This window comes from Haliotis rufescens, unplaced genomic scaffold (genome assembly GCF_023055435.1).
Source record: "Haliotis rufescens isolate VD_foot unplaced genomic scaffold, xgHalRufe1.0.p SCAF_19, whole genome shotgun sequence".
NCBI lineage: Eukaryota > Metazoa > Mollusca > Gastropoda > Lepetellida > Haliotidae > Haliotis > Haliotis rufescens.
The window spans coordinates 23,789,860-23,861,948 of record NW_025963879.1 but is presented as its reverse complement, the minus strand read 5'-3'; the positions used below and the strand labels follow the sequence as shown (position 1 = coordinate 23,861,948).

At 39.3% G+C, this 72,089-nt stretch overlaps 2 protein-coding genes across 4 annotated transcripts; one reads left to right on the top strand and one right to left on the bottom strand.

Annotated features, from left to right (window-relative positions):
• Positions 1-25,203: 25,203 nt before the first annotated feature.
• Positions 25,204-29,043, top strand: LOC125381668 (tripartite motif-containing protein 2-like). 3 transcript variants are annotated; one of them, XM_048399024.1, is made up of 4 exons: positions 25,531-25,643; positions 26,995-27,291; positions 27,756-27,982; positions 28,028-29,043. In XM_048399024.1, exons 1-4 carry the CDS (start codon positions 25,574-25,576, stop codon positions 28,856-28,858), a joined length of 1,425 nt encoding a protein of 474 aa, XP_048254981.1. In that variant the 5' UTR covers positions 25,531-25,573; the 3' UTR covers positions 28,859-29,043. The 3 variants fall into 3 exon arrangements, with proteins under 3 accessions (XP_048254982.1, XP_048254981.1, XP_048254980.1); XM_048399025.1 differs by lacking the exon at positions 25,531-25,643 and adding an exon at positions 25,204-25,332 and having other exon boundaries at positions 27,756-29,043; XM_048399023.1 differs by having other exon boundaries at positions 25,532-25,643; positions 27,756-29,043.
• An 8,722-nt stretch (positions 29,044-37,765) lies between these two features.
• On the bottom strand, positions 37,766-68,814 carry LOC124135356 (sodium- and chloride-dependent glycine transporter 2-like). The gene is made up of 16 exons (XM_046500657.2): positions 68,730-68,814; positions 51,387-51,498; positions 50,508-50,581; positions 49,562-49,712; positions 49,024-49,155; positions 47,605-47,923; positions 46,239-46,371; positions 45,261-45,395; positions 44,493-44,596; positions 43,687-43,811; positions 42,986-43,098; positions 42,425-42,553; positions 41,967-42,066; positions 41,179-41,279; positions 40,099-40,266; positions 37,766-38,883 (listed from the first exon to the last, which is right to left on the bottom strand). Exons 3-16 carry the CDS (start codon positions 50,559-50,561, stop codon positions 38,761-38,763), a joined length of 1,887 nt encoding a protein of 628 aa, XP_046356613.2. The 5' UTR covers positions 50,562-50,581; positions 51,387-51,498; positions 68,730-68,814; the 3' UTR covers positions 37,766-38,760.
• Positions 68,815-72,089: the final 3,275 nt, after the last annotated feature.

Genomic DNA, 72,089 nt, shown 5'->3' with positions numbered 1-72,089 from the left:
ACAACGTCTGAACGTGGCCGTGACGTCTCATAGACTAGTGTTGGAGTAGCTTCCCTTTGACACTGAACATTAGCACACCACTGTCTGACTTTCCGAATCCAGACCTATGATGTTCTCATGAATCAAGCAGACATGACAAGAAGACTTCTGTCATACATCACTTGTGTTTGATGGGGAACCTGCAGCAATAGCACAAACGAGTGAGGGCTGATATATGAAAAAGAAAGATGAGGAAGATAGAGGATTTGATAATCAATGACAATCACCAGAAAACATTTACACTGGGCATAGGAGAAAAGTCAACCTGACCAATCTACTTTTAATAGAAAGCTCCTACAGCTCCTAAATTACTCAAGGGAGAAATGTTTGAATAAAATGTACTAAAGTAGATGCAGTTTCAGTAAAACGTAATGTACATTACAAAGAAAGGTTGATAAATTACATTATATGATTGGGAAATTTCACTTGGCGTTCCCATGTCTGTCAAAACACCGTTTCCACATTCTCGGATAGAGTTTCAGAAACCTTTATACTACTCACAATGCTGTTTTCTTTGAATCCTGCTAATGACATCTCCAACAGTTCCATCATTCGATACCACCTGAAATTACCTCGATTCTTTCGTTCTATCGACGAAAAGCAACCACATCTTGGCCGCCATTTGGGTTTGCAGTCGTGTGTGCGCTAGGGCAGGAAATGACACAAGGGAGGTTACTCGAATATCTTGACGCGAAGTATTTTGACAGGAAATCCTGAGATTTAACAACTGAGATAAAGTGATCTTGCCGGGTATTTTGATGTACAGTGTAATCTATAAAAGGTTCAGCGGGAAAAGACTTTAATTAATTAATTAATGCTGTAAATGCATAAAAAGGTATTTGATTTCCTTAGACCACAAGTCTGCCTAGAAGTAAGTGGAAGAAAATGTCGTCCTTCAACAACTGCAGACGAGGCTGTAAGACAAGCCCGGGGGAGCTCTGGTCGGCCAACGTATGTGTAAAGCATTGGGACATTGAGTTTGGGACATTAACACTAAGGGAGGTACTCTGTGTCACGAGCTGTCGTAGGCTGTGAAAAGAAAAGAATAAAACCAGCAACAATAAGCTCAATACTTTACAAGAGCCTCCTTTACTGCTGCAATAATCATAAGAAATAAACTTTGATTTAATAAATTAATTAATGCCACATAATAGTTGATATATTCTGATATATAACACTTGATTTTGATATTTTAGTTAGAATGATATGTAGATATTGGATCAATGCTTTTAACGCAGATATATATAGATTGTACCATGAATAGATCCTGATAATCTGTAAAAAGCTAATTTACTTATAAGACTGAGAGTCTACTTATTATTTTCGTGTCCCATTTACGAAGCATCTGAAAACAATATTTGCCAGAGATAGATGAGTGTTCAAATGCACCGTTCATCACTACATTACGCAAGACTGTTTCATGGAGCAAAGAACTTATCTTTCTGTGAACAATTAATCAGTGTTTTCAATGTGCATATTTTGCTTCGATAGTTATTCAATATTTATTGCACGTTAGTGATTATAGGTCGAATTACTCTGTGTTCATACAAAGGACGAACAGAACACGACACATCCAGGTGATCCATCAAGACCATTTCGCGTAATCCGTTCATGTGAGCTTTCTGTGAAAACCTTTACATTCTACCTGTTAACAAACCCGGTAGTTGTATATAAACACACGCTTAAGATATGGTCGGAATCTTACACAAATGTCTTAAGATTTTGGAAATGGTCATGTTGATAGTTTTTGTTATGCATACCAAAAGAGACAGTAACAACAGGAGGCTTACCAAATGGGTTGTATTTCCTTTACAGAAACGAATAATGTGTTGCATACATTATTTGTGATCGTTGAAGTCATATTTGAGATCATTTAAGACATGGTGATACTTTGAAATATTGTCTTTAAAATCTGTAGCCCCCGAAGGATACAATTGAGGTATGTACAATGAGAGTGTATCCATATTTTAAGGTGAACTCACGTGTTAAAATGGCAGTTCATTGCACCAAAACACTGTGGCATCAACACTTTTGTCGTTTTTTAGCCAAATGTTAAAACTCATTAAGGGCGGAATTAGCTCAGATATTTGAATGTTATTTGAGTTGTGTCCCCTTACCATGCCAGGGTCCGCCAAACGCTGTTTGCACGCCCAAATGCTTCTGCCTCCCTTGTGCCTCCTTTGGGTGTGCATTGAACGATAACTGTGGCGACCGCCGTGCCTCAATTCGGCGACCACGGCAACCCTTTAGACACCATGGCAATGCTTCTGCCTCTTTTCTGCCTCCTTTGCGCTACCTGTAGTGCCTCCTCAGCCTGCCTATAAATAGAGGGCTTGTACCTGCAGTGTTTCATTGTGGTTGCAGACTTTGAATAACTCGAGCAGTTACTGCTGAACAACTGCTGGAGCAGTTACATAGAAACATGATTTTCTGGGTTTAGGCGACCATTGGGCGTCCTGGCGAGTTTTTGGTCGCTCAAAGGTGGCACAAAGGTCACAGCCCTGTTTAATGTGGGCTTAAAGGCCCCATTACCCGAAGGAAGGGTTTCTGCAGACCACTAACCCGGATCTTCACGGAGGCGGAAAATATAAACAATGTGGGCTAAGAATGAATTAAGGAACAAATGGATGTAGTTATTTCATCCAAATAATCAGAATAATAATAAACAAATGTTACATTGAAATAGAAGCAAACAGCAAATGGTTATATACGGAGGCTATTCTGCTGGGCGGAATAATTATTTTTTCAGAAAACATAATTTCTTAGCGGTGCTATATTTAACACGTATACAGTGAGAGTATATATTTCTAATATACTTTAGTGTGAAAGACTGAAGTTGAGAGAAGTGATAATTACATTACAGTGAACATAATACTTTGACTGTACTTTTGCCTCACAAGAGTTACCCCGATTATGTTTCTAGGTTTGTCAGCACCATACCCGTGCTCGTGGGTTTCACCGAAGTGGTAAACGTCTGAGACCTGCATCACTTCGGGCTTTCCTCCCACATTAAGCTGACACGCCGCGATATAACTGGAATACTGTTAAAAGCGGCGTTAAACCAAACTCACTCACTCACTCACAAGAGTTACACCCACCCGACTCCACCCAACCCAACCCAACCCAACCCCACCCCACCCCACCCCATCCAAACCCCACCCCACCCCCATTTTATTGATAGTTTCTTGTCCGTCTTTACCTTGTTTACTTCCTTTTTATGTTATCCACATTGACAAGGCAACATAATGACAGATGGTCATTTATTGAGTTGATATCGCTTCTTGTCGTTTGTTGACCGCCTCCGTGGTCTAGTGTTAGAGCGTCTGCCCGGAGAGCGGAAGGTTCGGGGTTCGATCCCCGGCCGCGTCATACCAAAAGACGTTTAAAGATTTGTTGTTACCCTGTCTGGCGCTCGGCATTAAGGGGCTAAAACAAGGACTGGTCGGCTCGGAGTCAGTATACTGTGTCTGAGTGGGATATTCATGTTAAACTGTGGCATGGTATCTCAGTGAGCTAGCACTATAAATCGGCATCAGTCCGGACTAGTACAAGCAGCCACACAAACGCACACACGTACGTGCACGTCGCTATGTAAGTGCAATAATCTTGGACGCGACGTTAAACCCCTTTTCACCTCACCTCACACGCCAGCAAGTATAGAAACAATTTGTACTTAATCCGGCATGTTTTAGAAATGTTATTACGAGTCGTATAAATGTTGGAAACAGTGATATGTGTCAATGGTTACTGGAATAGGAACACCGAACACGCGAGCAATAAACCAGCCGAAGACGACAGCAGATCCAGGGTAGTAGTACTCGCCATATGGTGGCGGCTTGTTGGAAACCAGAGTAAAAACCAAAGCAACCTGAAAAGATATGTGTCAATTACTACCTACTCTCAACATTTTTTGGGTTTAGTGTTGCGTCCCTTGAGAGTGCCAGGATTGGATTATCATGGGTTCAAATGTGCTCTGTTTGTGATTGCATCTTTTTGTCTGTCGTCACCATGATCATGGTCGACGGTCTTCCAAAAGTCATAAAGGTGCTTTCCTTCCACACAAATCTGAAACACCTTGATATAGCTAGCATGCTGATCTAAGTAGTAACTGATCGAGAAAAAGTTTGTTTTCTTACGAATCTACCAAACGATTCAGAATGTGATCTCTAATGGCCTTGATCTCCAGTCGAGGCCACTCAAAATCTAACGAGACTAAATACCCTGTCACCTACCCGAGATAAAAACTCAGTGATTGAAACTTATTGCAAACGTGTGATATTCAGGGTGTGATCTTGGCTAAAACAATAGACCCCAATCACATTTCTATCTATAAACCTGGAAAGAGTTACAAATATTAGTCTTCATACCACAGTATAAATAAGCTGCAATTTGATAAAATAACACTGACCTTTGACACAGCAATGATACATGACAGAGGTTGATACAAGTATTTATGGTTTATTTTCAAACTCCTGAGCCACATAGAGAAAGTGAACTTCAAAGGACCATTTTTCAAAGGGGCGTTTTCCGACCATACAAAGGCATAGAATCTCATGAATACAAACATGAAGAGAATCGTGGGCGATATATACAAATTTGTGTCATGCAACATCGTATCCCAATTGCGTGGACCGATGCTCATAATGTCAGTAACTGGATTGTCTGGGATGTTATTGATGCATGTTGTCTCACCCACGTGAGTGATGTACATGATATGCCACATGAAGTTCTGTGATACATAGTGATATCGCATTGTTAATATCTCTACATGAATAGATTCGTATTTCAGATACGGTCCTCTGCAGTTATTGCAAGGAGGAAGGGGAGACAACTCCAGCTACATCTTGGTGCTCTGTTTGTGACGACGCACTCTGTGAACGATGTATTCGAGTACACAGACGAATCCCATCTTCTCGTCACCATCACGTAGTTGACCTGTCTAGAGAGACAAAGGTTAGGGTCAAGAGAAAGGTCATCTGTAAAGTTCACAAAGATGAAAATATCAAATATATTTGTAAAGATTCTAAAACAGCTGTTTGTCAAACATGCTGCACTTGGTTGTTGAAATTGAGTCAGAGATTCCTTCCATGAAAACCGAGTTAAGAAGGAATAAAGAGGAATTTGTTGAAGAAACACGATGAGATAAAAACACTTATTGGTAAACAAACCTCCAAAGTCGATGACGCATTAACGCATTACTTACAAATAGAATCGAATATCAAGTCTGCAAGTCTCAAAGCAACAGAGGTGATCAAAGTCAGGAACGGAAACTTTTGGCTGAACTGAAAGAAATGTCTGACAAACACATTGGAGAACTGAAGGCAGACATAAAGTCAGGTGAGATGTCAGTACAGATGTACCAACAACAGGCTGAGCTGATAGACCAGACTCTACAATCTGAGTGTGACATGGGTGTGTATGATATGTACCAGGGATGTGAGGCCGGTGATGTGGAGGCTGTCGGAGTCGCAGACGTGAAGGAGAAGGGAAGAATAGCCAGGATCATGTTCAGACAGGACACGGACAAGCTGAGTAGAGCACTGGACGATCTACAGCTTGGTGAGAGTGTGCTGGACCTGAAGGCTCCTCCTGTGTTACAGGACACCATTAACGTCAGCGTAGCAGGAGCAAGCCTCATTGACGTGACGGTGTTAGTGGTGAATGGTACAGACACAGTGGTAGTCACAGACTATAGCAACAACAGTGTGAAGTCCTTCTACACCAGGAACAAGCAGCGAGGTCACAGTGGGCTCAGCCTGGGTGGTGGTCCGCGGGGTATAACAAAGTTGAAACACAACCAGGTGGCTGTCACTGTGCTCCATACCAGTCAGATTGTAACTGTACAAGTCAACCCTGACCTGGTGCTGCTGTCAACCATCACAACCAGCAAACAGTACGGCGGTATAACGTCTCTGACACCATCAACACTAGCAGCAAGTTCCAAGTCCCCTGCCTGTGTTGATATCCTGGATATGGCGGGACACGTGCTGAAGTCAATTTGTCCAGGCCAACCCAGTAGATACATGTTGAAGCATACCCTACGGACCACCTTCTACACAGAGTCCTCCATCTGACTGAGTCAGGACAATTTGTTAGAAACATACTGACATCACAGGATGGTGTCTGGAATCCACGTGGAGTGTGTGTTGGTGGGCGTGGTCGTATGTACGTGTGTATGTCAGATAAAGTGAAGGTATTTACATGTGAGTGAACATGTCACAATTCTCCTTTCAATAAACTATAGTCACGTCTTTGTTGGGGGATTTAAGTGTAGTGATATGTGTCATTTTGTATTTGCCTGTAAGCACCTGTCACTGTATTTGGTAAAATCACATTCTACATTTGTGTTGAAGCTATCATCTTAGCCTTACTATTTGAATGTGATGAATGAGGATTTAACTTGTGTACACATTTTATGTGTTATCTGAGTAGCAAGACATGGCTCTTCGTGTACTGCTCGTATTATTTAGATCTATTCTGAGCATTGTCTAATTTAATATATTATGAACTTCGAATAAAAGTGGTTTCATTATTTCCGAATACCAGATCGTCGGTATGATGTGTTTTTCATGTTTGTAATCATAACGCGAGTGTAACACGGAGCTAATTTCTACTGTGTTATAGCTTGAGGTGGTGTGAGCTATGGCGGTGTAGGATAAATATTTATAAGACCGTAATCCTCGTTTGCTATGCCGAGGACAATAAGCAGAAGATGGGACGAATATAAGTAAAATATGAACCTCAGTGTTCAACAGAATCACCTGAAACTTTTATTGTACATATATACATTAAATGTACTGATTGTTTAGGTAGCTTTAGTGAACTGTTTCGCGTTATGAAACACAGAACCGATTGCTCTCCCGTTCCTGCAGTGAGGACGTGTTAAAATCACTTGGCCGTTGATCGGTCTAAGGGAGATAAATCGTGATGCAATGTTTTTTGAAGCGCTAAAAAATGCACTGAACGAATGCACTTGTAGCCATGAACATTCTACCACAGAGTGTGCCGTTCATGTGTGTTACAAATAAATGATTCCACTGTAATTTTATGTTGGCCAACACCGCGATATTCAAGCTACATGGATATGACGGTAAATAATCGAGTATGGACGCAAGAAACCAGTGATTGACATCACGAGCAACATCCAAAGTCGTTGGGTCACGATGACACTGAATCAACAAAGTGGTTGAGCCAGGACATCGCATCCATTTGGTCCCCTTGACTATACTAATACCTATACTAACCCGGAATCACCACGGGAAGAGATTCAATAGGCTGCTTGTTGTTTTCCGCCGCACTCCACAACATTCCAGCTATGACCAGACAAACCTATGATTGATAGTAAGAACAGCGTCCCACGTTTATTGAGGATGTTTTTAGAAACTAGTTTTAAGTATTTTGGGTACTGAAACTAGAACATGGACATTTGCTACTTTGTTCAACGCCGAATACAGCTCTGCCAAGACTGGGTTTACCTGAACAAGCTGGAAGTATATCAAGATATTCCGTGGAGTAGTATAGGTAATAGGGGTTCTGGACCACTTCCACTGAAGCAGGATTTGTATACCTATACTGCTACTACAGGAGGAATTTTTTATGCCAAAATGATGATGCGATTTAATGATAGTCATGAGATTAAGTTAAATTGGCTCTAGCTCACCAATACCTGGGGCCAATCATTGCTTTAGATGAGCCTAAATGGTAATAAAAATATTCTTCATTATTTTTATCGATAAAGCGATATTCAACATTTTTATTAAGTTCTTCGTTCATTTTACTAGGAGACCAGACTATATAACTACACTCTTTTTGTAAATTGATAAGAAACAATTGATAACCGTATTTGGTTGGTTTGACATCACTGATATAATAAAAACCTTGTGGTAATTCTTTCCATTGAATAGCTTTCTCCATTATTATATATTTATGTTAGCATTTGTCTAAATGTAATCACACGATAGTAAGCAATCTATTTTTAATCTCCAACCAGTTCTTTGGTTTTGGCACGGAATAATTGACGAGCTTGTTGCCCCCCCTCTTCTATGAACTTTTTTTTCTCGTCTTCGCTAATACCACTGGTCTTACGAGATTTTGATCGAATCTCCTGCTTCATTTCGTTGTATTTGTTAAGCTCCGACAGCACTAAACGAAACTCATCCTCGGATATCTTACTATCGGCCAATGCTGTCGAAATATGATCCTCAATGCTGTTCAACTTTGCTTCGGCGAGTATCCGAATACTATCGTGTTTTAATGCTTTCTTTTGTAACCTACGAGAAATGAATTTTATCGCTATTCCTGCCAGTCCCGATACTCCAGCAGTTATTTCCATACCGAGCACGATAGGCGCGGCGATTATAGTTGATAGTAAACCGATACCCGCTACACCGAGTCCCATGCTTGATACTATAAGAGCGGTGTGAACTCCGTCCAGAGCATTCACGGCTCTGCGATACCTTTTATACAATCCAAGTCTCAACTCCCTATCCTTCTCTATTCGATGTTTTATGTCGCTTATTTGATGTAATCGAAATCCATCAACAGTTTCCATCTTTTCAAATGCTTCATCGAGCGCCGGATATAAACTCATAGTGTATATAACGATCATATAATAGTCTTTAATTGGTCTTGCTTAAATGTTTTGAGACTATACATCAACCTTATTAAATGTATATTATACGGCAAGAATATCTTAGAAAGAGAAATACTACCACTCTTAATAATTTGGACCCCCTCGAGGGTTGCAACGGGCGATGCTCCGATATGAATAATACTGCAACGTTGACGCTCGTGATTCTTGAACCATTTAATCGATAGACCTGGTAATATTTCGAAGGCATCTACCGGTACATCTCCGAACAAGACTTCAATAATAAGCGTAGAAATATTAGGTATTGCACTCAGGTTAACTTTAATATCTTCGAATTCAGTAACCAAATTTAAACTAATGTTTTTTAAGGACGGACGACTATATAACATATGACCTGGGTTTTCTGGCAGGGGAGTGACCAACACACTTTTTCGTTTTGATGGGATATAAGCCGCGAGTACGATGCCACTATTTATTATCTTAATTAAATTATGTCCCTTACCCATCATCACATAAGGTGGGGTAATGACGATATTCAGTAGCCACTCGATGTTTGCTTCAACCATAGTCCATTTATTATCGTCGTTGCGAGTAATATTGTACGAAGTGTTTTTAAGGAGTCTACTAACATCGACATCGCTTAAATCTCCTAGATTACCCGTGAATGTGACTTCTTTCCGCTTGTATACATTATCGTGTAAGTGTAAAGCGTATAACTTACCATTGTAACCGGGTTTATCAAATCCTTCTGTGTCTCCGAGATCAGAAAGCGCAATTGTATTACATTGTCTTACTGTTCCAGGGCCTGATGCATCAACCATTATTTTTAATATGGAGTGTTACACTTAAGTATCCTATATGTACAGGTTGATGTTTTACATCTAATACAGAAATTTTGAGGTCTGAAATAATACCACTCTTCAATTTTTTATATTGTAATGACGATAAAGATTCCGTTCTACCGCTATTATATTTTTCATTTTTCACTGGAACACTTCTGAGCAGAGTTGAAGGACTTTCTAGTTGAATATTATCCGTCGTGCTTATTTGATCAAGATGGATGAACAACTCTTTATAGGGAACTAAATCGGGTAATTTAATATAAGGATGTGTGTCATCTAAGCGACTAAATTCCTCTCTACCTGGTTGGCCCAATACAATTATATCATCTGAATGGTTGTATTTCACTGTCCCAGTCGCCTCATTTTGTGTGAGACTAATTTTATTAGGCTTAAAAATTTCATCATTGAGTGAGCTTACGCTTTAATACCCATCAGGTATAGTAATGTCTTTGACAGTGTCAAGTACGGATAATATATTTATCCTATTATTATTTTTTATAGCATTTATATTGGTCCATCTCGGGTAATACGTTACATCGCATAGTGCAACTTCGAGTTGTCCATCCGAGTTATCGATAGTACGAAGCAGTTGAATAGACTGACCATTTGTTATTCCCAGGAGTGTAACATACATATCAAATATACAATGATACTATATCATAACTTAAATATGGAATCAACCATTATTTATAATATGGAGCGTTACACTTAAGTATCCTATATGTACAGGTTGATGTTTTACATCTAATACAGAAATTTTGAGGTCTGAAATAATACCACGCTTTAATTTTTTATATTGTAATGTTGAGAAAGATTCCGTTCTACCACTATTATATTTTTCATCTTTAACTGGAACACATCTGAGTAGAGTTGAAGGACTTTCTTGTTGAATATTATCCGTTGTACTGATCTGATCAAGATGGATGCACAACTCTTTATAGGGAACTAAATCGGGTAATGCATATACAGTCACTGTTTTTTTAGGTGGTAATACTACTGACTGTCCAAATCCAAGTGTAATTGCTAAGTTCTCGTCAATAATTATACCTGTTTTTCCAGTGTATATTTTCACTGTCCCATTCGACTCATTTTGTGTGATACTCATTCCATTAGACTTAAAATTTTCATCATTGAGTGAGCATACGCTGTAATACCCATCAGGTATAATAATGAGTTTTTCCCTACCCCTGTTTTCACCTGGTATAATCATCTTATTATTTCTTTTTGCAGCACTTATATTGGTCCACCGTGGGTAATACGTTACATCGCATAGAGCTACTTCGAGCTGTCCATCCGAGTTATCGATAGTATGAAGCAGTTCAATAGACTGACCATTTGTTATTCCCGGGAGTGTAACATACATATTAAATATACAATGATACTATATCATAACTTAAATATGAAATCGAGATACATTACTAATCAATCGATTATAGTAACTGCCTCTGGTGCTGAATTTTTCGTTAAATTCCCAGATATCTTTGAAAATTACAGGGTCACGGCAACTAGCGATAAAATGGTGCACGATTGGTTTCACAATCCTATGCAATTTTGGCAGAATCAGTTAAACTTTGCCATATGGTGTGCCACAACGGGATGTGGCGTATCTGTTAATGCCCCAGGATTTATGCTAAATAAGTCTGTTTTATTATTTCACGTGTATTATCAGATTAGACGTATACTTAAAGAAATTAGTGCTCCATTACTGCAGGATCGAGCGTGGAATTCCACAAATAATAATTATGATAGGTCCGCGTATGAGCGTATTTGTAATGAATTTAATGTTTCTACGAGTAAAGATTGGCGTATTAAAGGAGCAAACCATGGTCTAGGTGTTCCGTACAGCGGACAAAGAACTGTGAAAGAAGTCAGCGATGATTTAGTTAAAAAATCAACCATTCGATCCATTTAAATTCTTACAGAAAGACAATCTTTTTGTAAGATTGCATAATCTTAATCATGGCTGGGAACTTTCGAGTAACGATTGGAGAGGTTCCCTTATGAGTTTTAAGGGTGGTTTGGCTTATATTGTTACAAAATTTATACAAATGACCGCAAACGCTTGGAATGAATTTCTTAATGATAAAACGGAAAATAATTTTACTAACCCAGGATTTGTAAGATTTAATGAATCGATAAGAACTTATGTATGGGCAATTCTCGGTGCACAATCACAAACACGAACATCCATTATCGGTACTGGGACGGCGCTCGATGCACAAAAACAGTTTGTCGCAAACGTGGAGGACGCCATTAATTCACCAGTTGACATACCATCGTCTATAAAGCGTTTTCAAGATGCATTACAGTACGCTCAATCAAAAGTGGACTTCGTTTATGCGCCGGGACTATACATGTCTCCGAGTAATATGGAACTTAAGATCGGTCAAGTGATAGGTTATAATAATAAAATTGTTATCGCTACCGATCAACAAAAACCAGGTATAAATTCAGATATTAACGTCGAATTAATAACGCAAACGATCACGGGCGAAAAGGGAATAGTCAAGCCACAAACACCAACTATCGCTCAACCATCTACTAATGCACAAGTACCACCGCATATTGAGGCTAAAAATCAACAACATATCGATGAAAAAACAGCGCTCGTAGTGGGTGGAGTCTCGGTTGGCTTACACATGATTTGGTTAAATAGTTCTTAGCGAACACGTACAACAGCCCTGCAATTGCTACGATCAACCCCCACAAGTTTTGACTAAGCCAAGTGGTGGTCTTAGCTAATAAATTCAATAGCCAGGAAACAACACTCCCTATTATACCGGGAAGTGCGGCTGCGGCTTTCTCAGCGAGCTTTCCCAGTGCTGAACCTAATGCTTTTAAATGCTTTTTTATCCACTCTTTAATACCATTTTTATCGCTAGGAGGTGAACCTCCACCTGTACTACCACCTGTTAACGAGAGAGTCAAAGTCGATATAATAAATCCCAACGCGGTTAAAATACTGGCAATGGTTATTCCCTGTTCTCTGAACAATGTTTTAATTTTATCGGCCAGTGTAGTGTCATCGTTGAGGACTTGATCGATAGTTTCTCGAATACGACTGATTTGCGAACGAAGTGCCTTTCTATTACTGGAAGCTGCTTCGAGGCGGGCCGATCTTTCGTCTTCTAAGTTACGTAATCTTTCCGCTACGCGGCGTCTACTGAACTCATCGCCCGCCTGTTCGAGTTTTGTTTTCTCTTGAGCTATATGCTTGTCGATTTCGGATATCTTGGCTGTATTATTGATGAGTTCTCCCCGCATTGTTCGCATTGCCTTGTCAAGACCTCGTAATTCCCTAATACTAAACTCCGAATATGGTGATACCTGTACCGTGGAATTATCGTAATAGGTATCTAAGATTTCTCCGAGTCCGTTCGTGGCCACGTTAGAGGCTGCTTCCAAATCATCTGTATTACCGAGTTCTTCCCGCACGGTTCGAAGAACCTTAGTAGTCTTCGCGGGAAGTTTTGCTCGTCCGTATTCTACAAAACCTAATTTATCACGAACAAACTCGCGACTATGTTTACCAGCTATAGTAGACAAGGCTAGGGGCTTACGAGTACTATAATGCATAAGATAAATATGCGGAGAGTCACGCAGTCGCAATATTCCTTTACTATCTAGCATAAACTTTGAATACTCACGACCTATTGGGATAACATAATTTTTATCATCTTTTAAGGCATCGTAATAATCATTGACGGTTGATTGTAAAATTTCATCGTTAAGATTCGTGCCACCAAAGTTGGTTTCATCAGTACCCTCTTCGTTTGGGTTATCAAAGTCATCAAATGTACTTAGATCTAATTCATTATGATCAAAATTAGCCATTTTTATATTAAACATTAAACAAAATTAGCGGTAATGAGGTTTTGAGTATCGACGATAGCGATGTATACTATTGCTACATGGATCTCTGGAGAACAGATAAAGAGCGGGAAAACTTACAGTACCAAGGTATTTGTAATAAGAACACATTGAGACTGCGCGTGGGTGCTGAAAATGGTGTTGATACCAACGAAAAAGATAAGGCCGTTGCCGACGCATTAGGTAACAGATTCTATGTTCCCTTAGACTTTGAATTACTAGATTCCCACATGCCCTTTTATCAAGCATCCCTAGGCGATAGGTTAGAATACGAACTCACTTTTAATGACTACGGTAGAGTAATCAGATCTGCTAATGATGATGCTAGCTATTCTATTGACAATATATCGCTGGAGTACGATATGATAACGGATCCCGAATTAGCCAGACAAATTCATAACCAGTATTCGGGAAGTTTAGCCATTTTGTACGATCGCGTGCTGCGACACCGAAAGATCACGAGGGACAAAAAAGATACGATGTGGAATATCAATCTAAACGTCCCCACGAGGTCGCTGAAGGGTATTTTAATGTTGTTCGAGGACCCCTCCGATGCCTTTAAAAGAAATACCGAGAAGTTTTACAATCCCAAGATTACAAAAGTAGAATTGACTATCGAGGGCGTTCCTAATCAACTATATAGCCAAGGAATGCTAGCGTATCACCAGTGGGATGAGATTAAAAAACTTCCTTCTATAAAACGTTCTCCGGAAGTTAACGCGGTCGTGAAAGATCTGTCTCTCGGGAGTGTATCGATGGGTGAATACCTCACCACGAAGTACGCGCTATGGCTCGACATGCGAACAACGGACGATGACCAACTACACGGCAGTGGGAGGAGAATAGAAAATGCTAGCGAGGGTGCCACCATACAGATAACGAAGCTCCAGGAAGCAGCTGGTAAATTAAACATATATTTGTACGTGATTATGGATGCGCAACTTAATATACAGAATGGGAGATTCGTGCAAGCAATCTATTGATAATCTTTTACCTAAAGATCCGCACTGCGCTATCATATGCGGGCAAACGGGCTGTGGAAAAACAGCCTTTATTCTAGATATTTTAGAAAGTCATTATCGGGACGTTTTCGATCATATCATTATTCTGTGCCCGACTATAAGCGTTAATAAAACATACTTATCGAGAGATTGGGTAATGAATGACGACGGGGTACACAGAGTCGATCTGGGCGATGGTTTACAATACTGCCTCCGAGTATGTCACGAAAAATACAAAGGAGAATCGACCCTTTTCGTAATAGACGACTGCAGCGCGAGTAAAGAACTAACAAAAAAGAAAGATATGCTTTCGTATTTAGCATTCTCCGGACGGCATACTCAACATAGCGTTTGGGTACTTACTCAAAAATACAACTCTGTCCTGAAAGATCTGAGAGCAGACCAAATGGGTAGCACTGTTTCATTGCAAAGACCGAGATTCATTCGAGGAATGTTTACGCGAAAATGATGTCATTTATACCAAGGGCGAACGAGATAAAGTCAGAAAAGTGTTAGCGGCAACGAAGCACTGTAAACTCGTATTAAAAACCGATCAACCAGCTGCTTATGCAATTGCTTAGCAAAATGTAGCAAAATTATAGCAAAAATGTAGCAAATTATAGCAAAATGTAGCAAATTGAACATTAGCGGTTAATATTACATAAAATGTGGTTCGAAATCCTCTTTCTTTCGCAACAGTTCATTATTACGGGATGTATTGGATATGTCATATTATATTATGTTAGACTTAAATATCTCCTTAGGTATTACATTATGGAATGCGACGAACTCATCGAACAAATGCTCAAAGAATCTGATGCAGATCAAAATGTTACAGATAAATCTTTAGATAAACATAGAGAAAGACTTGCCGCTTTGGTAGCCGGTGGAAAATGTTCCCAATATTTGGGAGAAAATTATACCATCAAAAAAATTGATAACATGACCGACGAAGAGATTAAAAAACTGTACGCGCGTTACGAGTCTAGACTGGGAGCTACCATGACTAAAACGATAGGGTCTTCTATATTACAACTATACACAGCCGTAGCTAGTACGTTTCTCCCCATCCCGGCAGAACATCGCCTGTATTTATGCGAATCTCTCGAGAAAGACCCATTCATCGAACACGCTATAAGCGCAGTGAGCTGTGAGTTTTATCATAGATACGGAATGTTCTTAGCTCCGTTCACCACAGCTTTAATAACGGCTAGGTATTGTCAATTTAAACATACGTGCCCACTTAATAATATAAATGGAGACACAACAGATTGCGGAAACACAATCACAACAGGTGACACCACAGATTGTGAACGAGGAACCACAGATTGTGGAAACGCAACAACAGATTGCGGAACAACAAGTGAATGAGGATGTGAATAAGGAAACAAAAAAACAACCCAGAGTGACAAAGAATCCTTTGAAAATAGCCGCAGGAAGAAAGGGAGGGCTGGCGCGAAAAGCGAAATTAATAAATAATTCAAATATTAATCCGATTAAAACATGGGCACTAGTAGGAGTTGGTGGTATAGCAGCTGTATGGTTCTTTTATAAGTCCGGAGAAGAGAAAACGTCACCCCCGCCGCAACAACAAGTTCAATTAGAGGTTAGTCCCCATATAATGCTATAAGAAGCATGACTACTCCAGCTACAGACGGTAAAATGTTGGTAAACGCGACGTATCATTCAGCGGTGGTCACCGGCTTGGCCATTGGCTATGCCCGTATGGCTAAAATGATTACTAAAGCCACACCTCCCAAGCTAGATTTTAATGGATATGACATACCAATGATGGTTCTGGATATTGGATTAGCTATGGCAACGAAGGATATGCTCATCAAACAAGGACTTATCCCGGAAGACATAATGAAGTAATTAAACATTTGAATATTTATATTCATATAAACATTTGAATATTTTATATTATTATACATATGGCATCAATTGCGATGATGGTCGGTGGAGCTGTTGTTAATGCTCTAGCTTTTTCGGGGAGTAATTTTTTATTTTCTAGTATGAGAGGTTCGGAGCAGAAAAGACATAATAAAGCTTTAGAACAATACCAAGCAGCCCAGTTACAATATACACAGCAGAGAATGAAGAGATTGGACTTTATTCATGAACAACTGATTAAGGAAGGACATTCAATTCAAACGTTTAAGGATGTTGAATCTGCCATGCACGAATACTTCCTCGTTTATGGGAAAAAACTAGACCCAATACCAAGACCAACAATGAGTCAGTTTTATACACCGTCAGAGGAACAAAAGAACCAAGAGATCACATTTATCATGTTGGGATTGACTTCTGTATTGATTTTCAGCTATACCATGCATAAGTCGGAGTGACAGCTGTGGATATGTATAAGCCATGACCTAGTTTAGAGCGATCTATAAATAGCATAATCAATATCTCGCAGTGTAGCTGTGATTTGCATTTAGACAAATGATATGATAGATGTATATACCATGAATAACTGCAAGTTTACACTCATGGGAAAGACTACCCTTTGTAACCGACGCTGTGTTGATTTTTTTTACTGCGGGATACACAACTATTACATCAGGCGCGGAAACATCAACTATACGTGTTCTGTATGCGGGATAGGGGTCAAAGGTCGTTATTGTTTATGTAAGGAACACGGTGCTGATAGGGTCAGGAACCAGATTATTTATGCTAGGAAGAGAGATTACATCAATGAGAGGAATAGGTTGGGGAGAATATGTATTTAGATATATGAAAACAACCAATTAGACATTTGTCTCATTTTGCATATACCATTCAACCACAATGGTTTTTGTCAGAGAATTAAAAGCTATGGCAAAGCAAAGTGGACTGCGTGGATATTCTCGTATGAGAAAAGCTGAATTGATGGATTTACTCGGTTTGGAATACAACAGACCCCAGACTGTTAGAGAACTCAAAGTTCGAGCGAGAAACGGTGGGCTGAGAGGTTATTCTCGAATGAGAAGAGCTGAATTGATCGCTTTACTAGATAATAATCAACCTATTGATAATGTTGATAATGATAATGATGTTGAGAATCAACCTAATAATGATGATAATCAACAACAAGAATTAATATTTGTACCCACATCCGCCGGCGTTGGTAAATATCTAAGAGGTTGGAAGATGGATATTAATTCCAACATGGATGTTAACGATATTAAGCCCATCATATCGAGTAAAATTAACGAGGAATTAGATGATTTACATAGTATAAAATACCAGCTGACGATTAAAATGACATTGAGTAAAAGTAACACAGACGATAGCACCGAATATACCGAACCATATTTCCGTAGCAATCAAGAAGTTATAACCGAATCCGATACTATAAACTCATCATTAGATACATCAATTCAGAGAATACAGGAAACTTTAGAACGCTGGACTAATAGAGGTTCCGGTTGGGGTGTTGATAAAATCGATAGTTTATATTTAGATATAGCGAATTATATGCCCTTCAAAGGTGGATCTTATATAGATTTACCTCCGTATTATAAGAAGAAAAAAGCCATAATTAACGTAAAAAATAAATCCGATGACTGTTTAAGAATGATGATAAGATCTGCATTGTTCCCCGTAGACAAGCATCCAGATAGACCTTCTAGCTATCCCCAAAACGATGGACTCAACTTCGATGGTATAGACGAACCTACACCAATATCACAAATTGATAAGGTGGAAAAGCAAAATAATTTAGCTATAAATGTTTTCGGACATTCTAAAGGAATTGTTGTACACAGGATAAGCTCCGCCCCAGAACATATTCCCAGAATCAATTCATTTCTGATCGAAAAAGATGGTAAATATCATTATACGTGGATAAAGAGTTTAAACAAGCTATTATACGATCAAACTAAATATAAGGGAAAGAAATATTTCTGTGAAAGATGCCTGCATGGGTACAGCAGACAAGATCTATTAGAAGCGCATAAAGAAGACTGTAGAGGTGTTGGACAGAATGCTATTAGGATTGATATGCCTAAAGAGGGAAAAAATATATTAAAATTTGAACATTATTGTAATCAAATGCCAGTACCGTACGTAATTTACGCCGACTTCGAAGCGCTTATCAAACCCATAGAAAATACTGAACACAATAATACTGATAATAGTTTTACGTACAAAACTCAAGAACATATTCCTTGTGGGTTTGGATATATAGTTGTAAGGTATGATGGGAAAACAAAAACTCCCGTGATTTACAGAGGTCCCGATGCAGCGGGAAAGTTCCTAGAATATCTACAAAATGAAGAGAGAATAATCAGGGAAAAATTATCGTGTAAGATACCCATGCGTATGACGAGGGATAATTGGAGTGCCTATAAGAAGTCAACGAGTTGTCACGTTTGTAATAAACCCCTGGATGGGGATTCCGTAAGAGATCATTGTCACGTCACGGGTAATTATCGGGGAGCAGCTCATAACGAGTGTAACTTGAAACTAAAAATGAATTCTCAAACAATACCCATCCCCGTTGTGTTTCATAACCTTAGGGGATACGATTCACATCTCATTATGCAAGCTATCTCGAAGACCGACGGCGGTTTAACGTGCATTCCTAACAATATGGAAAAATACATATCGTTCTCGTTGACTAAACCTATACATTATAGGGACAAGGATGGGAAATCTAGAACAAAGCAAAGTAATGGGCTTAGATTCATAGACTCCGTACAGTTTCTGTTATCTTCCCTGGACAATTTAGCTAATGCGAACAATCCCGATGACTTCGCGATAACAAATAAATATACCGATAAGATAACTCGTCATTTGTTGCTGAGAAAAGGTGTATATCCTTACGAATATATGGATGATTGGTCTAGATTCGAAGAAACTGAATTACCACCCCTCGAATCATTCTATAGTAACTTAACAGAATCTAGAATAACAGATGCCGATTATGAACACGCTCTGACGGTCTGGGATAAATTAGGTTGTAAGAATTTAGGCGATTATCACGATCTGTACTTAAAAACCGATGTACTGTTACTCGCCGATATATTCGAGATATTTAGAAAGACATGTTTCAAACAATACGGCTTGGACCCGGCATGGTACTATTCCAGTCCCGGACTATCGTGGGATGCATTGTTGAAGAAGACCGGCGTAGAACTAAAACTACTCACAGATTACGATATGCACTTGTTTATTGAGAAAGGATTAAGAGGTGGTATATCGATGGCAGCTAAAAGGTATTCTAAGGCTAATAATAAATTAGTGGAAGGATACGATCCCAGTAAACCCGACACGCATATATTATATCTCAACGCTAACAATTTGTACGGATGGGCTATGAGTCAACCTTTACCCACGGGTGGTTTTGAATGGGTCGATGAGAATGATATCCATAATATCGAAGTGAATAAAGGGTACATACTAGAAGTTGACTTGGAATATCCAAGTTCGTTACATAAAGACCATAACAGTTATCCGCTAGCTCCCGAAAGATTAATGGTTAATAAAGACTGGATGTCGGAATATCAACGCTCCTTGATGGGTAATAGTAGGTTAGCTAACGTAGAAAAACTCGTACCAAATTTGATGGATAAAACAAAATATATAGTTCACTACAGAAATCTCCAGTTGTATCTATCGTTAGGTATGAAACTTAAGAAAATACACAGAGTTCTAAAGTTTGATCAAAGCCCTTGGATGGAGCCCTATATAAGGTTGAACACAGATTTAAGAAAGATAGCTACCAGCGATTTCGAAAAGAATCTGTATAAGCTCATGAATAACTCGGTATTTGGTAAAACTATGGAGAATCTAAGGAAGCGTGTTGATGTTAAATTAGTCAGATCTAATGAGGAAGAAAGACTCAGGAAACTTATAGCCAGTCCGGCTTTTAACAGAAGCAAGATATTTGATAACGACTTAGCCGCGTTGCATATGCAGAAGAGTAATATAAAATTCAACAGACCGGTGTACGTCGGTATGAGTATTCTCGACTTGTCAAAACACTTAATGTATGACTTTTATTACAACGAACTTAAGAAGCAATACGGCGATAGATGCGAGGTGTTATATACCGACACAGATTCTTTGTTGATGGAAATACAAACCGAGGATGTGTATAAAGATATGGCAGAAAAAATAGATATGTACGACACGAGCGATTACCCTAAAGATAATCCACTGCACAGCGTTGTAAATAAAAAGGTGTTAGGTAAGATGAAGGATGAATGTGCTGGGACCCCTATAGCGGAGTATGTGGGATTAAGACCTAAGATGTATACTATAAAGAAGTCCGATAATGGAGAGATAAGAAAAGCTAAGGGTGTTAAGAAGTATGTTGTAAAAAAGCATATCAAACACGAACAGTATAAAGAATCATTATTCCAGAGTAGAACGTTCAAACACGAGATGAACTCTTTAAGAAGTTACGATCATAGGATATATGGATTAAGAATGAACAAGACATCATTATCCCCCTTAGATACAAAGAGATGGATTGATAATGATGGTGTAAATACCTATGCTTATGGTTATGGTGGTAATACCGTACCGTCGGGAACTATGAACAACTCTTCTCGTACAAATGCCCTACCCGGTCCATCTTGAAGATAATAAAGAATAGGCTCTCCTTCTTTCGTAACCAATCGACTAATGTTATACGTCTTAAGGGACCATATGGGATCGGTTGCGCGACGTAGGCCTCCTTCGAGTTCACCGGCCTGGTATAAATATCTTACCCTTACTCTATCCGGAAGTTTTCGTTCTTTGCCTCTCCTCGGTGCTGAAGATTCGGAAGTCACGGATATCATTTTAATAGCATGGGATGGTTTCTTCCCTATTAATCTCGTTACTTCATTATTCAGCGCTGATACAACGGCTGATAATCGTGTCACCCATTCGGTTGATCTCAATCGCTCCGATTTCATTTCGATCCCATACTGATAGCCAAACAAACGTTCCGCTAATGTCCTGTTAAATCTTTCGACGATAGCTTGACTGCGGTGGGCCTCTCTTTCACCACGGACGATTTTGACATCGTTCTTTGTTAACAGTTTAGTTACCGATCCCATAAACTCGCGACCGGGATCTACTTGAAATAGCTTAGGCCATTTTAGCGGTCCGCGTTTATATATTCGACTCAGTGCATTAGCTACCTCTGTTGATTCTTTCGATGTTAATGGCTCAGCCTCTTTGTATCGACTAGCCACATCCACTACCGTTAAAGTGTATTTATACGTTTTGCGTTTTACCTTATCATGGGGAAGAAACAAGAGGTCAGCCTGATGAACTTGATTCGTCGTAAAAATATCAAACTTCTTCCTCGGTATATAACGCGGTGCCGGTAAATATATCTGCCACATCGCTTGTTTCTTTAACCAATCCTTGGCCACATCTTTAGATACCTTAGCCGCGGTGGCTAATTTTTTTATTGCTCCTACACCTTTCCAATATCCTCGTGGGCTATAGTAAATTTTATCCATTATTAATTAATATTGATATTTCTTTTAAAACGACTTTCGTTGAATCACATCATCATTTTTATACAAATAGAAGCAATGATTGGCCCCAGGTATTGGTGAGCTAGAGCCAATTTAACTTAATCTCATGACTATCATTAAATCGCATCATCATTTTGGCATAAAAAATTCCTCCTGTAGTAGCAGTATAGGTATACAAATCCTGCTTCAGTGGAAGTGGTCCAGAACCCCTATTACCTATACTACTCGTGGGGATTCCAGGTCACTAATCTTTCTGGGTCAGACACCGTTACGTGGATGAACCTTTCTACAATTTTAGGGTGCCATTCCCATCCTCTTCTGAGTCCCGAATACCGTTTACAGTCTCATTTTCTTATTCCTGAAACCAGAATACTACTCGTCACAAATCTCAAAAGCATTGGGAAAAGGGTGCGATTTCAAGTCAAATTACAGAAAAAAAGAAATATATGAAGAAAACCTTTGCGTACACCATTTTTTGAATAAATGTTGAACCTGCATACCAAATACGATCTTCTATGAGTCCACATCGCTGAGTACCGAATACACTCTAAATAGACCCCTAAATCCCACTTACCAAAATGGGGGTTGGCAGCCTCGTTCTTGGGACGTCCTTAATAAACCGGACTGAATGTTGAGAATCTTCTGTATGCACAGTATCTGTAAGCCCTGAAATTAATTGAGTCCTCATTTTAAGAAAAGAATATACATTTTTTGCTAGCGTTTATAAAACGTTAGTCGTTTGATAATGTAGAATGATGGTTAAACGTACATAAAGTTTTAAAACGAGAGTCCTACAGATACGCATTTGATACGAGAGGTTAGAACTGAGATCTGTTTAGATATTTTGAATTCGGTCCATAAGTACATCATACGTTCTGCTGGATTGCACCGATGTAAAAATTTAAGACTGAATTCATACTTTAAGATAAGTACTAAGCATTAAATAGTTAATGACTTGCTTTTCTTAAGAACTGAACACCTGTCCAGCAACAGTAGAACATATCTGAATTTTATATGGAATTTTGATGTTATTTTAAATTTTGACCGTACTTATTTTGAACGTATGTGGAATCTATAAAATATATGTTTATATTATATGGAATTATATCTGAAAATAAATTCCTGTTACATGTTTGTAATCATAATTTCAGTTGTTATGGAGCTATTTCCACTCTGTATCCTGGTGATGTTGTGAGATATGTATGTGTATGATGAATATTTTTACAAGACACTAATCCTTGCTCGTCACACTGGAAAACACAAATGAGCAACACTGTTTTGTTACAGCTTCAAAGACGTTTTTCCGACGACACTGATGCAGATGGATGTTCCACTGTTCTGCCACGTGTCCTGCCGGGCAATCAGGTCCAGGAGAGTCAAGTCAGAGTTAGATAGGCGGATCATATGACGTGGAGCACGAAAACAGCCAAACGACTCTAGAATGTTACTTATATTCGTCGCCTGATTTTCTGTACGTCATAGAAGGTGACTAAATTGGTGATCAGATGGTCCCAACGGCTGCTAAGCATTAGTTACAGTAATTCTTTTGCTAAATTTACTAAACTGTGACGTGTTGTGAAGCACAGAACCAATAGCTCTCTCATTGATGGGAGGAATTGCCACATGCACTCTAGGACTGAGTGGTCTAAGGGTAATATATGGTGATGCGATGTTTTGTGAAGCCAGTTAAATTAAAAACTAAGACATTTTTAAAAGTAATCCCATATATAATATACAACGGACAAATGTATCAGAGAAGGTAATTTTTAATCATTAATGTCAAAAGAAGGATTTTAATTAACGAAGGTAACCATAATTTGTTCCAAGCACCCACGGTATTTGGTAATAACATCAACAGTTTAAATCATAAGTCCCAAGCACGAGAATCTGTTGGCACACAAGTTCAGTAGCGTGTATGGCCACCATGTGCGTTGACAACTGCCACACAACGCCTCCGCATGGACCTTGTGATGCTTGTGAACACATGATTGGGAAGACGACGCCATTGTTGCTGCAAAATGGTGCCAAGATCTCTCAAATTCTGTGGTTGGTTCTGGAGAGTGCGCAGACTTCTGCCAAGAGCATCCCAGACGTGTTCGATGTGATTGAGGTCGGGAGACCTTGACGGCCAGTCCATGACGTTGACTCCCGGATTCTGAAGGAAATTCCTTGTCAAAAGTGCTGTGTGGGGTCTGGCATTGTCGTGTTGGAAGATCAAACCGGGTCCATGTGCTGCCATTAAAGGCAGAAGTTCTGGTGCTAGTACCCGGTCGCGGCAAGCAGCAGCGATGAGGTTGCCACGGATGACAAGAAACCTGGAACGTGCATTGCCACAGAAAGCACCCCACACCATAACACTTCCGCCTCGAAAACTGTCAACTTCCTGTACACAACACTGGGCGTAACGTTCATGACGGCGCCTCCACACCCTCACCCTACCATCAGCAAATCGAAGATTAAATCGGGATTCATTACTGAAGACGACTTGATTCCAATTCCTCAGAGTCCATCGTAAGTGTCACTGTGCCAACAATTGACGTTGACGTCTGTGTAATTGAGTCAGAATCGGCCCACAGTATGGCCGTCGTGCTTGAAGATGAGCAGTTCTCAGACGGTTTCGAACAGTTTCAGTTTGCGCACTCAGTCTACCCCTAAACAGTTCGTTTCTTGTTGATGTAGCCGTCAAAAATCGGTTACAGAGGTGACGTAAGACAATCTGACGATCCTCTGCATGTGACGTCACACGTGGTCGACCTGGCCCAGTTCGATCAGCGGTCGTACCCGTTTGCTGTAGACGCGTCTGTAAATCATAAACAGGACTACAACCCATCGTCCTTGCGACTTCAGCTACGGACGTTCCCGTCTGCAACATGCCGTAGGCACGTTCACGTTGCACATTTGAAAGGCGTGGCATGACAAATGGCCGTAAAGACTTTTGTTTTCTTGTGTTTTTCTTTTTTTGTTAATGACTGCTAGCACGTATGGCTGAAAATACGTGCGGTGTTATGGCCTCGTCACCAGTTGCCCGTGAAAAAACACTTTTGCCACTATTGTGCTGTGCACATGATTTTGATCGATTCACCTGCACAGAAACGAGTGTTACCTGAAGACAATACGTGGCCGTTACTGTTTAAATACACAATAAGGGCCCACAATGATAACTGGTCAAAATGTTAAAATTTTAGGATTGTGAAGTTTTTAATTTGGTCCAGTATACATGCTTCAAAGATGAATGTTGTATGTGAAAACATGGACATCACTGTTCCTGCTGTCGATATATGTTCCACAATAATTAATCCAATGTACATATACGTTTGCGTGTGATAACACAAACATGTAATCACTGTTATGCTATCGATGCTTGATGCAAAGTACAGAAACATACAGCATTTACGACTTTGTGCTTATTGTACATTGTACCCACCAAGTGAGCTTGAAACAATTAGTTTGAGAGCAGCTTACAGACATATTAGCCACTGTATGTTGGTAAATAATTATGTTATACAGGTGAAGGAAACCCGGAAGAAGTGAGTATCGTAACTTATTCTCGAGCAAATAATTGTAGTTTTCCTGTCATCAATATTACAGCTGTCTCATATCAGTCTGTAAGTTTGTTTGTTGTTGTCACGGCACTCAGGATTATTCCAGCTCCATGAAAGCGGCTTTTAAATAATCGAATCTAGACCCAGTGTATTTAGAACAAATACAAAACGCCCATTCGCCTCCATTCGCCCCTATTTCTGTGACCTGCAAGCAGCTTGTCCTACTATGAAACGAGTTGGTAACGAAACTGACGGTAGCTCAATTTCCCTCCACAGCGGTTATCTGCTTGTCTCAGGTAAGTGTGTTGTCACAAGGCTTGCGTCTACTTCAGTTATAACGCTTCACACCTGTCCTACTGTGTACTGGTAACACAACAAGGGTTCATCTAACTATACAGTCATCTCCAGGCAGATTCTCATGACCGGGCACCTAATTAAATGTAACATGTAGGCTAATCGGAATACTTTAAAGATCCACTGTCATTAAATACTCTGATCGGCCACTTGACTTCAATACTGAGACTGATCCCGACATATCTGTATGTATATATCACGTGTGTCTGTTACAGTTGTTACTGACATGATCCCAGACAAATGCTTCAGTAAACCATACGGGAAAATACTTCAACATAACTATATTATTTCACATCTGATACGGTAGTATGTGAACTGTAATAATTTCTCCTACTTTCGATATGGTAAAAAGTTCGTGTCACCCCATAACTTTGTCACGTGATCGATACACTGCACACGGTTCACAAGTGCACACACTTCATGTTGTAAAGCCAGCCTGTGACAATGATTTGACAAGCACCACCCACGAGCTGCCATTGTGAGGCCACTGTTTCTGGGTTCTCGGTGTCACCATGACATGCATTGGATAACAAACGCGTACTGTCAGGCCATTAAATGTTTTACTTATTTTCCAACTTCAGCAAGCGGACTAAAACCAACCAAACAACCAAACAAAACTACTTAGGTATCACCTCATGTGTTCAAAACTGGTTATGAATTTCGAGAAGTACATGTCCTGATAAACTGACGACATTGTTAATGTGTTATATGAGTAGTTCAATACTTCCTGTATCCATGCTAAAGTCGTGAAAGGCGGGGGGCTTACAAAATGTGTAGAATCGAAACTAAAGACGTGTCTTTTCTTCGAATACCCTGCAGATAAAATATCGGGAAGATTGGTTTTAATGAAACGGAAAATATGTATGTTGATTTATTTCCATAGTGAGATGATATATATATATATATGTATATATACAGACTGGTGAACGGGTGGCTATAGAGATGAGAAACGCGCGTGCGCGCGCGCACACACACACACACACACACACACACACACACACACGTCAACAACAAACCACACGCACAGGTACAGTAAGCAAAAGTGATACTCGTCTAAAAATGTCTGCGATGATGTTTTTATTAAACGGGATATTGGGTTATGTTTTCAAGATCTTGATGATTCCAGTTTGGGGAATAGGTGGATACACAATCGTTTTTTAACATTTGTGATAGGGAGAGTAAATTATCACAACTGAGGTCGGCCGTAGTGTTTAAGAGTGTTAAGCTCGGGTTGTGGATAAGACGTGCATGTTTTGTACACAGGCAATACTCGACTGGTTTGTATTTTTCCAGGTAAGATGGCGACATCCCAGAAGCTAACAGAACACTTCCTAACATGCACGATATGTACAGAGGTGTTTGACAAGCCCTGTACACTTGTATGTAATCACACCTTCTGTCGGAAATGTGTCGTCAACTACACCAAAACCAGACCGGAAGCCATCAGTGCCAAGTCTCTCCTGTGTCCATTCTGCAGCAAGATGACGAAAGTGTCTGCCCCTGAGAGACCAGTGGAGGAGTGGGCGGATGACGTCAAGCCTAGCTTTGTCATCCAGGGACTCTTGGACTCGTTTGGCCCCGGATCTAAAGGTGAGAGTTTGTGGTTTGTATGAATATAAATGTTATTTCTAAGCAGGTAACTCCACACCTGACTGGATTATAGGAATGCGTGTTCAGTGAGAAAATATTTTGTGTGGTTTCAAAATATATCGAAAGTCATTTATTAAGTTGTTTGCAGACTATATGTAGACTATGAATTCGTATCATGTACACTGTTTTAACAAGTAACAACGATTATCCTGACGTGATTCGAAAGAGAGGTGGCCTAAGGTCTGTCTCAGACACAATCGCTGCTTTTTTTCTGAAATCTATTTCACGATTTCTATCAGTGAGACAAATCCAATGTTATTTACATAATATTTCACATTACGTCGTATTGGGATGTTATTGATGCATGTTGTCTCACCCGTGTGAGTGATATGCTACATGAAGTTCTGTAGTAGGTAGTGATATAGAAATGTTAATATCTCTACATGATTACATTCCTATTTCAGATACGACTCACTGTAGTTATTGCAAGGAGGAAGGGGAGACAACTCCAGCTACATCTTGGTGCTCTGTTTGTGACGATGCACTCTGTGAACTATGTATTCGAGTACACAGACGAATTCCATCTTCCCGTCACCATCACGTAGTTGACCTGTCTGGAGAGACAAAGGTTAGGGTCAAGAGAAAGGTGGACGATCTACAGCTGGGTGGGATAGACGTCCTGTATGAGGGTATGCTGGACCTGAAGGCTGCTCCTATGTTACAAGACACCATTAACGTGCTGGACCTGAAGGCTACTCCTGTGTTACAGGACACCATTAACGTCAGAGTAGCAGGAGATACATCTGGGACATACCCCACTGACGTGACGGTGTTAGTGGTAAATGGTACAGACATAGTGGTAGTCACAGAAAACAACAACCACAGTATGAAGTCGTTCTACACCAGGAATAAGAAGCAAAGTCACAGCAGGCTCAGTCTAAGTGGTGGTTATCCGTATGGTATAACAAAGTTGAAGGACAACCAGGTGGCTGTCACTGTGCCGGGTTCCAGACAGATTGTAACAGTACAAGTCAACCCTGACCTGGTGCTGTTGTCAACCATCACAACCAGCAAACGGTACTACGGTATAACGTCTCTGACACCATCAACACTAGCAGCAGGTTCCCACTCCCCTCCCTGTGTTGATATCCTGGATATGACGGGACACGTGCTGAAGTCAGTTTGTCCAGGCCAACCTAGTAGATACATGTTGAAGAATCCCCTCTACCTCTGTACCACGAGGACAGGAAACATCCTGGTGTCTGACTGGGGATCCACGTGTGTCGTGTGTCTGACTCCCGAGGGAGATGAGGTGTTCACCTATAGCCCTACAGGAGACACAGCACTGAAAGATCCACATGGTATCACAAGCACCAGCACAGGCGACATTCTGGTGACAGACTACCATCTACACAGAGTCCTCCATCTGACCGAGTCAGGACAATTTGTTAAAAACATACTGACATCACAGGATGGTGTCCAGTATCCACGTGGAGTGTGTGTTGGTGGGCGTGGCCGTATGTACGTGTGTAGACCAGATTCGGTGAAGGTATTTACATGTAAGTGAGTGAACATGTCACAAGTCTCCTTTCAATTAACTATAGTCACGTCTTTGTTGGGGGATTTATGTGAGTAGCTAGACATGGCTCTTCGTGTACTGATCGTATTATTGAGATCTATTCTGAGCATTGTCTAATTTAATGTATTATGAACTCCGAATAAAAGTGGATCAATTATTTCCGATTACCAGATCGTCCGTATGATGTGTTTTTCATGTTTGTAATCATAACGCGAGTGCAACACGGAGCTAATCCTTCTGTGTTATAACTAGAGGTGGTGTGAGCTGTGTCTGTGTAGGGTGGATATTTACATGACACCAATCCTTGCTTGCTATGCTGAGGACAATAAGCAGAACGGATGGATATAAGTAAAATATGAGCATCAGTGTTCAACATAATCACCTGAAACTACTATTGTACATATATACATTAAATGTACTATTTGTTTTGGTAGCTTTACTGAACTGTTTCGCGTTATGAAACACAGAACCGATTGCTCTCCTGTCCCTGCACTGAGGACGTGTTACATTCACTTGGCCGTTGATCGGTCTAAGGGAGATAAATCGTGATGCAATGGTTTTCTGAAGCGCCATAAAATGCACTGAACGAATGCACTTGAAGATGTGAACATCCACCACCGAGTGTACCGTTCATGTGTGTAACAAATAGACGAATCCACTGTAATTCTACGTTGGTCAACGCTGCAATATTCAAGCTACATGTATATGACGGTAAATAATCGAGTATGGACGAAAGAAACCAGTGATTGACATCACGAGCAACATCCAAAGTCGTTTGGTCACGATGACACAATCAACAAAGTGGTGGAGCCAGGACATCGCATCCATTTGGTCGCCTCGAACGACAAGCACAGGTTGCTGAGGATCTATACTAATCAGGAATCACCATGGGAAGACCGTCAATAGGCTGCTTGTTGTTTTCTGCCGCACTCCGCAACATTCCAACTTCAACCAGACAAACCAATGATTGATAGTAAGAACAGCATCCCACGTTTATTAAGGATGTGTTCAGAAACTACTTTTAAGTATTTTCGGTATTGAAACAAGAACATGGAAATTTGTCTCTCTGTTCAACGCCTAATACAGCTCTGCCAAGACTGGGTTTTCATGAACACGGTAGAAGTATATCAACATATTCCGTGGGGATTCCAGGTCACTAATCTTTCTGGGCCAGACACCGTTACGTGGATGAACCTGTCTACATTTTTAGGGTGCCAACCCCATTCTCTTCTGAGTCCCGAATATCTTTTTCAGTCTCATTTTCTTATTCCTGAAACCAGAATACTATACCCAGTAAAATTACTGAAAAAATATCGAAAAAAAGAAATATGTGGAGAAAACTTTTGCGTACACCTATTGCTTTGAATAAATGTTGAACCTGCATACCAAATACGATCTTCTATGAGTACCGAATACACTGACTCTAAATAGACCCCCAAATCCCACTTACCAAAATGCAGCCTGGCAGCCTCATTTTTGAGACGTCCTTAATAAACCGGACTCAAAGTTGAGAATCGTCTGTATGTACAGTATATGTGAGCCCTGAAATAAATTGAGTCCTCATTTTTGCTAACGTTTATAAAACGTTTGTCGTTTGATATTGTAGACTGATGATTCAACGTGCATACAGTTTTAAAACGAGAATCCTACAGACTCCGAGGTATACACTACAAAATAATGCAAAATACAGATAGTGATGTGAGCACATGCACCATAAGGAATGTGGCATTTGAGAGGTTAGAACTGAGATCTGTTTAGATATTTTGAATTCGGTCCATAAGTACATCTTACGTTCTGGTAGATTTGCACTGATGTAATAACTTAAAACTTAATTCATACTTTAAGATAAGAACTAAGTATTAGATAGTTAATGGCTTGCTTTTCATTTCCATCAACTGCACCAAACTGATGACCACTCGTTATCCCAACCCTATCCTGTTACACACAAAAAAGAAATATATAATTACATATTAAAAGATTTACTATGACAACACTAACTTTCCTGTACACCAAATTGATTCATTTGAAAACAGTATTCTATTATGTATCTTACACATATGAGCTTGAGAAATCTGATTTATCCAAACTGGCGGACAAAATGGCCTCCGATATGGCCGCCAAAACAGGAAAATGATAATATTTCGTCTTTACGTCTGAATGTGTGAAAACTTTAAATGTCAAAATTTAGGCCTCGACCAGGAATTCCATCTATCGTGTTATTGCCATATAAAAGATAATTGCCGCCGATGTTATGTACAATGTTCATCTAGATCACAATTACCAGTGTCCAACTGCCTTCCCCTATTCACTTTCAAATAAATAACAGAGAATACCCAGTCTCGATTGGCTCAGCTCAGTACAAATGCGCTATTGAAGCTTAAGACCCAAGCAGTGTATCGTTAAGTTATACAAGAATGTGAGTTCACACAATTTTCATAAGATTTTATCATTGTCATTTTTGCAGCTAATATCTAGTCATCTAATATGATCTCTGTCTTCATATTAGAAGTGGGCTCTCTCCACCGACCCACCCACTCTTTTCGTTAACCCTCTAAGCCGTTTAAACGTACTTGGTGTAACTTGCTCTGCGATGCTTACACTACTACATCAACACTAAGCAAGAGCTTGAATATGTCTGATCAATTATGTACATTTCTACAAGCCTTGCTCGACTCTTGCTTGCTGTTGTGTTTATCAAGATGTTGTTATTTTGGGATATTGAGCCCCTGACATGTGTTACATGTCATTATCGTGTTGAGGTAAAACACACAAAGACTTGTTCCTTGTAGAGACGTAAAATCCAAGCACACTTAGAGGTAAGAATGTTTTAAACCTGTTTCATGCCACATTTTTACAGTCTATAAATGTGGTGACAACCTATGACACGACCCTGAAAATTCAGTATTTCAGCAGAACAAAATATTAAATAAAAAGTTATAAAACGTCAACACCATAGAGAACAACCAGCCTCGATTATCTGCCAATTCAGATTCTCCATTGGGCTTAACAACGAAATAGCGGTGAAAATTATATGAAAAGATCACTGAAAATCAGAGAAAGAGGTAAGCATGTCCTGTCACCCAGAAACACCTGCCAGTCACACAAAAAGTAAGTGTTGGTATGTTGCCTTCCATGCGACGGTTGTCTTAAACAAACCAGAGAAGTAATCAAGTAATGGATTAGATGGAAACTCCAGTGACACGATACCGCATTTAATGTTTTTGTGGAAACTAAAAAGCGATAAGTTAATTTTGAATTACTGCTGCTGTGTACAAGTGCAGACGTGTGTTTTGGACGCAGCATGGCCAAGATATTTCTCGGTTATATCTCGGTCATATTCATGTGTTGTTTAGTCATCCCGAACTCTCCGCGTTTTGTGGTTTTAAGTAACCTTTTCATGTATGTAATTACAAATATAATCATAACAGTGCACTCCCTGGGTATTGAGAGCAAAAGTGTATTAATAGATATTACGATTTAGATGTCAGATTCTGAGGTTAACATACCTTTATGTAGTTTTGTATGACATTTAAAAGTGATACACATAAGGAAGAGACGTTATGGATGCCAACTCTTTATTATGAGGAACACAACGTTTCGGAGTATATACTTATAAATTCCTTCATCAGGTGAATTACTGCTGATGGAAACTTAACAAAGGAAGCCAACAGTTAATTGTATACTCTGAAACGTTGTGATCCTCATAATAAAGAAGTTGACATCCATAACTTCGCTTCCTTATACATTAATGTGTCTGGAGATTGATTCCACAGTATCATCTGCTTGTCCATTTGTTAGAGAGAGTAGTTATTTAGATTTTGATGTGCACATATTTTGTTTGTTTCTTCGTATATTTTATTGGGCTTACAAAGCATACCCATAACCAGTAATGATAGTTGTATGTGCATTTGTAGAGTTGTTTATACTGTTTTTGTATTACTGAAGAACTTGACCTTCAAAATGACATTGACCTTCAAATTTACCGATTCGGTGGTTTAAAAAAAATCATTGATTTTAAGCAAACCTTATATAAATATCCTATATGGAAAAGGTATTTACAAACGGTGATATGTATGTGTTGTATTGAGCTATTATTAATTAAATTAACAAAGAATAGAAATGCACATTTTGACCAAATGGGGGTTTGGATATCACATTACCATTTTTTTAAATCATAAAAGTTATGTGGAATATGAACACTGCCATCCCACCATAAGACTTGTTGGCTCATTTTGAGATATTAAGGCATAGCAATTCATGTTCCAATCATTAGAAAATGAAAACAGAGCCAAATCTACCATTTGGAGCTTATTTTTACTTATAACTCAATTTGCGGGAGGCTATAATTTAAAAAAATGATATTAAGACTCAATGCTTACACTACCATTTTAAGGGACTTTAATTGATTTTCTCTACTTTTACAACAGACATGTGCATTTTGACGCAAAAACAGTATCTGCCACCACAACATTTGACCATAGCTATAATATTCTAGTCTGGATACGACGGCATAAAGAAAAATATAAGTTTGCTTTGTTCTACTATGGTGTTGAAGAAAGGGAATCGTCTATCCCCATTAGTGACTGGTTTTCGCATTTTAAAATTTATTCCAAGATATGCATACCGTTTTCTCTCGTGATACTACGAAAGATGGTGTAGATTATCCTTTTGATGATGTCACATGTTCTATCCTTGACAGCCGTATAACTGAAGACGAGGTGTTGCAAGCTATCAATCAATTAAAAAACTGTAAGTCGCCAGGAAATGATTCTCTTATTTCTGAATTTTTCAAAGCATCAAGTGATTTAATAGTACCATACCTAACAACCTTGTTTAACATTTTATTTGAAAATGGTTCGTTTCCCGAGTCGTGGTATCTCCTTGCTCAGCACTTTTTGTAAACTTTATGTATCTGTACTTAATTCAAGACTTACGTTCTGGTCTGATGCGTATGATACAATTTGTGACTCTCAAGCTGGTTTTAGGAAAGGTTATAGCACTATTGATAATATATTTATTCTGCAGTCTGTAATCCAGCATTATCTGTCTAAGAAGCGTGGTAAATTATATGTTCTTTTTGTTGACTTTAAAAAGGCTTTCGATTTTGTAAATAGATCTAAACTTTGGCTAGTTCTTAAATCCAGAGGTGTGTCCCCAAAAATGTTAAATGCATTAGCATCCATCTATTCCTGTGTTAAAAGCTGTGGTAAGATCAGAAATTGTTTTACAGAATGTTTTGATTGCCCTCTAGGACTTCGGCAAGGCTGCGTAATGAGTCCATTCTTATTTTCTATTTTTATAAACGACTTAGCTTTGTATATAGAATCAACATGCACTCCAGGTGTACAGCTACACCCTGACACTGTACAGATTTTTCTATTGTTGTTTGCTGATGATGTTGCACTTATTGCTGATACTGTGTATGGCCTTCAAAAACGCATAAAAGCTCTGGAAAGTTTTTGTAGTAACTATCATCTAACAGTCAACTTGGATAAAACTAAGCTAGTGGTATTTTAAAAATGGGTGTATTTTATCAAAATATGAAAAGTGGTATTTCAAGGGTCAAAAACTTCAGTGTGTAAGTTCTTATAAATATCTCGGTACCATTCTTTCAAAAACTCTCTCCTGGTCTTTGCATGTTAATAGTGCTGCTTTACAAGCTAAAAAGGTCCTATTTGGTGTCATTAAATCTCTAAAAATGCTTCAACCTCTTCCTTGTGACTTGTTTTTCAAAATTTTTGATTCTAAAATATCTCCAATTCTTTTATACGGTGCCGAGATTTGGGGTGTAGATACCTACAAAGAATTAGAGCAAATCCAGATACTAGCATGTAAACGCTTTCTTGGGGTTAAACAATCTTCATCAAATCATGTGGTTCGGGGGGAATGCGGAAGGTATCCTATGTACATATGTGCTTATAAGCGTGTAGTTACTTATTGGTACAGAATTTTACATTTGCCTGAAAATAGATTAGTTAAGAAATGTTATAGATTATCATTACTTGATGTTAATAATGGTAAGATCAACTGGGTCTCTAAAATCAAACACATTCTCTGTTCGTTTGGTTTTGGCTACATATGGGAGATGCAATTTAGTAATAATAGTAGAAGTTTTATCTTGGAATTTGTAAACCGTTTAAAAGCCTCGTCTGAGCAAGATTGGCATGCAGTTGTTTCATCTAGCACTAAATCCCAAAGTTACTCTCTTTACAAAATTTCATTTGGCTTAGAAAGCTATATCAAGGTAGTAAATGTTTCAAACTTCAGAGCTGCTCTTGCTCAGTTGAGATGCTCCTCCCATCGGCTGCGAATTGAGACCGGTCGATATATTAAGGAAATTAGAGAACAGAGACTGTGTTTGATGTGTAACCAGAATTTTATTGAGGACGAATATCATTTTTGTGCTTGTATGCAATGCTTATTATGATTTAAGAGCTGAATACATTCCTCCTAAATATTTTACAACCCCTTCTAAAAATAAATTTAATGCTCTTATGTCATCCACTAACTCTAAAATCATACGAAATCTAGCAGTCTACGTTTACAAAGCTTTTCGACTTCGTTCATTACATACAGTCTAAATATTTATTTGTGTATAAATGTGTATGAATGTGTATGAATATGGATGTATATGTAAACTAGTGGTAATTCTTTTTTCTCCCTCTCTCTGTAAATACTTCTGTGTAATAGGTCTACGGCCTAACCCTTTTTGTGAATAAACAATAATAATAATACTTAATACTATGGGGAAGGGTATGTCGGCAGTTTGAGGGTCGGGCCACTACTCGCACTTAGTACTGCCAGCTATATAACGGCAATCTGAAAATAATCGCTTGTTTACCATATAAACCGGTGATTGACACACACACTCACATCAACGTTCCATTGGGGTACGATGTCTTAAAATGCACATCGGCCCATGGTGTTGAAACAGTAAATTCAGAGCTATAAAGCTCTATGTGGTGTGGTGTCATACATAATACTCAACATCTCCCCGAGGCAAGGGAGTTAACTGACTTTAAAAGTCCAGTTTCCACCCTTGCCGAACTAGGCTGGTATTATGGAGTTACGTTTTGGCTGGACTAACGAGTCTATGCATAGTCCAATCAAAATCGCGCAACGAAATCGAAATCTGGTTCATAAACTGTAAGTGCAGATTTCGATCGATTGCAGGATTTGCAAAACATGTGCACCGCCAACTCGTTGTCAACATATATTTTCCAAACCTATAATCAAGGTGCTCGCGTGATTTGATGCACTTCGCCATGTAAGATCCGTTTTATCACAACATAGATCTTGATTATCAATCAGTTCGTCTTGACCGGGCGCCGTCATTTTGTTTGAAACAAATGCAAGTGATGGAATCTGATTGGTCCATAGGAAAGTCTCAGAAGGGACGTAACTCGCAATAACCACTGGTGGCGCTACGATCGAGCCCAAGTATTCCAGCCAAGTTCGGCAAGGGTGGAAACAAGACTTTTATAGTCAGTTAACTCTCTTGCCTCGAGGAGATGAATACTCCATGGATCTCCAGACTCTTACTTGTCGAACGATATATCAAATACTCTTGTATACTCTTATACTACTTTCGTATACCATTAAGACGTGTAAAACAATCATCAATAAGAATCAATAATCTGTGGACCGAACTTTTCTCTTTTTTATCAATGACGTATGTGTTATTATAATAGTATATTATTATAATAGTTGTTGATACAGATGAACACACTTTGTGCATTGATATCATATTACGATGTTTGTATTCATACAAAATGCACCTTATTGTTATGTTTGCATAATTCGCCAATGGTAACAGGAGGTGTAACAACTCAATTAGCAATGTAGATATTGGTGGTAATCACCATTTGCGTAGCAGCAGGCGTGGCAGCGGTGGCACATTGAAGATACCGGATGATTGAAAACAGCCTGGAGAATGTTGTTCCAAATGTCAACCAAAGATTGATTCAACTGAGCTGGCGTCACCGGATGGATCTGGTTCGGTCGTATGCATCGTTCCATTTCCCTCAGACATGTTCTTTGGGGGAAATTGCAAATGCCATTAACAATGATGGGATGTGTTCTTCCGTGAGTTGTGATGCCATCCAGTACCATTACACACCCAAGCGTTGCTAAAAATACGTTCTTCTGGACGCCTGTAGACCTTCGCACGACAATAAAGGCTGTCCAGATAAAACTTGGATCTGTGAATAGCATACTGTCCCAGTCTTGTCTAAATCTTAGATGCTGCCTACACCAAGCCAGGCGTGTCTGACAGTGACGTGGAAACAAAAGTGTGCGTAACGCTGGGTTAACTGGTTGCGTACGGTTCTGCAATTAATTGGACAAAAGCCCGGAATTGTCCGAGCTGTTAATGTAACTCTTTGGTATCGGTTCCGTAGATGCACCCACCGTATACAGTTGTCTTGTTGACGTGAGGTAACTGGTGGACCTCCGGCCCGTGGCACGTCATGAGTGTTGCCCTGCTGTAGAAACATTATATTGTGTGTTTCGATGAACATTAGAATGTTGGGCCGTTCCTGTTCGAAGTAACCCACGGCGCGAAGGCGTTTATTCTCAGAAAGCAGTGGCAACGCGTAAGCGTTATTTATAGTTGAACAAAAGTGTTTTTTAGCACATGATAGCTGAACAATCATTGTGTGCTGTTCACATTAAACACCAGATATGTTTTTTAAGTGGATCATATCTCAAAATGATGTTATTGTGGTTTGGTTCTATATGGCATCATGGCATCCAAATGTGACCACCAAAGCCCAGGACCAGAGCATCCGTCATACCAAGTTTGTGTTGGACTTCAGCCTAAACGGTGAACCGCCTGCGGTGCTACGTGTCATCTGACTCAATTGCAGTGTCGCTGGAACAACCAAAGTCGTGTGCTTCAAGATATGTAATTTTTATTATCTCGACACACCTGTTGAATACAACAATTTGAATGCCATACTGGTATTTCTCCGAAAAGGTATGTCCTCGGTCCCATGCACATGTAGTGTGTATAAAGGACTTGACCTGCCTCTTCAGCAATTGCAGGGGTTGCAGCGGCAGAGCCCAGGGTGTTCCCCCAGACCACAGGTGAGGTGGAATGTGCAAACCAACATACGATAACTTGCTAGGTAAGTGTGGGGGAAGGTTAGTGACATACATCATAATCAATATAAAACAGATAAGTGACAAATTTCGCTTGCGAGAGCAGGTCATTCATGGTTCGGGTCAACTGCACAAAGGTACCATGTGAAATTCTGCAGCCAGATGTGGCTCCCACTTTACAGAAGGCCAATGCCCCCAGAAAGTTAATGAAAGACCGCACACATCAAGACTCACAATGGCACAAGTACAAACCAACAACATTATTGGTCCAGATTTGAACGTTATCGAACATTTATAGAATAAGTCGGAAAGGCAGGTGAGACAGTGTTAACGACAACCGCAAACACTGCGACATCGTTCACTGCCCCCATAGGCTGATTGGGCAATCGTTCCCGCTGGTCTCATTCATACCCTCATTGCTTCCATGGGCAGACTATGTGTGGCAGTCAGAAGGTGGGCACCAAACGTACCGACTGCAAATGACCTTGACCTTTGACATTTCGTGTCTACACCAGCAACAGGGGGAAAAAAGGTAGCGTTTATAAAACGTATGTCGTTTGATATTGTGGACTGATGGTTCAACGTGGATACAGTTTTAAACCGAGAGTCCTGCAGACTCCGAAGTATACATGACTACAACGTAATGCGAAAGGAATGAGGCATTTGATACCAGAGGTTAGAACTGAGATATGTTTATGTGATTTTGTACACTTTTTTACTCAGCGAAATAGTGCCCTGTGTTGAAATGGAACATCGACGTGTATCCATACATATGGGTGTCTACTGTGTTATTTTTTTAGTCCGATAATAAACAGGAAGTTGTCCTTCATCGCCTCCATCGTCTTCCTCCTCCCATGTCGCACTCTGGTGCCTGGCCAACTAGAGCTTGGCTTCATGGCTGATTTCACACGCTGAAACACATTTGCAGCAGGTAAGAGATAATGAAACATTGAAGGATGAAATGGGATTATAGTGCAATATATGAAATTGAGAAAAATCAGGAAAAGTGACTATCCTACGCATGTATTTATGGAAACCTTTAAACTAGTGTTGATATCAGATGTTCGTGAAAAGGTGACCAGAGCGTATCCAGCCTGACCGGCGGCTTGTAATGTAAATTCCATATGCTTCCTTGGCTCTAAAGTGAGTTGGGGAGTATTGTTTTACGCCGCTTTTGGCAATATTCCAGTAACATCACGGCTGTGGGACACCAAAAATGAAATCTTCGGTGTGACGAGCAAACGCTTTAACCACTAGGCTACCCGACTGCCCCCTTGGCTCTGAAACTCGTAGAACCATTACTTATATATGTAAGAAGATAACGTTCATCATAATGACAAACTGTCAGTCCAAGAGCGGTTTATATATTTTACATATTTCTTTATGAACCAGTTGATATTCAAATTACTGAAATGACAACACTGATACTCAAGCGACCAAGCGTAATTTTCAAGTGAGACGTTTGAAAAAAAGAAATTCATGATGTTAGTGAAAATTCTTTAAAACAATAATTCGTCCCGTGACTGAACCATACAAAATTAATCCGTCCCTGGTCATGCTGGATGCTTTGAAAAACAATGAGTTGTGGGATCCCAAACTGGTTTGGCTTTCCTTGCCAGGGATAAAACACCGATTTCTGTGGTTCATTTCAACCTGATACCATATTCTGTCTTGAACAAACATCCTTTTTTATACCATACATCCTTTTGTTGTTTAACTCCACAATATCCACAGCAACGTGGTCTGTAAATAATCGAGTCTGGACCAGACACTATAATGATTGATATCATGAGCATCGATCTAGTCAATTGGGGTACGATGACATGCTTTATCGTCTTCGCCAAGACTACCCGATCCCGTTAGTCGCTTTTAACCAATACTTACCCGTTTGCCCACCCGGTTGCCCCAGCTAAATTATCAAATTGTTGGCCTCTTGGGGTGATCCCTAAGAGATCATCAATGCGAATCTAATTTGACTGTTTGCATTAAGTACGAAGAGTTTGACTCTAGAGGTGGAATTAATCAACTGAGCAAATCACGAAATGCCCACTGTTTGCTGGTTTAAACTTTGTGACAATTTTCATTCAACATCTTAACTTCCGAGTGTGTCAAGGGTTGACACATACCTGACCCAGGGATCCTTCCTTCTTGAGTACTTGTATCACCATGGTAACTGGGATAGGAACGATGGTCACCAGAGCAATAAACCAGCCGACGACAACAGCGGCCTTGGGGTAGTCGTACTCGCCATATGATGGCGGCTTGTAGGAAGCCAGAGTCGAAACCAAAGCAACCTGTAAGGATGTTTTTTTTGTATATTGTTTAACGCCGCACTCAACAATATTTCACCTATATGACGGCGGTCTGTGAATAATCGTGTCTGGACCAGACAATCCAGTGATTGACATCATGAGCATCGATCCACGCATTTGGGATACGATGACATGCATCAACCAAGTCAGCGAGCCTGACCACTCGATCCCATAAGTCGCCTCTTACGACAACGACAGTCGCCTTTTACGGCAAGCATGGCTTGCTGAAGACCAATTCTACCCCGGATCATCACGGGCCCTGGAAGGATTTGGTCAGTTCATGATGACAACATGTGTCTGCAAGTACTGTCGAATACAGAAGCAGCCCCTTCGCCAACACCTCCATTCAACATCTTAACCAACCTGCAAATAAGAGCTACAAAACCCTTTCCATATTCATCACAAACATCTGATGAATACGATACCGACTATATCGTGAGCACGTCACTTATGCGTCACATTTGTCTACCATAAAACGTTTTGAAACCGTTACTGAGGCCTTGAATGGTGTAACCTTGATCGGACAACTTCCATGCAAGAGTCGTATGACAAAAAACAAATCTAAGGATTGTACCGGTAAATGTGCAAAAGTAACTGGCAATACATGATACAGTTTTAATATTTTTATTGTCTTCAGTGAGTGGCGAAGAGCTTTGACTTTCTTATGTCACGAAGTGCGGAAAGAAAACACCCTAGTTCATAAAAACCATAAAGGTTCCTCTAGTGTCAAAAACCTTTGCATATTAGACATGAGCCAAATTAGCTCAAAACCTTCAGTTTATTCTGATTCAGTATATTAGTGTGTCTAGATGACAAATCCACCCTTTGGAAGAGGAATGTGTACATCCCTTGCCTACAGTTGCTATTCAGACATTAATGACCACCAACACCTACAGTTAACACAACTGGGAGGATGGTGAAACACACTATCTTGTAGATTACAGGCAGGCGTTTCCCGATCATGGCCTCCACGTCAGATGAGAAACGTTCAGCACCTGTCAACATGCACAGGGATAAAGCGTCAATAACATATGATAATAATAATAATACAGGAACTATGAGAAATGTATCTATGTTCATTTATCATGCTTTGAAAATAAGAAAATTTATGAATTAGTAACACGCTCCAGACGATGTATAATCAGGACGAGGCAATGCACGTGCCAGTACCATACCACTACAACTACTACTACTACTACTAATAATAATAATAATACAAATAATAATAATACTGCTACTACTACTGCTGCTGCTACTGATGCTGCTTATACTACTACTACTACTGCTACTACTACCACTACCCCTATTAGTGGTAAGGCACAGCTGGCCCAGTCGTCTAAGACGCCGCGATCCGCTGTTCAGTGTTGCGTCCCTTGGGCACGCAAGAAACCTATGATTGTGGGTTCGAATCCCGGTTCGCCCCGATTATGTTTCTAGGTTTGTCAGCGCCATATCCGTGCTCGTGGGTTTCACCGAAGTGGTAAACGTCTGAGACCTGCATGACTTCGGGCATTCCTCTCACAATAGGCCCACACGCAACTTCCTGGAAACCAACTGATGCATTTTGAAGTGCCAGCGTCACAGTGGCAGCAGATCATATCTTGCACTAAACAGCTTAACATCGAGCTTGACGAGTAAAGATACATGACAAAGGTTGTGTAAATAATTTGATTTTAAAATACCGTAACACCAGCCAACAATCACACATTCAAGAATGGCCATGACGAAACAGGCCACTGTTCCCATGTACCAGTCGACCAGCTGGAACACGTAGACTCCACCCTGGAATATGTGCAAAGTCATCTAAACTTCCCTTTATTTTTGGGCGACAGTATTATTAAATACATACACATATCATCACGCCAAAGTTTTCCAAAAATCATGCATTTATATATAACTCGAATTTTCTGAAAGCTACCAGATGGACTATTGTTCAATACAGTTTTGCTTATGGGCAATTTCAGGAACTGTTATAAAAAACTAACCTGTTTCCATTATAGAAACATAAATAGGAATATGAATATTTCGTTTCAAGATATTCAATGTAAATTTAGCCATTTAACTCCAGAACAAAGCGGACGTTTTGTCTATATAAATGCCCAATGTATGCACTGTTACTGTTTGATAAGAGAAAGCTTACATTGGTGGTAAAAACAAGGCCAGCAAGGAACATGGCCCCCATGAAGACAGCAGCGATGACAGGTCTGATGTGATACCGCCGTGGCAGAATGTCTTCTATGCAATCAATAGCTGTTTCGACGTTTCCAGCCTGTTGAAAGACACATCTCCTTAGGTTCAGTGCAAGCAATAATAACGCATTGGGGAGTTCAAATTAACTGTATTCAACTTAGCAATGAAACGTGTGTTCATTTAGTTTAAAACAAAACATATCCTTGCTTTTTTACAGAGATATGAATATGTGAGTGAATTGTGAATAATGTTAACGCAAATCTCAGCAATATTCCAGCCACAACAGCAACATCAAGTAAATGACCGAGCCTCCTCCCAGTTAACCAGGGACTGAGGGCATAACTATCGACCCACATCATCAAGGCACGAGAGCAACCACATAGCCTGACCACTCACTTAGTCGGTTCCTACGACAGGCCAGAGGTAGTGGGAACCAATGAAGCTAAAGAGGGAAATGACCATGTATTGCTTGATCAGAGTTAGCCTATCATGTATTACTGTGGTTTGTTACCACTGAGTCGACAGACATCATCAGCATTGTAGTGAAGAACAGGACAGACCACAGCTGAGGTAGTGGCAGTAGTGCAACTGCTTCTGGGTAGATGATGAAGGCAATGCCAGGACCTGCATGAACAGCATACGTAATGCCAAAGACATGTAAGCGGTATACTGGACATTCAAACTACAACACAAACCGCGAATGAAAACAACAGGGAAACCTTCACGAACACGTCTCTAAACATGATTATGATTAAATCCCTGTTATGACATTTTGATCCTGATGGAATGTATTCTTTAACCAGGTTTGTTGAGCTGGTGCTTGTTGGAACAGTTCCGTCAAGGCATCAGTAAGATATTGTATTCAACCCTAAATGTGATTGGTAGTCTTCACAATCATGTCTCAACTACCCTCATGATGAGGAAGAGAATATATGGATGTCAACTTCTTTATTATGAAGAACACAACGTTTCGGAGTATATATCAGGTGATGAAGGAGTAAGCATATACTCCGAAACGTTGTGTTCCTCATAAAAAAGAAGTTGACATCCATATTTTCTCTTCCTTATGTGAATCACGTCTAAATGCCTTTCAAAGAGCTGATAGCTTCATGATGAATCAATGTCATGACCTGTTTCGTACACTGTGAGTAACATTATTCAAAGCTTTTATTCAGAGTATTACGATTTTGTCAATATACCAGGCTTATTCACCTGGAGTGATGACGTCAGCTACAGGTAGTTGTAGATCATGAGCCAGGAAACCAACTGTCGCGAAGACCACAAAGCCAGCAAATACACTCGTCAATTCGCCAATCACCGTCACGATGATAGGGTCCCTGTATTTTGAAAACTTTCTTAATTTCGTTGCATGTTTTATCACGACATGCATTACATCTATAATGATGGTATGCCCCCAGTGAAGGGAACACTTGATGATCTTGAGTGACCAAGGTTAGGATTCCATAGCAGCAATGGTCGGCAATACCCCATGGCTGTAACTAAAAGTGGCAAAGAATGGTTTGATGGTTTAACTGTGTGACCTGGCTGAATGTATGGCATCATACTTTGAAGGACGATCGTTGCTCATGGTGACAACCAAATATTTGATCAAAATTTGTATAAGATTTGTTGGCCAATTGTGGCTGATGACAAAACAATGATCATTGAATCTTTATCTTTGTGAAAAAAGGAAAGGTCACTTTTGGGTTTTTTTTACAACGTACCATGAGCTCAAAATTTGTGATGTGTAACAGTGTGATGTTAAATGCCATGATCCTTTGTCATACTGATGATTATTTTAATAAATTCTCCTTCACTGAAATCTGGGGCACGGGTGGCCTAATCGTCTGAAGTGGAGCAATTTATTGTGAAGGCTTGCGTCCTTTAACCATGACATGAGTTCCAAATTCCATATTTGTTCTACAACTTTGCTCGTGTGTTTCACTTCGTTGGTAACTATGTGCCTGTACGTTTCATCTCACATGTCCTGCATCATACAAAGTGAGAAGGAAATTTACCTGATAACATTTGCATGAAAACAATTGTGTCCTGCCATGGCAATAATGACACCCCAGGTTGTACCAACTGAGAAGAACACTTGAACCAGAGCTTCAAGCCACACCTGAAGAAACAGAAAGAAAGTAGAATAAGAACTGACGTATACGTTTGTGGGTCTTAAATGGCCTAATCCCTAACCATAATGTAGAGACCATAAAATTTTATGATTGGATTCGAACCACGGACCTTCTGATCCGAGGTCGGACGCCTTGTCCACATGACCAAAGAGGTTAACCCCGTTATCAAGCTGACAAGGTACAAGTGGGTCATCTGTGGGATGACCCCACGCCCTGCTACATACTTTCCCGTCAAAAGAAGGCCGCATAGTTGGGCACTGAGACGTTATTTTGACGTGGCCATAAACTTCCGGTGATGGGGTTCGAAAAACGGACTTTCTGATCCGACGTCGGAAGCCTTGTCCACATTCTACTTCCAAGTATCCGTGATTGCCTGTTAATAGTGAATGTTTTCAACCATTTCCACAAACAGATTATATCTAAAATGCCTCAACCAAACTAAACAGTGGTTAAGCATTAATTTATACCAGGAAATTCCACATGACTATTGACCTCATTCGATGTTATTTACTTCACTTTAGCATGCACTTGCTGTATATCTGTAAGAGAAATAGTAAAACAAATGCTTTCAAATATTTAAATTGAAACATTGATCTAACATTTCATGAAACAAATGAAAGCATGCATCGTAGAATCGTGACCTCCGCACACCTGAGGATGCTGAAGGAGGGTGAAATCTGGAGTGAGATAGAAGAGAATCCCATCCACAGCACCCGGCATCGTGCACGACCTCACCAGCAACACCAGCAGTAGGACGTACGGCATCAACGCTGTTACATACAACACCTGTTGGCAGTTACAAATAAAGACATATCATGATGAGTGCTTGATCGGACAAATGACTGATAAGCTGCATACCTGAACTACAAAGATTTAGACAGTGACATTGGTAAAGACGGTTGATAAAAAATTAACATACATGAGTGATGCAAGGAAAGATGCAGTCGATTCTACATTTCACTGTACATATTAATGTTCCAAAGTCACATTTACTTAACGAAAAAGGTATTGGTCATCAGTATTTGGAGGAATACGTTTTTTAAAGTGAAGAGCACAAAATTTCATTACAAAAATGTCCCAAAACATATTCATGATCCCTGACTTTTGTTGTTCGGAATATCCAAATAGACAGTAAATCCAAATCAAACTAAAACTTCAAGCTGTTACCATGTGCTGTCATCAAGATTAATGTTAAGCCGGTATACACTGTGCCCAAATACCAGATAATTGTTCTTCAAAGATGGAAGACTAATGATCACAAACTGGCAGAGTGAGCATGTTCACCGTTAAAATGTAACATACAAGATAAAGGGGCATATCTGTCGAGCCTCGTATACCACATTTCACTTGAATAAAATATCTGCCTTATTCGAGCAAATTGTTTACCCAATACAACAGACATGGTCCTATTCATGGTTGGATCGTCATCACTGCTGAAAAAGGACTGAATTTCTAGAATATTTATGCATTTAGAGAGCAGACGTTTACAAAGATGCTGCTGACAATCTGGTTACAAGGAAGACCAATTAAAACATTTGTTTCCAAATTAATTGGATTTTGTTTTGAAAAATAATAGTCAATGTGTATGACACAAAAGACAATCACAAACTGTACAACATGTGTTGTTACCTTCCCGAACGATTTGATTCCCTTTACGATACAAAGGAATATGGCAACACACGTGATGAACCAGCAGATGACGAGATGAGCTTGCATGGAGCCGAGGTCTTCTATCCCTGACGAAACACCTAGAGCTTTATACCTGGAGAGTAACGACACATAAATCAGTGTCTGGATAACTGTGCTCTTGAAATGCTTTATCGTTGAATATTCAAACGTCAAATTGGAAAGGAATTACAACAATATGAATAACGTATAACAGAATGATACTGATTCAGAAGAACAAACACACCAAACAAAGAATATCAAGAATACACAAGATGTGCTGCATAAATAATTCCACCTCCACACATACATAAAAGGAAAAGGTGATGACACAAGTTGTTTCCCACAATTACAGACTGATTCTGCTGACCCAAAATTAAACAAAAGCTGAACAAAGCATTTCACAACAACCATAGAGTCTGTCAAACTCTATTAATGCAGATTCGTGGATGCACATGGTCACAATAAATCTAATGAATGCATTACTGTACTGTAAGTTAAAACTTTGAATATTGCAATTTCTACTTTATTAGATCAAAAGACCAACCTTTAGTGACTGAATTTCAAGTAATGTAAAAGAAAGCCTAAAGTTGCACAGCTGTAGATGTTACCAGTTTTGACAACCACGAGCACAGATATGGGGGATAAGGTGTATTCGTATACAGGATTAGTGAGATCAGCAGGTGGACTTAAAACACGTCGCCTTAGACCACTGTGCTGTCCAGTCCTGATTTGAGTGATGTCGACGCCTTTTTTGTGAAAACGCATGACGCCCCAGGGTATGTTCTTATTCATTCAGAGTAAAGGTCGAAGACTTTCAACTGATGAAGGATTAAGTGCAATCCCAGAAAGATATGTTCATATTGGTCTACTGCATACCAGTCTAAATGATCCTGTTTTCATTCTGGGTGCATTCATGATGATGTAAATGCTGCCTACTGAGAATCGGTTGGTAACAAGTGTTTCAAGCCAGATTGTATATTATTGTATCCCGACTGCATGGAGACATGCTCATGCAGTCAGCATATTTTGTTACCTGGGCCCTCTTGCACAAAGCGATCTTAGCGCTAACTCCCATACTTTAACATAGGCTTACGATAGTCCTAGCGCTAAGATTGCTTTGTGCAAGTGGGCCCTGGTCCGCGCTCCATTGTATTCAGACTAAATCATAAGCATGAGTTGATGAATCACTAACTGAAAACATTGTCAGTATTTAGTGAGTATTAGCTCTTTTTCTGCCTGAATGTGTGTATCATAATAAAGGGCAAGCATTGCATGAACACGGACTCATGCCCTGCCTGAATGTACATAATATTGTTAATATACTCACTGAAAAAACTGTTCAGTTGAGGTATGATCGAACGCATTTGATACCCTTTCGGTTGTGTTAATATTCTTATAACCAATTCCGTCATGTCGATATTCTGTAGTGTTGATGGCTTGAACAGGTTTTAACTGTGCATACATGGAGCTGTTTCGTCGTGTGTCGCCTACAGCAATACATCGCGGTGTGTTCCATGAGTTGCCACAGGTTGTCCAGGGCAGGACGGTGGAGAAGGAGTTGTAGATGTAGTAGAGGGTCCAGGCAAACACCACGCCGTAGCAGGGGATGACCATACACGAAATTGACAGGATGCAGGCGCCAATACCTAGAAATGTGGAATGTGAAACTGTAACGTAAAATATCACAGACGGATTGTTGAGTTAATCAGTGATATACTGTCCCATGATGCATGACACTTCTTATGGATAACAACTTTGTTACGACGTTTCAGTGCTACTTCTTGCCCCTCCATCAGGAAATAACCATTAAACATCGTTACAAGGAATACAAGAAGTTGTTATCCACGAAAGGTGTCATGTATTCATGTTCTTCCAACTTCTAGCTTCCAACTAGCTATCAAAGACTTCTTGTCCATTGATACCTTGGTTCAGAAATTGCCCAGATGATTTCCCTGAATAATGCAATTTTTGAGAACATCAATGATTTATTCTCAACATATTACAAAAATTAGGCAAATCAGGAAGTTAATGTTTCCGACCTTGTCCTTCACGTTTTAAATAAGAGCACCCGCCCTTGGACTAAAATGACCACAACGGCATACTTCTTGATGATATTCAACGTTTCATTTTGTCCTGAATTATTGGCGCTTTATAAATAGGTTAAACATTGTCAAAGAAGAAGACAAATCGTCCAGCGAACTGATACGTGACCCACGCTTACAACTTTCAGACTGACATGATGCAAACAATTGACTCCTATGTATTCATATGCTCTAGACTGTAATTTCATCAGTTTTGTATACATAGTTACATTTCGGCGAATAATACATCAAATACATACTCTTTTCATACCGTTCAGTAGCTACATAAATTATGAATATTATGTATCACGTTCTTGTGTCAGAAATATTTCTAAATGTGTTTCTTGTGGTTACCGCTATATCCCATAAAGCATAACATTATGAAAATGAACATATGAAACAGAAAGTGTAATACCGCCATATACCTAGGCCGTTCTGACATGAATGCACGGTTGCAGCAATTCAGTGTGAAGAGTTGCGTCCCTTAGATGCGCCAGAAACCTATGATCGTGGGTTCGAATCGCAGATTCACTCTGATTATGTTTCTAGGTTTCTTAGCACCATGTTTGTGGGTCATAAACAAGTTGTAATATATTTCCGTTCTTGGGCCAGATCTTACATTAGTAGTCACAAAAGCCTTATCCAAGATGTAGGAGTGTCATTACCTTTCATGAGCGGACATATTGCCCAAACCTTGATGGGGCCTTTGCCAGAAAACTGACCAATGGCAACCTCCAGGATGAAGAGAGGGATAGCTATCAGTGTAGTAGAGATGACATAAGGAATCAGGAACGCTCCTGTGTAGAAATAGGGATACAAAAGCTTACAAAAATTTAATAAATTGCCATATTTCATTTGTAATTGAAGTGAGAGAAGCATCACGAACATATCCATGTTAAAAGCTGTGATACAACAGCTGGTTAAATATTAAGTGAGTCTCATGTTACGATAGCTTGCATTCTACATATTACATTCAGATGGAATACAAACATGGAATGCTTATGGTATGGCTATCATGATGTTTATGATCGAACGAGTAGGTTTTTACGCCATTTAAGCATGCCTCCAGCACTACAACGAAGGGACAAAAGAAATCTGAACTAGTGGTAGCTTTATGATAAACTTATGTAGCGCAAATGGGAAACTGCATATGATGCAGCCATCACTTAAAAGGAACAATCCAAATGATGACCTGATACCTACCACCTCCATTCTTTTGACAAACATACGGGAACCTCAACAGGTTGCCAAGTCCCACTGAGAAGCCAAGAACAGCAATGATCGACTGGAATCTGTTTGACCATTGAGGTTTCGTCACATTCCCGTTTTCGAGATTTGGATTTGTGTTTTCTGCCTGTAAAGATATTGCATTGGGACATCTTACTGAAGTTTGTCAGAGTAAGTATGGTTTTAGCTGCTTTTAACAATAGTCTAGCCACATCTCAACGGGGACACCTAAAATGTAGCTATTACCTCATGTAAGGAATCGAACTCGGGCTATCCTCATGACGAGCAAACGCTTGATCAGAGACGGGTCTGTGTGTACAGCTAGACTATTTCACATTGGAAAAGGTTTTTAATATCTTGTACCAAACGTGGTATGTTGAACATGATGCTATACCTCGCAGTTAATTTCATCATATGTTTCATTTTCAATTGAAAATACCTTGAGTATTAAAACAATGAACTGTACTGGCGCTTAGTCAGTACTCAACTATACTTTTCATCTTTCAAAATATAATTTGATTTAAAACTTTCAGAATTTAAAAAGATAATAATTTCGCATAATACACAACTGCTGATGTGTATCCTAGATATCTTATCTTTAAACAGAACTAATCTGTGCTTATTTCAGCACAAATGTACATTTCAAACATGACCGAGGTCATGTGGTTTCAACTTCATGTCCTACCACAGTGGTTCATTGGGCCAATTTATTTTTACACAATATTACCACAGATTACTTTTTACATAATCAAATTTAACAACAGTTCTTTCAATTTCCAATGACATAAAAAAAAACCTGGGCATATTCTCTTGTGCCCCTGTCTATATATCTATAGAACCACGAACGACAAACGTGACCACGTTATACAAAGTATGCAACAATATCAATGATCTGCACTGCGGAAAGTAAGTAGCATCTTACTGTGTCACTGTAGACAACGGTGGACAAACACGTCTCTTCCGTTTCAATGTCCATACCTCTTGCGAAGGGGTTATCTACAGACAAAGACGGACATCACAATACTTAATACTTATCTCAGTAGGCAAAACATGGTTGGTGAAACATAAATTTGCTTTTGTATATTGGCGTTTGTGAGTAATATGATAAATATATATATATATATATATATATATATATAAATTATAATGTAATGTTCAGTGTTCAGTATCTCGGCGAAGGTACTGAATAGATGTCCTGAATCAATACATTCCCTTTCTGGAATATATTTTGGAAACACAACCAGTAAAGGTATTTTTGTTCATTTAAAACAGTTAGCTGAAACACACCCACAATATGACAATGCAAAATTAACTGTGTATTCATTGAGTCCATGGGTAGAATAGGTAGATTGTGTATGTGCAGTTTGCACTATTCACAAGATTGAAATAGGATGCACTATTGATTGTCCGTATCAGTATACATGCAAACCAACGGAGCTCAGCAGAATTCATATGACTAGATACAGTCCTGACACCAACTATTTCAATATTTTATGAACCTAGGGAAATCTACAGATGGTTGAATTTATGCTACATGGATTCAAAGATTATTTATACAGTAAACTACGTTTATAACGAACATGCTTATAACGAACTGATGGATATAACAAATTGTTTTTGGTCCCTTCCTTTTTCTGTATATATGCTGTCAATATGCTTTTAACAAACTACGGTTATAACGAACTAAATTTAGTGGTCCCTTTGAGTTCGTTATAACCGTAGTTTACTGTAGTAAGACAATAACCCATGTAAGTTACACATTCTTAAATACACCCCCTGGGAGGAAAGGAAACCCACATACCCAGTTTGTAGATCCCGAACACTCGACTTCTATCGCCAGTTGTAAAACCAAAGTGAATACGTCAGGTGTGAATTACCTCCCCTCTCTGTTGCACACGACAAACAAACTGAAACTTGAAAAAAATCTTCATAAAGATCAAACACAAATTAGTATTCCACTGTTCAATTCATTCTTACCTTGCCAGCAAATGTTCCCCGTTTCAACATGACTGCCTTGCTAACCATGCGTTCACAATGAGGCCATTGTGATATTGCTATTGATCAACCTGAACCATGAACAACTTGAAAAAGACTTAGAGGGCAAGTTTTGAAAGGCTGTACATAATATTACAAAACTGACAACTTTCGCATTTGCAGGATAGTTTCCAACAACTTTTGGAGACAAATGTCAAATCAAAATCCATGTCTATTTCATAACGATCAAGCTGCAACACAGCTTGTGCATAATTATTACCAGCCGGTATACATATTCTATGTGTCATTCGAGCCGCGGGTGTCAGATGTCGCACGAAGGAACGGTATTTTCCCAAAGTAATAATGCCTGGTATTGAACGTGTAATCTGAGTAACTTATTTTTGTGACATTTAGAGGCTGCAATGAAGAACAGGGGATTTAGTTCCATGGATATGTAACTTCTTTTTTACAATGACTGCGACGTAGATACCAACACAGTTATCAAGCAAGTGATGTGATGTCTCAGTCATTGTTTTAACTAAGTTGTGTATCTCTCTTGTGTAATCTGAGGTCCATAAGACAAAGCTTGAAATATATGTATAATGTGACCGCCAAGTATACACACATTTACACGGGTTTCAAATTAAACCACAATTCAAGTAGCAATGCACATATATTACGAAAGGGGGTACGGGTGGCCCAGTCGTCTAAGGCGCCGCGATTCGCTGTGCAGAGTTGCGTCACTTGGGCACGCCAGAAGCCTATGATTGTGGGTTCGAATCCCGGTTCGCCCCGATTATGTTTCTAGGTTTGTCAGCACCATACCCGTGCTCGTGGGTTTCACCGAAGTGGTAAACGTCTGAGACCTGCATCACTTGGGGCTTTCCTCCCACATTAAGCTGACACGCCGCGATATCACTGGAATACTGTTAAAAGCGGCGTAAAACCAAACTCACTCACTCATAAATTACGAAAGTGTGTAAATAAGATAATTCGTTTCATGTTTTTGTTATACAGCGTGCAGTAATAGTTATTCGCTCCTAAAATGCATTGACATAAGTAGGATTGGAAGATTGCAATTATTATATTTAAAATTAATATGGTATAAACTCACGAGATGAGGTCTTAAATAACATATGTCAGTGCATCGACCAATACCACATGTGGTTGTGTTTTCTGTGTAGGGTGGATATTTGTCACCCCACACTTTATTGAGGCATAACATTTAATTGCTATCAGTTTTAGGAGTGGCTTGGAGGTAGAAAAGTGTATTGCGTTTCATTTCTTCAATGTGGTTTACGTTAAAATTTAATTTCCTGTCGCATGTAGATATTATTATCTTATATTCTTGCTTCCCTCATCATAAAAACAACAACATTTTTTTCTAAATTTGTCATTATAACTGCGGACTGGTGCCATCCCCGGTCGCGTTCTATCAAAATAAGTGAATATATGGTACTTGTTACACAGCCTGGCGTCCGGCTTTAAGGGGATAAAACAAGCAGTAGTCTGCTCAAAAACAGTATAACCACAGGAACTCGACGATAGCCTGTATAGCATAATGTCTTCGTATAGAAAAAAATCACACTCCTCTATATACATATAGACAAGGAGTGACACCCGCCATCTTGGTCCTTATTCAAAATTTTGCACTCGGTTCGAATCACAGCTCGATATCGCATGAAATATGAATGTCACTTATTTCAACCTATTGGCTCTTGCTAAACAAACCATAGACTACACAATCGTGTTCATCTAATACCTCCTATTTATTTTAAAACAACCATCAAGTGACACCTGTCAGCTTCGCCGCTGAGTTAAACAAGAAGAAGGTGGCCGGAAATTACGGCGCTACACGGGCTTGAACTCAGCAAACGTTTCGTCCTGCATATCTCGTTCGCCTTCATCGAGGATTTTGTTCAAAGTAACTCCAAGAGCGCGGGGAGTTGAACAATGGATTCAAACATTACAGTGAGGGGTTCATCAATAACCTTAAAAGTGCTTATATTGTGATTATACTCTCACTTACAATGACCAGTTTGCCAGGTTATCTTGACATGTACCGTTATATGATGGGTCTCATCCAAATGTTATGGGCGTTATTTGAATGAATTGGCTTCAGACAGAGGGACTAATATTCAGTGCTCCAAATGTGTAAGCCATATATTTAATTTCCTTTACTTTAGTGTTTTGGGGGATACTACGGTATTCTATGAGTAAATATGATTATACAATATACCATATAAATATAACGTATAATGAAACAATCATGAATACAAAAAGAATTTTGTATTGTTATTTTAATAAACCACGGTCATGCACAATCCGTTAATAAACAAACATTCAGTTTCAAATGTTATGGTAAGTTTGCAATTAAAATTATGTAAATGTAAATGCTTAAGAATTATTTGAAAAAACACGTCAGTCTGTTGCAGACTGGTGTATAATATATATTTATGTATAATTATTTGAAAAACACGTCAGTCTGTTGCAGACATATGCTATTTGTCTATTTGGTAATTATTCTATTTCCAGCATCGTGCGATCGTTTCCCGCATGCATGTCGACTGATCCTATCAATGTGAATTGAATAAAATATAAATGAACAAGTTTAATTATTTTTTTTCTCTGAGATATCAGTTTCTATGTGTCTGAGTGGGGGTAGTTGATGGAAGTTGAGGGACGTCCAGACCTAGGGTCATCATCAGGGCTTGTTCTCCCAGCCTTAAACATACATGTATCTGCCTTACATTTAACATCGGAACAGCTAGGGCACTTTCCCCATACACTTGTAAGTGAGCGAGTGAGAATTGCTTTTAGCAATATTTCAGCAATATCACGGTGGCGGACACCAGAAATGGGCTTCACACATTGTACCCATGTGAGGAATCGAACCCAGGTCTTCGGCGTGACGAACGAATGCTTTTACCACTAGGCCACCCAACCACCCCCACACACTTGTGACATGCGGTTAGGAATTTCTTGGTGAGTACTTTTCTCTGAAGTCAAAAACTTGACGACTGCTCTCTACTCGTTCTTTTCCATTTTTGTGTCCATTTGGACCCCTATCCCGTTAAACTGGCAGTCACTAATATACAAACGGCCTCAACAGACCAAATACACTTACAATGAACTACTCAATCAATGTACTTCATTGACTAGTTCACTTTGGTATGGCCGATAATTGAACGTTGGTGAGGCTTAGAAACTTTTGACCAGCACTCGTAATTCACTTGGTTTGTATACAGTTGTGACGGACACAAGTTGACGCACATGAGGATTAATAGCCATGTCCCCCCCCTAGATGAAAGCTAAGATTGGACTTAATCACGTGTGACAAAAAGTAATCTAGACATATGTACATCTTCTTTGTCGAATCGAATTATTTAATTCAATTCTTTTTTTTCTGTATTGGCGGCCAGTGCCCCATATACAAAAAATAATAAAATATAGTATAACAGCAATGAGATCAGGTAGGAACATGTTTAGGGTATTCATATATACTGTAATGAGAGATCAGGTTGCTGCACGTATAGGATAGTAATAATCCTTATATGCTGATTGCTTTCACGGAAGACAGCACTTTGTACTTAATGACCATTTTCAAATACCCTGTTTAGACAGGTATTGTTGCCTACATTTAGGGCTCAGGAAACATTTATCCCATGTGATGGAAAAATGAATACCGTCAAGCAGGACATGCTTGACTGTGTTTCTTTCCTTACAAAGAATACAAACGGAGGTTCCCCACCTTTCAATAAATATTCAAGACCATATTTACCGTGACCAATAGCGTAACCGATAGATGTTTTAATTTGATGTAATCTTTTGCACAAGATCCTTGACATCTGATCACAGGTATATTCTCACTGTATAGGACAGGAGTGGTGTCACACATTTGTTGAGTGCAGCTTTAGCTGCATTATCAGTCATTGATTTCAACATGGCTCGGTAATCAACGAAAACCGATGTCGTATTGGAGCAGGCTCATTAAACAATTTCGATTAAAAGTGAATGTGTGCAAACACATGTTTTTAATAGCCTGGAGGCACGAAAGAGAATCTGAAAAAAATATTAACTGTTTATGTTTAGAGTGGCTATTCATATATTGTAGTGAGTGAGCGAGTATGGTTTTACGGCGCTTTTAGAAATATTCCAGCAATATCACGGCGGGGGACACCAGAAATTGGCTTCACGCATTGTACCCATGTCGGGATTCGAACCCGGGTCTTCGGCGTGACGAGCGAACGCTTTAACCACTAGGCTACCCGACCGCCCCTCATATATTGTAGACCTGTTTAAATGACATTTGCTTCTGCAGAGAATATGAAACTCTTATCTGGTAATCTTGAAGATATTGTTCTGGATCCAATGATAGTGGCACTTGCAGCTGCGCCACCATCCTTGGATCCATCTGTAAACATAGATTCATAAGTGTCACTGATTGTATTCTCGTTGTTGAATTAGTTCGTTGGTATCTGATTTCTTCAGGTTTGTTAGTAGTAGGTCTATCCCAGGCATTACAATTTGCCAAGGGGACGATGGAAAAAGTCGATTGAGAGTTATATCTTGAAGTTTGATATTAGAAGCAGAAATGACCGATTTTATTCTGATTCCGAGTGGTGGAACAAGAAATGATTCCTTCTTGTAAATATCTTCGCAGAGAGGATAAAAAGCTAGATTTGACTTAGTAGAATATCATTTGGTGATGTCTTGTATGGATACTTTCAGACGGTGTTGTTTCAGGGATGGCTCATCCGCCTCCACGTACAGAATATGAATAGGAGAAGTCCCAAAGGCTCCAGTGCAAAGTATCAGGCCTTCATGATGAATAGGGGCCACGGGTGGCCCAGTGGCCTAAGGCGCTGCGATTCGCTGTGCAGAGTTGCGTCCACTGGGCACGCTAGAAACCTATGATTGTGGGTTCGAATCCCGGTTCGCCCCGATTATGTTTCTAGGTTTGTCAGCACCATATCCGTGCTCGTGGGTTTCACCGAAGTGGTAAACATCTGAAACCTGCATCACTTCGGGCTTTCCTTCCACATTAAGCTGACACGCCGCGATATCACTGGAATACTGTTACAAGCGGCGTTAAACCCAACTCACTCACTCATGATGAATAGTATCTATGCTCCATCATAGACAATGGAGACGTAATCAAATATACAGCGGATCAGTGACCTGTACAAGTGCAAGAGGATTGCCTGATCCCCTCCCTACTTTGAATAAGAAACGATCTTCAACTGATCAAGAGCCTTCAGGTATTTGGCTTTGAGGTATTCAAAATGCGGTAAGAAGGTAAAACGGCTATCACAGATAAGTCCAAAGAACAGAAATGTGTACAACTGGTTTTTGATTCAATAAGTCTAAACCTGAAGAAGATTTGTAACTGCCTCGCTGTTCCATGCATATTTTTACCACAACAAAAAGTATTACAATCATCCACGAAAAGTGATCCATCTACATAATCACTTAAAACCTTTGACATACTATTGATGTTAATATTGAATAATGTGAATATACAATACTGCCCTATTGGACACCCTCATCCTGATTATAATGGTCAGACAGGGTGGAACCCACTCAGGCTTGAAATTGTCTGTCTGCTAAAAACTGTGATATAAAAAGAGGTAAACGACGCCTAAAACCAAAATCATGTGAATCCAGGAAAAAGCCATGCTTTCAGGTAGTATCTTAGGCTTTCTCAAAGTCGAATTTTTTTTACACTAAGTGTTGTTTGATGACAAAAGCATTTTCACAAAGGATTCTTATCGTACTAAATGATCAATAGTACTTCTATTTTTACGGAAACAACATTGAATATATGTAATAAGATTATTGGTTTCCAAATAACAAACTTGTCTATTATTCACCATTCGTTCCATGGCGGTAATTTGTGGAATCTGTATGATCCTGGCCAGGTTTGGGTATTGGGACTACAATGGCATTTTGCCACAAAGGAGGAAAATTCCCTCAAGTCCATATGTGGTCAAATATACTTAAAGACTTAAGATAATGATTCAGGCAAATGCTTCAATACATCATAACCTGATGCAGTATTATGAGCTTTCTCAAGACCGGTATATATAGCTCATACAATGAAAATACTTCAATATAATCTTCATCGTTATTAGATGCAAACGTTACTTTTTTTTCCCTGTTGTTTCTGATATCTTTGAAACACAGGAACATTATGATGAAGAATGTTTGGCAAGAGTGTCACCAAGTTTATTTGCGATGTCAGATTTAACAGTCTGTCACCATCTTTACGTTGGTGTATAGAAGAGTTTGAACCTTTGCCTTTAATATTGTTACCAAGTTCCACACATTATATATAGGAGTGTTTGAATTAATTGTGGAGACATAGTTCCTCCATGACTGCCGCTTATTTTGCTGAGCACGTCGTGCCTTGGCACTAGTAATTTTAACATTATTCAGGTTATGAACTGTAGGTTTCCGCTTTCTTTTCTACACTTTCTTGATTGACTGCATTCATTGTCAAACCATGGTTTACGAATATGAGGATTTGTAGAGGACTTGGGAATTGTTTGATCAGCAATTTCATTTAGATGGGATCTGGTACATTTTTGAAATTGTCACGTCTTTTAAACACAAAATATTTCATACAAGACCCATTGGCCTTTGTAAAATTCCACCGTGAAGAAGGTGGATCATCGTCCGGTTTTACAGCTTCTAGGACAGTAGACCTGCAACAAAGGTCATCATGCACAGACCATTCGAATTCTTTGTAAACATCTGAATCTGTGAGGGACAGATCAAGGACAGATTAAGTTCCAGTGGCAGGGTGTAAATACACATAAATTATCATCAGAAATAAAATCTTCAATGACTTTCCCCTTATTGTTGGTTCTTGTACTTCCCTATAGAGGGCTATGCCCATTTACATCACCCATGATGTTGCAGAGCTTAGGAAGCTGATATATAGATTCTGAAGGTCAGACTGTCAAAGAGCAGACGGAGGTGGGATATACAGAGAGCACAAAGTAAACAGCTAACGGGGATAGGTCATTTTCGTGTTCCTTTTTAAACACTATTTTGCAGAAGTTGAGACGTATTGGTTAAATAAATTTATTTAAAAAAACAACATCCTGCCAAGTTCGCCTACGAGACACGTCCATTTTAAAAACATAATTGCATAAGTATAATATACAAACAACATGCAACACAAGGATCCATAAAAACTGCATAAATCATACATTCCCTACCCACGCATACACACAACATAAACCATACATTCACTACCCATACATATACACAACATAAACCATACATTCACTACCCACATACACACAACATAGACCATACATTTACTACCCACACATACACACAACATAAACCATACATTCACTACCCATACATATACACAACATAAACCATACATTCACTACCCACATACACACAACATAGACCATACATTCACTACCCACATACACACAACATAGACAATACATTTACTACCCACACATACACACAACATAAACCATACATTCACTGCCTACATATGCACACAACATAAACCATACATTCACTACCCACATACACACAACATAGACCATACATTTACTACCCACACATACACACAACATAAACCATACATTCACTGCCTACGTATACACACAACATAAACCATACATTCACTACCAACGTATACACACAACATAAACCAAACATTCACTACCCACGTATACACACAACATAAACCATACATTCACTACCCACGTATACACACAACATAAACCATACATTCATTACCAACGTATTCACACAACATAAACCAAACATTCACTACCCACGTATACACACAACATAAACCAAACATTCACTACCCACGTATACACACAACATAAACCATACATTCACTACCCACGTATACACACAACATAAACCATACATTCATTACCAACGTATACACACAACATAAACCAAACATTCACTGCCCACATATACATACAACAGATAAACAATAGAGCAACACATGTGTTATTTTTCAATGCTTCAGCTGGGATTTGATCAATACCAGGGGACTTACCAAGCTTAGTACGGTTAATAACATTACCTACCTCCTCCCGTGTTACAGATGCATTCAGACTGCTAACGTCATATTGCTGTGGGTCAGTAGAGGTGCTATTTACATCATATAAAATATTTTCATAAAATAATTCATCAAACGAGTCAGTAGGATCTGCATTAAACAATGAGCAATAATCAGTTTTCCATTTCTCCAGAACAACTTTTCTATCCGTAGCAACAAACCAATTTAGAGTTACCTCCCAGAGTATTGAGCCACGCCTATCGTTTGCAATACCGAGTTTACCAATGGATTTCCAAAACTCGCGGGAATCCTTATGCTGGTACTTATCCATCAGCCGCTGTTGTTCCTGCAACTTAAATAACCGTTTTGATTTTCTCAACAGCTTATCAAAGGATTTCCTTTCATTACGATGCTTATGTTTCGACGATTTCTTTAGAACAGGAGATCTGCATTTTAACCACTTACGCTCACAGTCTTTAACAATATGCCACAATGACTGTAGTTCGTCATTCCAGTATGGTTTATAATGATTTACCTCTTGTGGTTGTTTTTTTGTCTTTTAAGGTACCAACCTTATTATCTAGTTAAGTATATAAACATGTCAAAAATTCATTATAAGCAGCATTTATGTCATTTTGGGAAGAAAGATGAAACTCGATATTCGTAATAGTATTATTAATACTTGTCAGGACATCTTCGCTTGCCAAAAAGTCATTGGGGAAATTCTTCAAATTATATCGTTTAAAAGCAGGTGGTGAATTATGTGAATGAGTTTCGTTTGTATCATCACGGTTATAAGGAATCGAAAAATCACACAATAAGACAGAGTGGTCCGGAATAACATCAGGGGCACTACTTCCATTCACACAAGATGACATTTTCAAGACATTGAAATTAGAAAAACGATATAAATCTTCATGTGCCGTGACCATATAATCAACGACGGAACACCCATAACTGTGTCCAGTCTACCGCGGGGGTTGATGCGGTGTCAGTGTCGAATGGTTTTGTGATAGTTGTGCAAATATTCGTTGTATATCGTTTATTTTTGTTACTAACTATCCCTATTTGCCTTTTTACTATTTATTCATTCATTTTTAGATAACAATAACTGAATTTTTTATCAAATAATTACTATTTATTCATTATGTAATATCAATAATTAATTTATGGATACAAAAGAATTAATTTACATTACAAATTAAGCAAATCGGTTTTTAGATATCAATAACTGAATTTATTATCAAATAATTACTATTTATTCATTATATGATATCAATAATTCATTTATGGATACCAAAGAATGAATTTATATCACAAATTGGATTTGATTTTTATCATGAAATGTTTATTAATATAGCAAATCAGTTTTTAGATATCAATAACTGAATTTATTATCAAATAATTTTTGTCACACAAAAAATTTAATATTGTATTGTATCTAGAGCCTTCGTCTCTGTGAACCTAATGCCCATTTTTTAATAATTCGTGAAGATAAGTACAGTATCGTAACATTTACATACATAGTCACATTCAGATGATGTCTCTACATATAAGTAAGGGCAAGTTTCTTCCCTTTGTTTAATCATTTTTCCTCCTGGCTCTGAATGTGGAACACAGGCTTTATGGTTACATATGTATGATTGTATTTTAATGCGATTTGAATATTATTATTTACTATCGTACTTACTTCATGTTTTAAATGAGACTTCATGTTTTAATTTGACATGTCACCACAAATTACAATTATTGCTTGTAAGCTCAACACAATTGACAAATACTCTAAAAGATATGGCTAGTAAACCATTAATGTACGTTGAAAAAATATATATTGTAAATGCCAAAATGATGTATGTAGGATCAAGTAGAAGATATATTGACAGTAGCTCTGAGATTTTATTCAACAAGCCCGTGATAAAAACACTCAATGTTTACCTCGCCTGGCGGCCATTATGCACAGCCATCTTATACACAACCCCGCGCTCACGTCTACAGGTCTCTTACTGTGTTATGGTAATTAGTAGCACCCTCTCCCTCAAGTGTATACTCCATGATATAACCTTCTCTCATTCATTAAATGCTGCCCTTTCCCAGCGTCACGGCTATGGAGCTGAGACAAAGGGACCAAACCATCATAAAGCAATTATGGTCCAATAAAAACAATGCTCCGCCAAACCTCATAAACATTATCACTGAAAGTCGAACTAATATCAAATCACAAAAAAACATTTGAATAGAGATTACATTTAACAGGATCATTTTTTCTCATAACACCATCGCAAAACATCATGTAGAAGCCACAACAGTACTCATATCACATCTTAAAATGAGACATCAGCAAGTACATATAATAAAATGTGTATCAACATTTTTCGTCAGGAAATAAAAAAAATATATCCTTGTTACCATCTCCAAGTTCAGCTAAACACGGGTCCTCCTTTGGTCAAAAGTTTGTTCCCCCTGTAATGAGTGTGTCACGCGTTGCACACGAGTGACGAACGTGTTGCACACGGGTGTTACACGCGTGGCGGACGGGTTCCACACGAGTGACCAACGGGGTGCACACGGGTGTTACACGCGTGGCGGACGGGTTCCACACGAGTGACCAACGGGGTGCACACGGGTTGCGTAACGCGTTGCCCATGCGTGTAAGGGGAATGAACTTCTAGGCAGTAGTGTAAGTGCAATAATCTTGGACGCGACGTTAAACCCCATTTCACCTCACCTCACCCCACCTCAACTCACCAGCTTTACCTTTTCCAAAAGAAATGGCGAATATGTAGCTAGAGTACGCTCACCCTTAGCTTCAATGACAAGGAACCGAGGCCAAGTATCCCTTTCGGAATGCAATAACCTTGTCACAGTTTCATCATCATATGAATCAAGTTCAGAATCAGATTCTGATAGTTGCCGTTGTTTTTTTTGTTTAGAATCCACCAGACTGGCTCATGAGCCTCCACCTTTGGAATTTAAGAAAACATCATTTGGCCAAGACCAAATATATTACTTCAACATTTTGACAAACTTGTGTAAGACAATAATAACAAAGGGGTTTGGCATGGCCAGCCGATTGATCAGACCGGGCATATCCTACCACCAGCCAAGGCAAAGTAAGGGCCAAAGTGGTTTGTTGGACTGAGGAACACTATTGTCGGTTCCGGTGTCCTCTCCCTCCAGACCCCCTTCCTCTGCCGACACAGGGACGAAACCCGTGGCAAATAGCTTGCCCAATTCGGTCGCCTTTTACGAGCAGCATTGGAGTGCTGGGAACACACTCTACCCCGGGTCCCCTCGGGGCCATGAAGAAAGAGAACAACCAAAACTAACCCTGTGGAAATTGTCGTGATAATAAATACATATGTTCAAGTTACACAACCATGTTGATAGCGATGTTACATTCATTGCTTCGTATCTGACAATCGTGTCAAATAGTATAAGCAATACTAAAATAGCAATTCTACCGTTAAGATATCGCACAATGAAATGGGGAAAAAGACGTCAGTACATTTGGTCCGTCCAGCAAAGTCGTGATCGCAAAGCTGTTACAGCTACTCTCACTTCTGCTAATACCAGTAAACTGTTCAGTATATAAATATACATAATGAGTTAATTAGGAGATAAACCTACTGTGTATTCAATTTAGAGCTAGGTTACCTGTTGACTTAATCGCACTGAATTGAATTTGAAACCGAACGCGTAGCCATTCTACCATGACCGGTTTAAGTTGGAACTCTTTGAGGTGCAACGTTTTGTTGAGTGAGCAGGACACTCCATATATAAGAAGATGGGTTCACTTTCCCAAAGGAGTGGAAGGCTCCTTATAATAGCAACTTAAATAACAGAAGACAATTACATAGAAGAATGCTTTAATTTATTAAAATTACCATATCTTATGTTTATATTTCAAATACTATCTCATTGAAAAAATTCACTGAAAACTTCAAACAAAATTCGAATACACCCATTCACTCTACAGCCATAAAGCACTCGATCAAGCACCACACCCGGAATTAGTTATTTATAGTAACATGGCAGTTGGAGAGTTGGTACGGACCAGACATTCCAGTTGTGACATGTTTACCTGATTATTCGAATTATTGTTCACGCTGATACCCTGGAAAATACCCGTGTATTGCCGCTTTTGGCTGAAGGAGGTCTGTGTTGTAAGACATCAACGACTGCTGATTTTTGTGACCTGTTAATTTTACAATTTCGCGCGCCTCAACACCGGCATGCGAGAGGAGAGTGGCAGCTGTGACTCTGACGCAGTGGTTCGTATGCACCTTGCTCAAGCTGGATAGTGTGGAAATTACTTTCATCATCTGAGTGATTGTGTTTTGACCAAGGGGTTTTAGTATATACCATGTACCATCGGTTTCATGTTACTTGGATTTAGTTTGGAACGGTATTTTTTGAAAGCTGCCAACAGACATGATTGGGTCCCTGTTGCATAAAATCCTGGTTTTCCCTGCACTTTATCCTGCAACCCCCTTGGATGGGTTTTTTGTAGGCCTCTGAATGGGACATGGTTATATATTCTACCCCTACATCATCTGTTTCAACTGCTAAGCGATGGACAGACAACTTCCTCTGGTTTTCACAACCCCTTCGACCGAAACCTAGGGTGAGGTCAAACCATACTTCTTGCTGAAGACTCTCAGGATTGTCTACTGACTGAAAATCGCGAATCTTGGAGAAATCCCCTGGGGATATGGCATCGTGGTGCGTAGCATTATCTAGGCCAAGTTTTTTAAGTTTACGCAATATGCCGAGAAACAGGTTATTCGCAGTGATATTCATTTTCCCGCAATATGTTGATGTTCCGATTATGTGGAGGAGCGCGAATATGACGGTAAATTGCCTATGAAGGATGACTTGGAATAATATTTGTCATCCGCATTGCGAATCTCCGCATAAAAGTGCTTTAAAAGTTTGCACAGTTACTCAGCTGGAAGTCCCTCAAATTCCACGGATTTACCATGTTGTGTAAGCCATTCTGAATACAATGGAAATACTGGTAATACTCATGTGATCAAGTAAGCAATTTTTAAACAGGTAAGGCATACATTTTAAGATTGCAAACTATCTATACACATGCACAAAAGTTAAGCGCCAACCACCATATTTGTGAGCTGTTACTTTTGGCACTTAATGAAGCAAGTGTATCTTGTGTTTCAAAAGAATATGAGCAGAAATGAATTTTACCGAAGACCAGAAATTGAAGGATTAGAAAACATTGAAAAACCTTTTTTTGTCGTGTAACTGTCATGATATCAGCAGACCATATCAGGTGTCACATAGACACCCCAGGGAGTGCAGAGTCTATTGCAAGACAGAAACGTCAGTAACGTGTGTATGATCCACGGACATTGACCACAGCTTCAACCCTACGCCTCATACTCATTACAAGTCGTTGAATGCTTCTCTGAGGCAAACGGATCCATTCTTCATGAAGTGCGGCTTCAAGTCCAGCGAGATTTTGAACTGGGGGATCACGATGTCTGATTTTCCGGCCAAGAATGTCCCACAGATGCTCAATCGGATTAAGATCCAGACTACAGGCCGGCCAATGAGGAGTGGCAATAGCTTCTTGACGCAAATAAGCCAAAACTGCCCGAGATCTGTGTGGTCTAGCATTGTCGTCCATGTAAACAGGTCTTGTCTGAAGAGGATGGTTGTCAAAATGAGGGACTACCACTGGACGAAGAACGGCATCTTGGTATTGTTGGCCATTCAGGTTTCCACGAATTGTCACCCGCGGAAGTTTGCAGCCGAAGGAAACACAACCCCATATCATGACAGACCCCCCGCCACATGCTAAGGTCTTCTGGATGTTCCAGAACGAGTGTTACGTTGCCTCTAAACACGTATTCGGCCATCAACAGTTCGTAGCAGCATTCGGCACTCGTCAGACCAATGGATCCTTCTCCAGTTGGTCAAGTTCCATCGATTACGGGCACGACACCATATCAGACGATTCCGCACGGCCTCTCAGTCAGTTGAGGACGTTTTACTGGTCTTCTGACGTTATAACCAGCCGCTCTCTGGGGCGACGCCTTACGGTCATCGTCGAGAGTCTCTGATGGGTAATCCACTGCAGTCTTAAATCTGTTGAAGTGGTAAATGGATTTCGTCTGACTATCCTGAAAAGACGTCTATCCTCTCTGTTAGAGGTCTTTCCTGGCCTACCAGACCTATGCCTATATTTTCAACCTCTATTGGAAGGGGAATCTCACACAGGAGCAAAATGCAACCACGGGTCTGAAACTTGAATTTCACTATTTATAGGGTAGGGGAACTGCAGCAACACGTAAAGTACGCTTTCCTTGTGGTATCTGTACAAGTTTGGGTTCATGAAACTATGGAAGCCTAATTCAGTCATACATCATCATATTTCGCATTTCTGATTCCCACACGTGAAATCAAGAGACTATGAATATGGTGGCGCTTAACTTTTGTGCATGTGTATATATTACGATGTTGTTGGTACTTTAAGAGGTCTGTCTGGTATGTTCAGGGGTTTTTTAAACGCTTTTATCAATTTTGATGTAAATTTGTTATTGTTGGGCTATCTTACGTTTGAAAATATTTTTTCCCCAGTTTGTGGCCCTTAGGGTACTTTTTTAGCTCTTCCGTCTAGGAATATGTTGTCAAGATCAGACTCTGCAACTTGTCTTGTCGACACCACTACGCCTCGCTACCTGAGCATCTGTTGTTAATAATTCACATAAAAAATATGTATGTCTAGCATACCGATTTTAGTTCACAGCATCTTCCCCAAAATGTATTTAAATGTCTTTTTATTTTGACAAATTAAATATTACCCAGATCCAGACTGATTTTTGTCTGAGCATTCAGGTACTTCTTCATTAGGGGGCGCTCGGCGGCAAGTTTTTGCCTTTCAGGCGGCGTGTCCTTCACGTCTATCAATACAGACAATGCTATCTTTCACAATTTCATCTTAAATTCTTTTTGGAGGGTATGTGTTTACATAATAATATGATAGCCTGAGCAGCAGACGACAAATGTCGTTTTGGTGTTTGTTCAACTGATTTTTTCAAAACATATTTCTGAAGATGTTTGTATTATTATTGTCACCAGAATCGTCCAGATTGGAGAGTATAATGTCAAAATCATCGCCACTCCATTCATTTGCAGGGTCATGATAGACTTCAGCAAAACTTCCTATATCAAAAGTTCCCACTGATACAGAATTCGTGAGCTCCGCCATCTTTATGTGCAAGCACAAAGTGCACATGCATATCCTTACGCGGTAAAGAGGCCGTTAAACCACCTGTTTCAATCAGAGGGGGTTTATTGTGATTTAATAGCCTCTAATTTACCAATCAGAATCAAGTATTTGCCAAATTCATGGTAGAATTATTCATATCAGAGTACTATGCGGATTGACACAGTGTGCGTTTATACCGTCAAACTTAAAAATATATCGAATCAAATGCATACACCAATAATGATAATAACTAAAAACTAATCACAAAAACCTATAGACAACGATATGTAAAAAGTGACGACGTTCAACACAATACAGCAACTCGGGTTCCACCCACTCTTCTATCACTCAATCAGGAATGGGTAGTCCGTGGATAGTGGGCGTATCCTATTGTTACATGTTTGTGAAGGGATTGAGATTATCATGCATAGAAGTGACGTAGCTACACAATTCTTTCATATCAAGAGTTAATATATTTATTGTTTATTCTTATCTCTTTTCTCTGGACATATAATTCATTCATTGTTGTTAGTTTTCTGTACTCTGCTGTCTTGTCATTTGTATGTAGTTTAAGATAGCGACATTAATTTTAGGAATGTTAGATGGACACTTAACCAAAAATCCAACATAGTACCAAACACTTCAGAATAAGTGTGTGTGGGGGTGTGTGTGTGTGTGCGTGCGTGCGTGCGTGCGTGTGTGTGCGTGTGTATGTGTTGTGTGTGAAGAAACGGAACTGCAGCCTTACACACTCAATGGTAACGTAGACAAGTATTTCACCAATGATTGTACTTACAGTAACGGTATCCGGTGTTAGTGAAACTCGACATAATTAAGGACTGACTGTATTCTTTTCGGTTCATTGAGGTATGAATCGAAAAGCCGATGTGCAAACGTCGTGAATTCGACAGTCAATCCTTATAATTAATTTCGACAACATGTTTTATCTACAATAGATTGATTAAAAACAATTCTATAAATAAAAGCAGGCAAAAAATGACGAGACCGATAAACATTCTTGGCGTGCATGGGAATACATACTGTGTGTGTGACATGAATAAGGTGATTGTTTAATTTAAGCGTACAGGTCATAATGCCCCGCAAGGCTTCTGAACAGTGGCGGAATGATACATCTGCTGGTCATCTGTAAGTAAATGGGCGTCTAGGTACCACAGGAGCAATTTGAAGACCTTATTAACAATCCATTTTTCACGGTTGGTGGTCGTCTAAAAGTTTTGAAGATATATCAATGATCTATAAAACAAAACAAGATCAAGTGAGTACACTTACACAATTAAAAAAAGTCACATTAAAACTACTACATTGAACATTAGCACACCACTGTCTGACTTTCCGAATCCAGACCTATGAAGCTGTTCTCATGAATCAAGCACACATGATAAGAAGACTTATGTCATACATCACTTGTGTTTGATGTGGAACCTGCAGCAATAGCATAAACGAGTGAGGGCTGATATATGTAAGAATGATAGGGAAGACAGAGGGATTGATAAGTAATAACGAGACAGGCATTACCAGAAAACATTTACACTGGGCATAGGAGAAAAGTCAACCTGACCAATCTCACTTTTAATAGAAAGCAACTAAAGCTCCTAAATTACTCAAATGTGAGGAAGCAATGTTTGAGTAAAAGTACTAAAGTAGATGCAGTTTCAGTAAGACGTATGTACATTACACAGAAAGGTTGATTAATTACATTATATGATTGGGAAATTTCTCTTGGCGTTCCCATGTCTGTCAAAACACCGTTTCCACATTCTCGGATAGAGTTTCAGAAACCTTTACACTACTGACAATGCTGTTTTCTTTGAATCATGCTTATGACATCTCCAACAGTTCCATCATTCGATACGCTGTGAAATTACCTCGAATCTTTCGTTCTATCGACGAAAAGCAACCACATCTTTGCCGCCATTTGGGTTTGCAGTCGTGTGCTCGCGAGGACAGGAAATGACACAAGGGAGGTTACTCGAATGTCTTGACGCGAAGTATTTAGACGGGAAATCCTGGGATCTTGCCGGGTATTTTGATGTACAGTGGAATCTATAAAAGGTTCAGCGGAAAAACACTGTTTAATTAATGCTGTAAATGCAGGACAATGTATTTGTTTTCCCTTGACCACAAGTCTGCCTAGAAGTGACTGGAAGAAAATGTCGTCCTTCAACAACTGCAGACGAGGCTGTAAGACAACCCGTCGGAGCTCTGGTAGGCCAACATATGTGTAAAGCATTTGGGACATTGAGTTTGGGACATTAACACCAAGGGAGGTTCTCTGTGTCACGAGCTGTGGACTGTGAAAAGAAAAGAATAAAACCAGCAACAATAAGCTCAATACTTTACAAGGGCCTCATTTACTGCTACAATAATCATTAGAAATAAACCTTAATTTAATAAATTAAGTTATGCCACATAATAGTTGACATATTCTAAAAGCATTTTCTTCGTGTGTTAAATATATCTTTCTATATCACTTGATTTTGATATTTTAGTTAGAATGACATGTAGATGTTGGATCAATTCTTTTAACACAGATATATATAGATTGTACCCTGAATAGATCCTGATAATGTGTAAAAGGCTCATTTACTTAAAAAACTGAGAGTCTAGTTATTATTTTCGTTTCCCATTTACGAAGCGTCTGAAGATAATATTTGCAAGAGATAGATGAGTGTTCAAATGCACCGTTCATCAATACATTATGCAAGACTGTTTAACGGAGCAACGAATTTATCTTCCTGAGAACAATTAATCAGTGTTTTCAGTGTGCATATTTTGCTTCAATAGTTATTTAATATTTATATCACATGTGATAATAGGTCGAATTACTTAGGTCAACTCATACAAAGGACGAACACATCCAGGTAATCCATCAAGACCATTTCGCGTAATCCGTTCATGGGAGTTTTCCGTGAAAACCTTTTCATTCTACCTGTTCACAAACACGTATCATCACTAACTGAATATTTTGAAAGATTGTCTTTGAAATCTGTCAATCCGAAAGATACAATTGAGGTATGTACAATGTGAGTGTAACTATATTTTAAGGTGAACTCAGGTGTTAAAATGACAGTTCATTGCACCAAAACACTGTGGCATCAACACTTTCTGTCGTTGTTTAGCCAAATGTTAAAACTCATTAAGGGCGGAATCAGCTCAGATATTTGAATGTTATTTGAGTTGTGTCCTTTCACCATGCCAGGGTCCGCCAAACGCTTCCAGGTTCGTCCAGGCTGTCGGAGGCCTGTCAACAACAGAACCAGGCTCATTATAACGGGTGCCACCAGTGGGGCAGGATACGCGAACACCTGGTGTCATCACTATTTGATAGTGATTCATAAACACATGGTCCTGATATAATTGGGATCGTACAATGGACTGTGCTCTTATGATTGTGGCTAGGATTTTATCAATATGGAAAACATCTACTAACTGAGGTACCCTGGAAGCAATGAAAAAGATTAAATGCTTTTCAAACACATCTCCCTAAAACAGGGGGAGATGGGGGCCGTCATCATGGGCGCAACGATTTGCTTTGCAGTGATGAATGGATGCGAGACCGCGACATGGTTTGTGAGAACCAACTCGTGCACCACTCCACTCAGTGTATTCTTGCTTACTTCCACAACACTGTGTGTGAATACAGTACTGCTCAAAACAACCTTACATACACAAGTCACTCTCAGATAGAACCAACCTTCACCAGCTGTATGACGAAATCTGGAAATATCCGGGCCTGGACGAGACAATCCAGTTGTAGATATCATGAGCATCTGTCAACCAAGACAGCGAACCTTACCACCGGATTCTGTTAGTCGCCTCTTACCAGAAGGAAGGGTTTCTGTAGACAACTAACCCGGATCTTCACGGAGGCGGAAAATAAAAACAATATTGGCTAAGAATGAATTAATGAACAAAGAGATGGTTTTATTTAATCCAAATACACCAAAAGATACATCAACAAATGTTACATTGAAATAGAAGCAAACAGATTAACGGTTATATACAGAGGCTATTCTGCTGGGCTGAATAATTATTTTTTCAGAAAACATAATTTCTAAGTGGTGCTATATTTGACACGTATACAGTGAGAGTAATAATTCTAATATACTTCAGTGTATTTTCATTACATAACATAATACTTAGACGGTACTATTGAGTTGTAAGTCTCATAAGAGTTGTCCCACCAACCCCACACCCGCAAATTATCTCCCCTTTATCGATAGTTTCTTGCCCGTCTACACGCTGTTTACTTCCTTTTTACGTTATCCACATTGACAAGGCAACATAATGACAGATGGTCATTTATGGAGTTGATATCGCTTCTTGTAATTTGTTATTCTCTTGAAAACGTTTCATTATAAACTGCAAAAATGTCTCATATAACTTGTAAATCGAGACTGTTCGTTTCACAAAGCGCCACGTTTGGTATGTGACCAGTGTGTATCGATACCAGAGAACTACTTTTTAAGTCGCAGTTACAGGGGAGGTGAAACGTCCCTGCGTGTTAAGTAGGGAGAATTTACCTTTCAAGGTTTGTAATTTTCCGGTACACATCTACTTAATAAAATAAATAATAAATAGGATAGTGTACGTGTCTCGTGAAATATCATATTTGTCTCATCTCGTGACAGGGAAAAGGAATTTTTAAGAACACATTTCATTAAACATTCCTAGAGAATGTAAATAGTTGCGTAAAGAGTGGAAGATCAAACGTTATTTTTTGTAATCTTGACACTTTTGTTCTGGTCTGAGATTGTGAATCTTTGTGATTAACTCCACTCATATATTCTCGGCAATTGATTTGTACTTTTTCTTGATTGATGTCAGAATAGGTGTGAGTAAAAAAGTATTTGTGGTATTTCCTCTGGGCCCTGCAGTGTATCGCCCCTTATATCTATTCGTTTGAAGTTTAGAAATCCCAAATAAAGATGAATGGGTATATTTTGCTGATTTCATAGAAAGTCAACGAACGTACAAATAATTCATAATTGTCATATATTTCCTTTTCAGGCAAAGGACTTCCTTTGCATGATGCATAACGATTTTTTTTCAATCAAATTAATGTTTACTGGAAATAAATATTACAATATGTTGAATTATGAAATCATGAAACTAGAAAAGTGATTACTAATCTATTAAGTGGCACGTACCTCTACCTCACGTTTTCGTCGGCTTGTTTCTCTATTGTTAATGATATAAGACAACTCGGTTAAAGTTGTTGAGCC

Bases quoted from the DNA above. Each gene is read 5' to 3' on its own strand.
- LOC125381668 (XM_048399023.1), top strand. From the start codon at position 25,574: ATGAAACGAGTTGGTAACGAAACTGACGGTAGCTCAATTTCCCTCCAC. The intron at 25,644-26,994 runs GTAAGTGTGTTG...GTATTTTTCCAG, and splicing joins CGGTTATCTGCTTGTCTCAG to GTAAGATGGCGACATCCCAG. The intron at 27,292-27,755 runs GTGAGAGTTTGT...TTCCTATTTCAG, and splicing joins GTTTGGCCCCGGATCTAAAG to ATACGACTCACTGTAGTTAT.
- LOC124135356 (XM_046500657.2), bottom strand. From the start codon at position 50,561: ATGGACATTGAAACGGAAGAGACGTGTTTGTCCACCGTTGTCTACAGT. The intron at 43,812-44,492 runs GTAAATTTCCTT...TTCAAAATACAG, and splicing joins TTTCATGCAAATGTTATCAG to GGACCCTATCATCGTGACGG. The intron at 40,267-41,178 runs GTAGGTGTTGGT...ACATCCTTACAG, and splicing joins TCCTCCCAGTTGTGTTAACT to GTTGCTTTGGTTTCGACTCT.